Below are 72,089 nucleotides of genomic sequence, written 5' to 3'. Positions count from 1 at the left end.
GTTTATAGTAGGATACTCGAGACTTTATCTAAAACATATGTATGAACATGAAGTTGTTGATCATATATCAACAACCGAAATAGTTGTGGATCATTCCATAAATAGATATCACATAAAACATATCCAAACACAATGAAACACCAATTTTCCGATGACTCAACCTAGTGAAATGAAAGCGAAGTCGGATTACCCTATTGTGTAACCTATCATGCACCTTATTTTTCATTTTTTGAATGAGTGGGTGTTCTAGTAAATAAGTGTGGAAAAGTGAATGGTTGTGGAGAATATGGTAGATATGGATAAGTTCTAGAAAGACAGCTTGTACCAATGAGGATGTGGTTTTAGCACCCGAACTCATTCATTGTGTGTGTAGGGACCGTCTCAATTCTGAAAATGAAGGTGTCAAATAGTTTGTCCTTACAAGTATCTCATTTTGCTAGGAGGATTTAAAAATTATGAAGCACGGGGAGAAACAAAAGGATCGAGTGCAAACTTCGAGATTTCTTTGAAAGGGTGGAAGGAGGGAATCGAGGTGGATGTTGTGCAAGTTAGTTCTTGATAGGGTGAATCGTCACCTACTCGAAGAAACTCATCGAATTCCTCATCTAGATTGGTCATATCCACATTACTATGGTAGTCCTCTACATCTTTGAGAAAGTCATCTATCCGATCCTCATCAATAACATGTGTATCGACTAGTGTAGGAATGAAAATGTTGGAGTCGACTTTCCAAAGGAAAGAATTTTGGTAATATGATTATCGGGGAGCGTGTTGTTGAAATAATCTCGAGCAAAGCTACCGATCATGCTAACCTCTCCATCCATAGGCGAATCGGGGATAGCTGTGTCCTTGTTTTAAAAACATTGACTTCAACAACAAGATGGCAAAAGACATGGACATTGAACCATCACGGCAATTAATGGCGCATTGGCGGGTTGCGAGGAAAGGGCGCCCTAGAATGATCGGGGATGAGTCGTTAGCGACTTACGTATCGAGGGACTACAAAATCACCCGGATAGTAGAAATCACGAACTTTTACGGCCACATTTTCGACTACACCCTTAGGATACTTAATAGACCCGATCAGCTAATTGCAGCGTCATTTTAGTGGGTTGCATCTTGTCTAGACCTATTTGTCTATACAAATAAAATGGGAGTAAGTTAACACTAGCCCCGGGTCTAATAACGCGGTCGTCGTATAGGAATCTCTAAGGTGCATTGTCTGATAGGGACGACCGGGGTCCTTGTACTTAACAATTCCATTATTTTTAGATAAGGTTGGGAATTGTTACATTTAAAAGCGTCTTTTGGTATATTTGTCTTACGCCTAGTAGTACACAATTCCTTAAGAAACTTAGCATGATGTGGTAGCTTTTAATAGCTTCGAGGAAGGGAAGGTTTATAGTTAGATTCTTAAAAGCGTCCCTAATCTCCTCGTAATTTGTATCCCTAGTTAACATGGCTAATTTTTGTGGAAGCGGTGGTTTTACGTCTATATTTAGCAATGGTATCACTGGATGTTTAACCGTGGCTTTACGTTTCTTAGGTTGTGTTGTAACGGGTACCTCTACGGTGGTAGTAGGCTCTTGGTTTCTATTTCGGTATCTAGTAAAATAGTAGGTGTAGGGGACTCTTGGTGGGGTAACTATAGGCATAGTTACCTTGTTATCAACCACTCTGAACGGAGAGTGGTGATGGCATTTATCTCACCTACTTTTTCAAATTCATTACTAGTATTATCCGTTACCTCAAAGGCTGTGTTTGTTGTTTTAGGATTATGTATTGCGTGACTTGGCAACACACCTTTGGTTTGGGCTTTATCTTGAGCCAACTGTTGGGTTAAATTATTAACGGATTGTAGAAGGCTGCATTGGTTAGATTGAGCCATGGTTTGGAAAAGTTTTTGGCTCACTTGTATGAAGGTGTCAAAGGCGATCGGTTGTGTGGGTGTAGTAGTAGTCACGGGTGGTGTGGACTGGAACTATTTCCACGTGAATTATTTATTGGTGGATTCGATAATTATTATTGACCTAAGCGATACCTCTATTAGCATTATAATTATTATAATTACCTTGACCTTGTGCTTGACCTTGTCGAGGTTGCACTTGGTTGTTATAATTATTAAAATTACCCGACCACTCGTCCTTGTCGTAGTGGAGCTTGGTTAAAGGCGTGCGTTGGCCTAACATATTGATTATTGTACCCTTGAGGTGTGACTTGTTGGTTATTTCTCCAACCGAAGTTGGGATTTTGTCTCCAAAGGCGTTAGGTTCACTATTAATGGAAGAAACCTGTTCATAGGCTATAGGGCCGGGAGTCGGGATGCTTTCGGGACTCAAAAACTACATGGGTTTGAATTTACATTCATGGCGGGGATAGGCTTTTGTTGTACAGAAATGGCCTCTACCTTTTAGTGAGTGATTCGATTAGAGTTTTAAGCTCGAATCGTGTTTAATTTCAAACATACCGTGCGGCCTTAACTGTATTAGTAGAACTAGCGGGGCGGGGATATCATCACTACCCCAATTATTATTTCGCTTAGTTTGGTCCTCTAAAATTTATAAGCCTCAGAGGCTCCTTTACTTAAGAAACTACCCCCATTCATAATGTCAAGGACTTCTTTATGGTGATGTTGAAGTCCTTTGAAAAAAAGGCACGAACTAACGTGTCTTTTGCTAGGTTATGGTGTGGACACTCTATAAGCGATCGGTGAAACGATTCCAAGCCTCGAAAATGATTCATGAGGATTTTGTCGAAAAGAAATGAATCTTGGAAAGCATCTCATCCGTCTTTAGGGGTGGGTAAAATGTTCCATAAACAAGGTGAACAAGTTTAGCCCACGAGTCCACAGAATTAGGCTTGGGCAGTTAACCAAGGCGCCTTTATAAACTAAGGTGAAAGGGAATACCCTTAATTTAATTTGTTCGTACCAACCGTAGGATGGTGGAATGTTGTTAAGACTTGTTCAATCCCACGTAATGTCTGATATAAGGTTTTCATGGTCTAAACCATGAAAATGGGTAACAAATTAAAATATTTGGAGGGATTCTGAAATCCCATTGGAGTCTGCTAGAGCGATGCAAGATTTGGGGCTATCATTCGAGGCTTTGTAGAAGTCGAGAGAGAGGAGTCTCTCTTTCTTCCCTTATTATATCAGGTGGTGTGTGTAAAATAGTAGCTAGAGGTGTAGTGTGTGGTATACTAGATAGATTTGTTTGTTGGTGTTTTTGTTCTACCAGACCTTAATCTCATGCAAGACTAAGTCGAGCTTAACTAAACATGCAACACTCCAAACAATTTTGATATACTAGTATAAAACCTCTAACAGGAGATGCGAGGTTTGGAAGAAAGGAATACCTGATTGCGTCCTTGCTTCGCTTATAAATATCGTCTTGTTTACGCTTGTTCAGTGTATATAGCAGGTTAGAACACTGAAAAATATGAAAGATCAAAGTTCGAATCAAAACTTGTCGAAATCCGAAAAATTTAACGAGTGGTATTTCGGCCAAGATAGAAGCCTTCAGCGCTCGAGGTATTTTCAATTCTGAGTGTTTTTTAGGTGGTCGCGCTCCACATGGGGCATGGGTCGAATCGGTGTCGTGATATTAACATAGAGGCGGGAGAGCTCAGGAAGGAGCATCGATCAATAAATTTTGCTCGGAATTTTTCAACTCTAAAATGGGCGAGCCCACAGTAGATGATTCAAACAAGGGTGGGTGGGTGAAATGGGACTTTAAAAACAGTACTAACACTATGAAAACAATACGAAAGTGAACTAAGATGGCAGCGGCGCCATTTGATAAATGTAAAAATGAAGTAGTTTACCTACGAAATGAACGATGAATTCACAACGTAAGTAAACTAACAACTATTTTGTTTCTATAAGTTTATCAAAGTTTTCTACTCTCAATCCTATGAGATAAAGTGGAGTAGGAAGTTCGTTCCACTCTTAGTCCTTCCGTATGCTTGTATTCTAGTCTCAATACTCTACTTAAAGCCAATGAGAGCTTTACGAAGGGGCAACTAAACTATGGTGCAACTACCCACAAGATGCAACTAGTCGATTATCAGACAACTATGGGAATGCTACGGTGATTCTATGATAAGGAGTTAGAGGGGGATTGATTCCACTTTAACTCAACTTAATCCACTAACGACGAGTCGTCGTAATCGAATTGAACTGCTCGCCACGAGAACAAAGCGGTTCTTCCTAATCCCTAATTACACATGGCATTTCTACCAATTAATAACTAGCATGTGAACAATTAAACCCATTCTCATGGTGAACTAATTATTTACGGCGTGGAATAGAAATTACGGCGACTCTACGATAAAACGGAATCAAGCTTTCATCAAGGCTTCTCAACCCCTCTAATGGAGGTTTAGCCTTGAATCATTCATAATCATTTCCATTTAAATTAAAACTACACATAATAATAAGCATTAAAATTTACTAATTTAAACAATAATGAAATCTAAATTAATGACTAAAATGACATAAGAACAAGAATTGAAATTAGATCTAGAAATGGAAATGACAAAATCGAAATTGATAAAAATACTACTTTATTGATCTAATCAAATGAAGAACAAGATCCAAAGGTTTAATCTAATAAAGGATTTGAAACTAATTAAATAAAACAATTAAATCTAGATCTAGAAGCTATTTTAATGGCTACTTTCTATTCTAAGCTATCTACCTAACCTAACTGCCATTGACTGCCATTAACACTGGAGTCAAGCTTTTGTTTTATACATCCAGATCCAAAAATCGTGCATGGGCTTGGAGCCATGTTTTGGGCCAGAGAATCAGGCCCAAAACCCAATTCTTTCAGTCTAAAAAGGCATCTTCAGCTGCAGTTGGCTTCCACAGACTTTTCGCCCACTTCTGCTCCTCTGATTGGGTCGAGGCTTGGATCATTGCAAAGCTCTTCCTGAGCCGGTCGTTTTGACATAAGGTAGGCCTCAATCCGAGGTCTGACTCCAAAGATATGGCATTCGGAAGTTCTGCTGACTTTTGCTCCTTTATCTTGCTAAAGTGGCACATTTCTGCACATAATGGACTTTGAAGCCTGAAATGCATAAAAACACGTAATCAGTATTAACTCTTACTTATTATTCACATAATTGGTCTAACAGTATGATTATTAAGGGGTTAAAACTACAGTTTTGGGCTCTTATCACCTATGAACACTTTATTATTGTCTAATATCTTGAAAATCTTCAACGTGACATTTATTATTACAAAATATGGTCTGGTGGTCAATCATCTTCCTCATGATTTTGAATTTATTTATACAGGCTTCTTGGTGGTCTAGTTATTGATTCGGTGATGGTGTCACTCATGTGGTAAGATTATCTAAAGGCTATACAAGAATTTTGGTCTACAGGCAATGGGTTTTCCTTGTTTTCTTGTCTAACTATGTTAGAAACTTAGAATTTGGTAGAAACTTGGGAAAAGGGATATTGGGGGACAGGTGGGATATAACCTCATTGGGTGTAACCTTTTGTAAGATGTGGGATATTGGGTGTAACTTGCTAAGATTATACATATATTCCAGGTACCTGTGGTTGATGGTTACTCATTCCCACATCTTACAAAACGAATGAATGTAGCTGGCAAGCATATAACCTCTTACCTTGTAGATCTTCTTTCGCGAAGAGGGTAAGAAGATTTATAAAACCGTACCAAAGAATTCCAGCAAGAAACAATATACAAAACCGTACCAAAAACATTTTGTAACAAAGAATGAACTTGAAATATATATAAAACAAGCTCATTAGAAAGCAAAGTAGAAATTACATCATATCATTAGAAAAATTATAGTTTACCTCCTTAGAAATTCTTCACTGATTGTCACTAAGTGTTACTTAAATAGATCCAAGCTAACTTGACCAAAACAAGTGCTACAGCAGTCTTAGCCTAACAAGCCACAAAGAAACACACAACAAAATTAGAAAACAACACTATGAGAATGAAAATGAAACCGTACAGACAAAAAAATAAAGAAAGAAGGATGAAGATACCTAATTTAAAAAGATCTAATTGGAAGAATGATTATGGGGGAAGAATGATTATGGGGGGAAGAATGGTTAGAGGAATAGAGGATGCATATTGTGTCATTTGTGTGCGGCGGAAATGAAGGCTAAAAAAGAAAAGAGAAAAGAAATGAGAAGTAGGGTTTTATTTGGTTGAATTTATATCAACCACTATACTTGAAATTTACATTTCTACCCTATGTAATAATAAGTAAAACTTAAAACCCTATGGTATTATATGTAATTTTGTTTAGAAAATCTAAATATCAATGAGGGCCTTAATACGGGCTTTGTGAGGGCCTTAGAGGTTCGGGCCGAGGGCCGCCCTCATGTTTCCATATCTAGGCCCTTACCCTCCCCTTAAAACATGAGGGTCGGGCCGGCCCTGCCCTCAAATTGCATGCGGGCTTAAATTTGAGGGCTTTTTTTGTTCATGGGCAGGGTCGGTCGGGCGGGCCGAGGGCTTGAGGGCCGTTTTTACACCCCTATCTACAACCTCCTTCCTTGCTTTTAGTATATTCCTCCAGCTCAAAGAACAGTCATTTGGAATCTTTCATATCTAGAAGTTTCTGTCTCTGACCAAATACTTTTGTACCCAAGTAACCCATAGATTATCTGCCTTTGATATAATTCTCCATATGTGCTTCATAGTTGCCGCTTGATTCACTTTTCCCAAGTTTCTGATTCCCACCACACCTTTAATTCTCCGGCATAATCTATTAATGTGATCGATTGTTTTCTGTGGTATAGTGAATGATGCCACCCAATAAACACTCAAACTATTTAACACAACTTTAATCAACTGTAGTCTTCCTACATAAGACAATAGCTTCCCTTTCCAGCTCTGAATTCTTTTTGTAACATCAAAGGACAGCAGTCAGTCGATCTTAATCGTTTTGTAATCAAAGGTAAGCCTAGGTACCTCACAGGCAACAAGCCTCTTGAAAACTGTAAAAGTTGCTCTATCTCAATGGATGTAATATCATCCACCCCTGCAAAGAAAACGCTACTCTTCTGTGTATTGGCCTCCAATCCTAAACTCAATCTGAAATCTTCTAGGTTCTGTTTGAGCTTAGTAGCACTCTGAACATCCCCATGCATAAATGTCATCAAGTCGTCTGCAAATGACAAGTGGGTAATCACAGGATCTACGCACTTGTTATATAATCTGTATTGTCCCATCCTTACACTATGGAGCATAATGTCAGAAAATAGGTCCATGACTAGTACAAACAGATAAGGTGAAATGGGGTCACCTTGTCTTATCCCTCTACTTCCTCTATAGTAACCATAAGCTGACCCATTAATCATTATAGAATAAGATGCAGTTTGTACACAAGAACATGCTATGAATCTTCCTGGAATACCCACTCTTCTCATAACAAATTCCACTGCTTCCTACCTCACTGAGTCATAGGCTTTTTCAAGTCTACTTTTATAGCACATCTTGGTGGTAGGTGATCTCGATGATAATTGTGCATGAGTTCATGTGACAGAAGAATATTGTCTTGTATACTCTTTCCGGTATAAAAGTGGGTGATTGGGATTGACAATTCTGGGCATCAAGTCTTTCATCCTTCTAGTAATTACCTTAGTGATGCATTTATACATTACACCACAACACGCAATAGGCCTATAGTCCCCTAAAGAAGTCGGTACTTGTATCTTTGGAATAAGAGTAATACAAGTGGAGTTTACCTCATGCAACATCTGATTTGATCGAAAGAAGTTCTATGCTGCTCTTATGAAGTCTTCCCCAATGATTCTCCATGTGCATTTGTAAAAGAATGATGAGAATCCATCACTACCCGGGGCTTTATCATTTTCAACATTAGTTAGAGCTTCTATAATCTCATCCCTTGTTACCTCTCTCTCCAACCTTTCATACTCTCTTGCATCCAGCTGTTCTTGCGGTTCCATCTCCTGAAACTTTGAAAAATTTACTGTTGTCATGTTTGTAGGGCTGTACAGAGCTTTGTAAAAAGTTACACATTCATTTCCAATTTCATTAACATCTTGAATGATATTCCCATCTTCATCTTGTAAGCACGATATCTTATTCATTACTCTTCGTGCTTGCATGGATTTGAAGAAGTACTTCGTGTTATTATCTCCCGGGCCAATCTTTTGATCCCTCGATTTCTGCCTAATGATAACCCGTAAAAACTTGACTAGATTACTTTAACCTTAAATTTACGGTATCAATTATTCATTTCCTACTCTCACATATATATTCTTACAATATATAGAGTATGGAATCGTTCCACTTTTCAACTAGCAAGACATAAGTGAATTCAATTAATCAAACACAAGAAAACAATGGTGAGAACAATGAGAGTAGTGTTGTGATTTATTTAAACTAAAACTAATTATAAATTAAACTAATTTAACTACGCAATTAAAATGTGAATTTAATGAATTGGAAGAACATAGAGGAGGGAAATTCCACCATGCAATTCGATTGACAATTAGTTAGTCATCGAATCGAATATTGATCCCTAGTGAATACCAAGTCCTCTCAAATCAAGGTTCCACTAGCATGAGAGTTTAGCTCCACCACTAATCTCTTTGATGGTGGCTCTAAACTCTAGTTCATCATTATGAGGTTTATCTCTAAACACTCATAATAATGAACTTGAAATTCTATTCTAAATAACAACTATTCTAATAAGCAATCATCCTCACATGGCTTCTTTAACCTCCTCTAATGGAGTTTTTAGCCTAGCTTCATTGGATGAACAATATCAAAACAATAAGATGAAGACATTAAATTAAAGAGACAAGAATTGAATATTAAACTAAGAGTTTTTATTGAAGGATTTAATGGAGGCTACAAACTAAATTATTCTAACCTAAACTAAACTACAAAAGGAGTGAGAGAGAGAGAGAAAACCCTAAATTATTCTAAACTAAAGAGCGAGTAACTACTTTATTTTAGCTTTAACCCTCTTTATATAGGAGAGGGTTAGGTTACAATTTCGTGCATGGGTTTTTAGGCTAGGTTATGGACCCATAAATCAAGTCCATAACCTAATTGGGTAAATCCAAGACTTCCAATTCTGGTCGTATTACTGTAGCACGCAATTTTACCAACTTGTACTACTCTGATCGAGTCAAGGCCTAGACCATTAGAAAGATCTTTCTGAGCCGGTCATTTTGATATAAAATAGGCCTAATTCCGATGCTTAAGTCCAAAGATATGGCCTTTTGAAGTTCTGTTGACTTTTCTTCAGCTTTCTAATCCGGTTTGACTTTCACTTAACAGCTTTGACTTGGGCTTTTTAAGGGTTTTTTCTCTATGAAACTTGGGCTTTCTTTATAGAACTTTCATAGCAATCAATTTAGCTCCTTTTAGCGCCTACTTAGTAACGAATTGACATTTATTCAACTCCGAAGCCTGAAATACACAAAAGCACGATAACAATACTAACTCTTACTTATTAATCACATAATTGGTGTAAAGCAATATTGTTAAAGGGGTTAAAACTACAGTTTTGGGCTCTTATCAAACCACCCCCAAACAGCATTTTGCTTGTCCTCAAGCAAATATGAGAAATTAGAATAAGTGACCAAAAATGGAGTTCTAACTAATCTCGTTTCGCCGAGTGCGATTGCATTGACCATATGCAACAAGGCCTTAAACCACTAAGAATTCCCTAGAGGACGAGTTATAGCCTCGTGAGAGTTTTCCAGTGAAGGTACTCACAAACTTCATCTATACTTCAACGACTAAGAAATAAAACTATTGTTTCCTTATTTATGTCTTAATGATCTATACATCTCACTAGTATTTAAACAATAATGATCATTCTAAAACTTAAACTAATACATGCATAATAATCAAATCATCTTAAGATAAACAACTATACAATGAACTATGATATGAAATGCAATGGCAGGTCCATTTCTTAAACTTTTGGGAGCGTGCCTAAGTAGGTTCTCTAACAATGAATGTGTCAAAACACATAACACTCTGATTTTTCCACTCAAGTTTGCTAACTCCAGCGTGTAGTGGGCACACGTTTCCTCATAATCTCAATGACAATCCAAGGAAGCTGGGGTCGATCAAACACATCTACCACTTACTATCACACCAACCTATTCCTAATTGAGCTAGATGTCTTTATTAGGTGATACGGGGCATAGGTATTGGTTAAAGAAGGAAGGAAATGGATATTCAAAAAGACAAGTATGAGAAATTAGGGTATTCATATTATGTAACTAGAGAAAACCTTGTTCTTTTGCTTCTATACTTTGTTTCCATCCTTAGCCTTTTTATTTTGGCTTTTTGACTCATTTTATTCTATTTTTGGAGTTTTTATTTTATTTTATTTTTCTTTTCTTTTCGTTTTCTTTTCTGAAGCAACTAACTAATTTTTGTTTACATTTCTCTTCTCTTTTCTTCACTCATCCCATTTCTCAGACTTATCCAGATAGGTAGGCTGATTTTATTTTTTCTTTTGTTTTATCGGGTAAAGGTTTTGTGGTTCGTTAAAAGGCTAATGAAAAGCTTAGAGGGGGGACTAGCGGATAATAAATTTCATATAGGTGTGAATTTCTGGCTATATCGATCCAAAGAGGGCCTAAATTCTCGCTTAGGATATGGTGTGGTGATCAAGCAAGTGGATGTGTGATTTCTCTACTCGGAATTTACTTCTCCCTTGTGTCATCACTCAGATATTTCACTCTTATGAAGCTTTTAGGCTAGATGCTCACAGGATATGTATTAAGTACTCTAACCTAGGTCTCAGAAAAATGCTGCCAAGTACAATCAAAGATGCTCATGCAAGATTTTCGTGAAAAAATGCAATGACTATTACCTACGTATTAATCTATGTTTCAAAAATTAAATCCTAATTCAAGTACTACATGAGATTTCTAGACTAATATCATCATGGAAAAGGGAACAATACCATTATCACTAAGTGTATAACATAAACTTTTTATTTATATTTTTGAATTTTTGAAATTTTATAAGACAAATAATACATAATATACAACCTAATATGTACTTAAACATTTACGTCATGTTTCTATACCACCCCAAACAATTTGGGAGAAGGGGGTTCACGAAACAATTCAATAACACAATTAAATTATGTAACTAAATAATTTTTATAATTTTTAACATTTTATGAATAAAAGTGCGTAATTTACATCCTAAAAGTGTCTAATTTTTGCAAATGTTTCTATCCCACCCCCAAACAATCGAACGGTTTGTCCTCAAAGTGTAAAAGAGATAAGGAAAGAATTTACCATAGAAAGCGTGGCAAAATTGGCAAAGCACTGTGTAATGTAAATATTGTAAAGAAGATATGATAACATGAAGCACAATTAAATTGTTACATACTAACTAACGCAAACTCTAATTGGAGTAAACAACATGAGCAAAGGGTGGCAAAAGATTTGAAATGAAATACTAAAAAATCGCCACCCCCAAATAAAATTTGAAACTCTTTTGAAGTTTGAAATTTTTTGTGGCCTATACTCCATTAAGGTGGTATTTTACAAGAAATTATATGGGTCATTTAAAGTCAGATTCCCCTAGACTTAATGTGGGGTTGTTTTAAGTCAGATTCCCCTAGACTGTCGCAACCCCCAAACAAACCAGAACTGGGGTGACACAAAATGGATGATGCGTGGTCAACTATAAACTAATAGCCGAAAGAGTTGGGTGTCTAGCCATAAAAACATGATACTAAATGCACCCCCAAACAGAATGAAGTTGTATAATTGGAAACAATTATGTAGAAGAATAAAAGAAAACTTATGCAAACCATCATGTTCTAGCTGTTTTAAAGAGTTAGAATGACCCAAAAGATGAATTAGTGATATTTTAAGTGAGAAAGGAATGAAGTATGGATCTTGATGTCTTTCATGAGGCTTAGATGAGGGAAAATAAGACAACCCAGGTTTTTCACTACACTCGGTCAAAGTTTGGCTCTCAACTACAGGAATGGTGTACTCATGGGATTGTGTACTAGGCAAATACTCTTCACCGTGAGGGTTGAAAAAATTATAGAGGGCCTCTGAGGCAATAGGCTCAAATGCAAATTCAAGGTTCTTCTTAAATGGTGGGTGAATGGATGGCTTAGTTGTGCTAGATGGTTGGATTGTAGGAGGTGGTAACTCAGGTGGATGGTGGTCAGTTGATGGTTTATCAGTTGGTGGATCCTCTCATGCTCTTAAGAAATCATTGAATTCTTCATCTAGCTTAGCTGAATCTATAAAGTTGTGGTTCGTGACTTTACCTATAAGAATTTCATCTATGTTTTCCATTGTTATTTCATCAGCTGCCAAACTAAATTTAGATTCACATTGCTCTAAAGATGTTACTTCCTTTAATTCCTGCACATTACCTTGTTCATGCCTTAGATTAGAATTGTTGATTTCTATTTCCTCACTCTCGTCCTCTAAAATAATATAAGTTTCCTCAATGGCATCATGCTCATCCGAAACAAGTCCTACAAAGTCGTCTTCAAGAATTTCCTCATCCAGGTTGTGTGTGGAGTTAATATAATGGTTAATGGAAGGGTCATGGGAAGGTAATGGTTCATCTTGTGTGTCGATCTCTGGCAATGTTGAAAGTTCTGTGTTAGGTGAGGGGATCATGGAAATCATTTTGGCTAGATTTTGAAGCCTAGTTTGGGTTTTTGCATTTTGTTCTCTAAACGTTTTTCCATTGTTGGCTATTTGTCAGGAAATTTGGTCTGGGAAGGGTGGCGAGCTAGATGGGTGGGTGATTTCTGGCATGGTGGAAAAGTCTGGCGTATGTGAGGTTAGCATCAATCTTGTCCGTTCTAGGCTCTGAAGTATTATTTTCTTTTGGGCCATTATTTTATCAAATGTTGTTAGCGGAGGGGAAGCTTGGTGGTGTGGTTCTGGTTGGTACGGTGTTTGATAGTCATAGTTATTGGCGTTTGAGTAACTCTGGTTGATTTCGTATTGTGCTGGGTTAGGTTGACTCCATGTATAGTTTGGATGACTAGAAAACTCTTGATTGTATTGGTTACTATGAAAATTTGAAAATTGAGGCTCATAATTATTATTATATTCTATAGTAGGTCCAAACTCTTGGTATGATAGGCAATGAGAAGCCCAATGGTAAGGACTACCGCAGCATGAACATGGTGAAGGGTTTATATAATAATCACATGATTGTTCGTCTACATATTGATATGCCATATTGGTTTTAAAAATATATTCTAAGACAATTAATATGCAAACAAAACTCTAACTATAAATTTCTAGATAGGCATGTGTGTTGACGTTTACGAAAAAGAAGCCTGATTATACTAGAATTAAACTCCTCTGACAGAAGAGGCGAGGAGTGGAAGAAGGAGTACCTGAATGCCTCCTTGTTACGCATTTGAATAGCGTCTTGTATACGCAATCTCAGTGTTTGTATAATGTTAGAAACACTATCCTCCTGTAATGCTTCAAATTATTCAATCTTGTGTTTTTTCATTAATGGGGACCTTTAAGGGGCAATTTATGCATTAGGGGTATTTCGGTCATTTGTGCATAAATTAGATTTTAGCTTCATTTTTGACATGATTTTAGGTCATTTAAACCCATCTCGCCGGGCGTATTTGGAAGGAGAAGAGCTCCCTCTCGATGGAGGAGCAGGGAGATCTAGCATCCTCAACTAGTGATTCCGAGTTGGAGGAGATGGAAGTATTTGTGGATCTTGCGATTTGGGGAAGGATCGATGGAAAGGATTTTGAGGAAGAGAATGTTGAAGATCCACTCGGATCTACTCGAAGGTGAAGAAGAAGACGCCATGGCGGCGCCGTCGTCGGGAAGGGCATCGTTATCCCCTCCACCAAAAGCTTTGGCTCGGTGAAGAATTACCACCCGTTTTGTTGAATCGCGATGGGTGTGATGTTAATCCACCGATGTCCGATCAAAATTTACCCGATGTTATGAATGGGGCCGTTATAGAAGGACTGATTCGTGATGCTAGTGCTATGACTAGCACTGATTACCCAAGGTCCAGCGATGTGAATATACCACCTGAAGCTGCTGCTAAGGAGTATTCCTGGGTTAATGTTCTTGGACGAAGTGAAGTGGGTAAGCATAACCTTACCTATATTAAACCTACGGTTGTTGATGGGAAGACAGTGGTTAATGTGAAGTCTGCACAGTTTGCGCACATTCAGAAGAAGTATGCCAAACTAGTTGTGGGTAGTTTTGTGGGAAAGAAGCTGGGGTTTTCATATGTAAAGGAGATTATTACGAGAGTGTGGAGGCTAAAAAATGGTTTCATCATGAAATCGCATGGAAACATGTACACTTTTGAATTTCAGACTGACGAAGACCGAGACTCAGTCCTAGATAAAGGAAGTTTTCATATTGCCAACCAATTGTTTATTGTTAGGCCTTGGAAACTTTTCATTGAGGCGGATACTAGGGAGCTCAATACCATTCCTATTTGGATTATTATGAAGAATTTTCCGTTGGAAATGTGGGATAGCGCAGGGTTCAGTCAGGTGGCTAGTGTTGTTGGTATACCGTTGTTTACAGATAAGCCAATGGAGGAGCTGACAAGGACTAGTTTTGCACGCATCTGTGTGGAGATTGATGTTGATTGCACGTTCCCGAAGGAAGTGCCAGTTGTAGTTGATCAAGTAAGATCCTTCATGGTGCCAATTGAATATAATTGGAAACCGCCACTCTGTTCATGTTGTAAAGCTTTTGGCCATTCAATAGCTAAATGTGTAAAGAGTACTACTGAATTACAGGAAAAACCTAAAGTATGGGTTAAGAAAAGTATACCCACCCCAGGGCAAGACAGGGTTGAGTCAGGGACTGAGACAAGGCTTACGCCAGTGGTCTTAGGGGTTGAAATGGACCAAAAGGGGATGCCTCAGCTGGCGGAGAATCAGGAACAAGTGAGTACAATTGAGATTGGGATGGCTGGGAAACGCCACCTAGGAGGCATTTGATCAGGGTAAGGGCAGTACAGAAGACTGTGACTACTGAGACATCGGGTACAGTGACTAGAAAGGAGAGGGTGCAAGAACCAGTGGAGGCACCACTGGTAACCAACAAGGGCACAACTAAGGTTGCCAAAAAATATGTGGGGATTTCCATAGCGGAATGGGGGAAGAAAATCCTAAATGACTAGTTAGTTTGTTCTTACAAACTTGCCTAGAAATGGTTTATCACGTTAGGGACAAGTTAGCTGGTGCCCTAGAAAGTACCACTACAGCTGATCCATAGAAAAGATCAATCCAAGTTCCTTTCCTTATGATGTAAGAAATTATATATGATGATGTAATGGGGAAAGAGTATGAGAGATTGTAATTTCCTTTTTTCTCTTATTTTATTTTTAATAAAGGGGTAGGGGACCCCGTTAACAACCTCGCTTACTGATAAAAAAAATGTTAGAAACACTGAATAACTTGAAGAAATGGAAGTTTGGACTGACCTGTGAAAATCGAGTTGCTACACAAGAGAGCGCGGGTCGCGCTCCGACCTTGCTCGAGGAACATGCACTTAGGTGCAGGTCGCGCTCTAAATTAGCCTAAGGTGGGCGCGGGTCGCGATCAGGTCAAACTCGAGTTCCAGGCGTTTGAGCGCGGTGGGCGCTCAAACTTTGCCTTGGTTGGGCGCGGGGCGCGCTCAACCTTGACTGATGTCCAGTGTTTTAAGCGCGGGTCGCGCTCAAAAATAGGCTATCTAGAGCACAGGGCGTGCTCCAAAGAATTTGAAATTTTTACAGTAGTTTGCTAAGATGTCTATCAAGTGGCCCGTAAAATTTCAGATCAATCAAAGCTATGAAAGTCCTTATACTTCCCTTCAAAGTTTGTGAAACAGTTTTCGGACACAATACAAACAACTGAATGGTTAACCAATCGAAACAAAGACAAAAATCTCCAAAGTTTTACTGGAGACTCCTGACAGATCATGGGTATTCCTTTAAAAGGTTTAGAGCAATTGGAGTTCTACAAACCCTCCTTATCGGCTAGTTCCAGAAATTAAGTGTTTCCAAAACTGCATAAACACAGTGGAAACACTCCACTAGTTAGGAGGTCAACACAAATAAAAATCTCGTCAAATTTTTACTGCAAACTCCTGACTTAGGATAGATACTCTTGTAAAAAGTTAGAATTTTTGAAACTGCCTAAGTAACTTTACTTGTCTGTTTTTCAAGAACTTACGGTTTGAAAACTGAAATGCAGCACTGTAAATATCGTATTAGTTCACTAGGTAAAACAACTAGAAAAAATCTGACAAAATTACAGTTAATCAATAACACCGTAAGGATTACACCTGTAAATTTTTAGAATTATTCAAAATTTATAAATACCTTTACTGCAGTGTTTTCCTCTATGAATCCGCAGCCCCTATACCTAAAATAGTGAACAGTTCCGAAAATTCAAGAAATAAAAATTAAAAATTAAAAAGGGTGGGTGGGTAGAGAATGTGGGATTGCCCCTTGGATTCAAGCAATTGAATTCTTGTCTTGATCGAGATTAAGATGGCAGCGGCGCCATTTGATAACCGATAAAAACTAAACTAGATTACTCTAACCTTATTCTTACGGTATCAATTATTTATTTCCTACTCTCACATATATATTCATGTAATATATAGAGTACGGAATCGTTCCACTCTTAAACTAGCAAGACATAAGTGAATTCAATTAATCAAACACAAGAAAACAATGGTGAGAACAATGAGAGTAGTATTGTGATTTATTTTAACTAAAACTAATTATAAATTAAACTAATTTAACTACGCAATTAAAAGGTGAATTTAATGAATTGGAAGAACATAGAGGAGGGAAATTCCACCATGCAATTTGATTGGTTATTAGTTAGTCATCGAATCGAATATTGATCCCTAGTGAATACCATGTCCTCTCAAATCAAGGTTCCACTAGCATGAGAGTTTAGCTCCACCACTAATCTCTTTGATGGTGGCTCTAAACTCTAGTTCATCATTATGAACACTCATAATAATGAACTTGAAATTCTATTCTAAATAACAACTATTCTAACAAGCAATCATCCTCACATTGCTTCTTTAAGCTCCTCTAATGGAGTTTTAACCTAGTTTCATTGGATGAACAATATCAAAACAATAAGATGAAGACATTAAATTAAAGAGACAAAAATTGAATATTAAACTAAGGGTTTTTATTGAAGGATTTAATGGAGGCTACAAACTAAATTATTCTAACCTAAACTAAACTACAAAAGGAGAGAGAGAGGGAACCCTAAATTATTCTAAACTAAAGAGGGAGTAACTACTTTATTTTAGCCTTAACCATCTTTATATAGGAGAGGGTTAGGTTACAATTTCGTGCATGGGATTTTAGTTATGGACCCATAAATCAAGTCCATAACCCAATTGGGTAAATCCAAGATTTACAATTCTGGTCGTGTTACTGTATCACGCCATTTTACCAACTTATACTATTCTGATCGAGTCAAGGCCTGGACCATTAGAAAGATCTTTCTGAGGCGGTCATTTTAATATAAAATGGGCCTAATTCCGAGGCCTGAGTCCAAAGATATGGCCTTTTGAAGTTCTGTTGACTTTTCTTCAGCTTTCTAATCCGGTTTGACTTTCACTTAACAACTTTGACTTGGGCTTTTTAAGGGCTTTTTATCCATGAAACTTGGGCTTTCTTCATAGAACTTTCATAGCAATCACTGTAGCTCTTTTTAGCGCAATCACAAAAGCACGATAACAGTACTAACTCTTACTTATTAATCACATAATTGGTGTAAAGCAATATTTTTAAAGGGGTTAAAACTACAATTTTAGGCTCTTATCACCTAAACAAAACCTCCTTTGTCTCGACTGCTTTCTGATTGCTTCTCTCTCTTTCCTAATGAGGATACGATTCATAGGCTGTCCTTACAGCCGAGTTTGTATGATATCCATGTCTTGCTTTGTTTGTTTCACTGTGTCAACCACATTACCCACCCGTCTCATATCCACTGTATAAGTGCTGCCTTAGTTATCTTCCACCTTTTCATAAACACAAACATCGGATTACCAACTAGTTCACTCTTCCATGCCTCCTCTACTATTTTCATAAAATCTTTCTCTGTATACCAAAAGTTAAAAAACTTGAATGCTTTCTTTTTTTGGTTCCTTTGCGTCATAGAGGTAACAATCATGGCAGAATGGTCCGAGATTGCTCCTGGATTCATAAATTCAGCCTCATGATCCCCATAGGCTCCTATCCACTCCACATTAGCCATAACTCTATCCAACTTGCAGCTTACTCTCTCCTCTTGCTTATTACTCCATGTAAGTAGGTTTCCTTTGAACCTTATATCTACTATTCTAGCAGCATTGACGCAATCTAGAAAGTCCGCCAAGTGGTAAGGTCGCACCTCTAACCCCCCTACCTTCTCCTGTGTACTTAAGATTGAGTTAAAGTCTCCCATAATAACCCATGGCTTCTGTATTACACATGATAGGTCTGTGATTTTCTTCCATAGATTCCTTCTTGTACTCATATATCATTCGCCATACACTTACGATACTACTTAACTCCTCTCCTGATATAGTTTCTACTTCCATCGTAATCTGTTGAGAGTCTTTATCCATCAGTGTTGCGCCACACTCTCGCGGATTCCAACAGAACCAGATGTTCCCTAGTTCAGTTCCATTGCTATTCCCTTCCATTCTCCACTCTGAGAATGTTTTGTTGAACACTCTATCTTGATTCTTCTGCTTCACTCTAGTCTCTACAAGTCCCATTATACTTATTTCATACTTCCCTATCATTTCTCTGACTTCAACTTGCTTAAAAGCTTGGTTGAACCCACGCACATTCCAACACGATAGATTTATCATCATTTACGTTTGTTTGGATGCACCAAAAGGCTAGGCTTAACCCTCTCTTTACTGCTAGTACTCTGTGCTGCTCGTTCAACCTGTTTCATACCTTGACCCCCTTCCTTTCTCTGTATCATACTTGTGGCACTATTATCAGCAAGTTGTTTGAAACGGTTGTCTCCGTTGCTTCCTACCTGTACTCTTCTCGCTTCTGCCCCTAACGTTTTTCCTTTGATATTTCTATTCAGTTCCTTTTCTACAACTTTATCGTCTTGTTTCTCATTTCCCTCCCTTTGCACTGTTGCTTTCTGATTTGTGTTCTCATCTAGGGTCCCTTCTTGTTGTTTATCTGCTTCTATTTTCCCCTCTTTCTCTGCACTCCCCTGCTCTTTATATCGTGTTTTTTCCTCTCCATCAATTTTTATTATCACTTCCTCATTTCCCCTCGAGGTTCCTTCTCCTTCCAATGTCTGCCTTCTACATCGATGTTTCTTATTTGGTGTCTCCCACCCTTCTTCATCAATCTTATGTATCTCTTACACCTCAGTGTCTTCTACCTTTCCTTTCAACTTCTGATATGCTTGTGGTTCCTCTTTTCGTTTATCTTCCTTATCTGTACTTGTAGTTTTAGTTTTCTGTAACCACACCTTATTACCACTATCTTTCTCCACTTTCACCTTCTTAGGACAGCTTTGATCAGTGTGGCCAAAGACTTCACAACCCATACATCTCTGTGGCTTCCAATTGTATTCAAAAGATACTTTGTATACTCTCTTCTGATCCAAAATCACTGGTATTTCAGCTGGGTAAGGGCACTTTGCGTCTATCTCTACACACAGGCTTGTGTAAGATGTACGAGACATATTCTCAGTTAATCGATCAGTGAACGTTGGAACTCCGATGGCACTTCCCACTTGGCTAAAACCTTTTTTATTCCACATTTCCATTGGCAGACCTTTAACAACTACCCATATAGGTATTGTTTTTAGTTCTCGGGTTTCTGCCTCAACAAACAGCTTCCACGGCCTTACTACAAACAGTTGGCTCGCAATGTGGAACGATCCAAGATCTAACACTGCCTTCCTCTCATCATCATTCATAAACTTGAATGTAAACATTGTATCTCCATATGGTTTCATCATGAAATTCTTTGTTCTCCAAGTGCGCGTGACTACATCCTTTACAAAGTTGTAACTTAGCCTTCTCCCAACAAACCACCCAACTATAAGATTTTCAAATTTTTTGTTCATATCTGTAAACTGAGCACTACTAACATGTACTATAGCCTTACCATTCACCATGGATGGTGGGATATATGTGAGTTCATCATCCCCTACAACACGTTACCAATCATCTCAGCCCAAGAAATTTTCTTTTCTGGCGGTAATATTGCTTCAACCTCATCAGCCTTCATAAGGTTTCCGTCTGCTTGTGTTTCTTTTCCTACTCCTACATCATCGGTTTTACTTTCTCTAGTAGTCTGTTCCCCTTTCAATATCTTGGATTTTGCATAATATTGCTCACTATGTTGCTGTTGCATCTTCAAGAGCGTATCTTGGGTTTCCTTTGCTGTTGTTCAATCTAAGTTCTTCTTTGTTTCATTACTTAGCGCAAACTCCAACAACTCCTTTTTAATCTATAGGCCTTCATGACCAACCCCAGTTACTGTGGGTTTGTTCTCACCCTTAGGCCCATTACTGTTTGCCTGTTGCACACCAGCCCTAACATGATCATCTTCCTTCTCGTTAACTTTTTTCCTAGTCAGATCCGATATAATCGGATCCTTTTCTTTGCTACTTTCATCTCTCACATCTTTAGTTACTTTCATGAAGATGAAGTCACCATCTTCTCCAACTCCTGATATTCTCTCAACTCCTTGTATTCCTGGTTTTTTTGTTCTTGGGTTTATGGGTTGTACCAACTCGTTGTCCTCTTCTTGGACTGCTAACAATCTATTGGCCTCACTTAGTAATTCTTCTCTAGTAATACGCCTTTCCAGTTGTTCATCACATTCTCTAGGCGATTTCAGATTCATACCAAACTCCTCCAGCAGCTTTCTTCTGTATCTCTCAACCGAACCCTCACCATATCTTGCCTTTATCTCACTCTCAAAGCTATCTACCTCTATCTCTAACTGACCTGATGATGATTTCTCTGAACTCCCAGCTGGTGTGCTAGGGTTCGGACTCTTAATATTTCCTAACTCTCGTATTTTTTTCATGTTTTTTCCTAATTTTTGTGTAAGACCTAAATACCCCTAAGGATAAAAAAAAAATCACCCTTTAGAAGTCCCCATTAACACTAAACAAGCTTTGAAAAAAAAAAAAAAAATCAATCAAGTGTTTTGCATTCATTCTAATTGATCAGTTCCAAAATATGCGTTTTTATCCTCTTGTAATGTTTCAATTATGTCAAATTATATAATCAATAATGTACAAAACTCATGTTTTTATCGCTTTTTCATGATACAAGCCTATTCTGGACCAAATACCTCAAATTACGTGATCTAAAGCCAAAAGGAGCCTAAAAGGGACCTTATGGGACAACTGAGAAAAAGTTCTAAAAAATTACCAGTCAAAGTCAAAGCCAACGGTTAAAGGTCAAAGGCAACTCAAGGGTCCACAAACTCAAAAGTTCAGGAAACACTCCAAGGTTTCAAGGACCAAGGACTAAACCCTTTGAAAGACAGACTCCACGTTTTGCATTATTCTAATACAAGCTCACACATCGATGTATTCAATCAAGTGTTTTGCATTAATTCTAATGTAAGCTCGCTTGTAGATGCGTTAATTCAATCAATCAAGTGTTTTGCTTTCATTATATTTGATTAGTTCTCAAATATGCATTTTTATCCTCTTGTAGTGCTTAAATTATGTAAAATTATATAATAAATAATGTACAAAACTCATGTTCTTATCGTTTTTTAGGATAGAAGCCTATTTTGGACCAAATACCACAAATGGCGTGATCTAAAGCCAAAAGGAGACTAAAAGGGACCTTATGGGACAACTGAGAAAAAGTGCCAAAAAGACAACGGTTAAAGTCAACAATCAAAGGTAAAAGTCAACAGTCAAAGTTAACTTTGGGGTCCAAAAACTCAAAATCTTAGGAAACACTACAAGGCTTCAAAGACCAAAGACTCAACCCAACCCTTTGCAAGACAAGGACTCCATGTTTTGCATTCATACTAATGCAAGCTCACACGTAGATGTATTCAATCAAGTGTTTTGCATTCATTCTAATGCAAGCTCAAATGTAGATGCATTTAGTCCTATGTTATCAATATCGGATATCTCTGCAGATTAATCGCGTATCGCTTGTAAACCGATTTGTTTTTACCAATTTTTTAACTTTTTCTCACCGAACCGATTTAATCACCGAACTGAGTTAATAATCGGCCGAGATGACCGATTTTTTGCTAAACTGAGAAAAAAAAATATTGAAAATATCGGTTCTCCATCCAAAAAAATACGTAAAATTAACGAATTGGATTCTTATACCGCATTAATAATAATAGAACCCAATCAATACACAAAGCTAAGAGTTTACTTATTTTCCCACCCTTAATGAAAGTTAAATATGCAAAATATTGTATTATCTCTCTAATAAATATTATTACTTCTCAATCTCCTTATTCCTTTAAATATTTAAAGTAATTTTTGTATTTGACATATCTGTAGTACTCCAAAATTGAGCTAGTTAGATGTGATTATGAGAATTTGATATTTTTTGTTGTATCTCATATCAATGTTTAGAAATATTTGGTATGATTAAACTATTATATATTTTGAAAACGTCAAATATATACATCCGATATAACCGATTAAATCACTGATTAACGGATTAATCGCATATCGCTCCTCGACCGATTAGTTTCGAAAACCGATTTTAACTGTTTAGATTCAGTCAAGTGTTTTGCATTCATTTTATTGCAAGCTCGCTTTTAGACGCGTTCATTCAATCAATCAAGTGGTTTGCATTTATTCTAATGTAATCTTGCACGTAGATGCATTCAATCAAGTGTTTTTAATTCATTCTAATGCAAGATCACACGTAGATGCATTCAATCAAGTGTTTTGCATTCATTCTAATGCAAGCTCGCTTGTAGATGAGTTAATTCAATCAATTAAGTGTTTTGCATTCATTCAATCAATCAAGTGTTTTTCATTCATTCTAATTGATCAGTTTCAAAATATGCGTTTTATCCTCTTATAATGCTTCAATTATGTCAAATTATATAATCAATAATGTACAAAACTCATGTTTTTATCGCTTTTTCAGTATACAAGCCTATTCTGGACCAAATACCTCAAATGACGTGATCTAGAACCAAAAGGAGCCTAAAAGGGACCTTATGGGACAACTTAGAAAAAGTTCTGAAAAGTCACCGGCCAAAGTCAATAGTTAAAGTCAAAGCCAATGGTAAAAGGTTAAAGACAACTCAAGGGTCCAAAAACTCAAAAGTTCAGGAAACACTCCAAGGCTTCAAGAACCAAGGACTAAACCCTTTGCAAGACAAAGACTCCACATTTTGCATTATTCTAATACAAGCTAACACATCGATCCATTCAATCAAGTATTTTGCATTCATTCTAATATAAGCTCGCTTGTAGATGCGTTAATTCAATTAATCAAGCGTTTTGCATTCATTCCAATGCAAACTCACAAGTAGATACATTCAATCAAGTGTTTTGTATTCATTCAATCAATCAAGTGTTTTGCATTCATTATAATTGATCAGTTCTCAAATATGCATTTTTATCTTCTTGTAGTGCTTCAGTTATGTAAAATTATATAATAAATAATGTACAAAACTCATGTTCTCATTGTTTTTTAGAATAGAAGCATATTCTGGACCAAATACCTCAAATGACGTGATCTAGAGCCAAAAGGAGACTAAAAGGGACCTTATGGGACAACTGAGAAAAAGTGCCCAAAAAACAACGGTTAAAGTCAACAGTCAAAGGTCAAAGTCAACGGTCAAAGTCAACTTAGGGGTCCAAAAACTCAAAAGCTCAGGAAATACTACAAGGCTTCAAAGACCAAGGACTCAACTCAACCATTTGCAAGACAAGGACTCCATGTTTTGCAATTATACTAATGCAAGCTCCCACGTAGATGTATTCAATCAAGTGTTTTGCATTCATTCTAATACAAGCTTAAACGTAGATGCATTCAGTCAAGTGTTTTGCATTCATTCTATTGCAAGCTCGCTTGTAGATGCATTCATTCAATCAATCAAGTGGTTTACATTCATTCTAATGCAATCTTGCACGTAAATGCATTCAATCAAGTGTTTTTAATTCATTCTAATGCAAGTTCACAAGTAGATACATTCAATCAAGTGTTTTTCATTCATTCTAATGCAAGCTCGCTTGTAAATGAGTTAATTTAATCAATCAAGTGTTTTGCATTCTTTCTAATTCAAGTTCACAAGTAGATGCTGACATAGAGTAATAAACAAATGAACAGAAAGTGGAGAAAGCTTGATAGAGTAATGGTGAACATCAAGTGGATGAATAAGTACCCAGATTCAGAGGCAGAGTTCATAAGTCCAGGGGCAACTTCTGATCATTCAGCTATGGTGGTGAACTCGAGCCTTCAAAAAGGGCAATGCATAGATCTTTTAGGTTCTTTAACTTCTGGATTTATCAAGATGGGTTTCTAGAAGTGGTAAACAAAGCATGGAGTACGAAAGTGGTTGGGAATCCTATGTATACAATCATGAAGAAGCTGAAACATGTGAAGGTAGAACTCATACAGTGGAACAGAACAAAGGTGGACAATGTAAATGAGAGGATAATAGAAACAAGGAAGGAGTTAGAGGAGGTTCAAAAGGAGTTACAAACAGCGCCCATGAATAGTGAACTGATTTATAAGGAGAGAAACACTATCGAGGAACTTTGGTAAAAGGAATCAAGAGAGGAGAGGAGTCTATGCACAAACATAAGTCTAGAGATAATGTTATTGTCTTTGGAGATAATAACACCAAATATTTCTTCAATTCAGTGAAGGCAAGAAGAGGGGTCAATAAAATTAGGTGTGTAAAGGATAGCAGGGGTCAGATACTTGATGATGTTAATGAGATAGGGGAAGAGTGTGTGAAGTATTACAAGGATTTGTACTGCCCAGATCAGTTAGAGGAGTTGGACTTTTCTATGTATTCGAATATACACATGCCGCAGATAGATCAAGAGCAAGGAAATGAGCTGATTAAAGAGATTAGAAGAGATGAGATAACAGAGTGCCTATCTACTATAGGTAGTGACAAAGCTCTAGGGGGAGATGGATTTACATCATTATTCTTTAAAGCTGCATGGAGGATAGTGGGAGAAGATTTTGTGAAAGCAATTTAAAACTTCTTCAGGTATAGCATGATGCTACAGGAAGTCAATGCCACATGCATTACACTAGTGCCAAAGGTAAATACGCCAGCTTCTTTGAGTGATTATAGACCCATTGCATGCTGTGGTGTGGTTTATAAAATGCATCACAAAGATTCATACAAGAAGGATGAAAGATTTTATACCACAGGTGGTGTCTTTGAATCCATATGCATTTATTTATGGGAGAAGTATACAAGATAATATACTGTTGTCACATCAACTATTGCACAACTATCATAGAGATTCTGGGCCACCAAGGTGTGTAGCTAAGATTGATCTCAGAAAAGCTTATGATTCTGTCAGATGGGAGGCAGTGGAATTTGCCTTAACCAGCATCGGAGTACCTATACAGTTCATAAAATGGATTCTTGTATGCATTTAGACACCAAGGTATTCTATTATGCTGAATGGAGCTCCATATGGATTCTTTAAGGGCAGAAGAGGGATTAGACAAGGAGATCCTATGTCACCTTATCTGTTTGTGTTGGTGATGGAATTGTTTTCACAGATAATGATGAGAAAGGTACAAGAGGGAGGATTTACACTTCATTACAAATGCAAAAATCCTACTATTATTACACACCTGTCATTTGCGGATGATCGATAGCATTTATGCATGGAGATGTTAGGACAAGTAGCAGAGTTTAAAGGATGTGTTGAAGAATCTTAAATGAAACCTTGGACGGACTGGTGAACATGGAGAAACATAATATATTCTTTGCACACCTAGGGCTACCTTTGATTACCACTAGACTCACTTCCAAGGACTGCGGACCATTAATAGAGAAGGTGAGCAAGAGGATCTGAGTTGGAAGGGGAAAGCACTATCTTTATGCAGGAAGATTGCAACTGATAAAAGCAGTGCTAAACAATCTTAGCACTTATTGGTTTTCATCATTTGTCTTTGCCTCGAGAAGACAATTGATAATATCAATAAGCTGTTAAGGAACTTCTTATGGAAATACATCTCATGCATTTTGCTTGGGTGGGAGGATATATGTTACTCGTATGAAGAAGGCGGATTAGGCATCAGGAACATCAGTATTTTGAACCATGCATCTAACCTCAAGCACATATGGAGCATTCTCAGCAATAAGGATACACTATGGGTAGAGTGGGTGAAGAAAAATCTGATCAAGGGGAGGAATTTTTGGCACTTGAAAAATACCCAATGACTGTTCAAGATAGAGTAAAAGTTGCAGCCATTGCACTTCATCAAATAGGGAACGAAAATGACACTAAGTTCTGATTGGACCTGTGGCATCTAGCATGTATTCTGAAGAAATTTTTTCTACAATCTATGACTCCACATGCAATATGAACTCCACAGTTGCAAACATGACAGAGAATAGGCAGTGGAGTATACCCAATAATATTATAGTGCACCTACTTGATGTAATAATGCAAATGGAGGAGGTGGTGAGTCTGGGGAGAAAAGAAGATCGAGTGATATGGTCGGTTACTTTGAACAGAGACTTTAGACTTAAAGACACGCATAAACGGCTTGAGGAGTAGCGAGAATGAGCGATGAAAGTGACAAGGAATTGTGCGGTATTCAAATAGAATACCAAGACATTCATTTATTGCATGGTTAGCAATACGGGGATGACTCAAAATAATGGACGTACTGTTGGCAATCAAAACTTGATTGATTAGTTTTGCATTCATTCAATCAATCAAGTTTTTTGCATTCATTCTAATTGATCAGTTCCAAAATATGCATTTTTACCCTCTTGTAATGCTTCAATTATGTCAAATTATATAATCAATAATATACAAAACTTTTGTTTTTATCGTTTTTTCAGGATACAAGCCTATTCTTGACCAAATACCTCAAATGACGTGATCTAGAGCCAAAAGGAGCCTAAAAGGGACCTTATGGGACAACTGAGAAAAAGTTCTGAAAAGTTACCGGTCAAAGTCAACAGTCAAAGTAAAAGAAAACGGTTAAAGGTCAAAGACAACTCAAGGGTCCAAAAACTCAAAAGTTCAGGAAACACTTCAAGGCTTCAAGGAACAAGGACTCAACCCTTTGCAAGACAAAGACTCCACGTTTTGCATTTTTCTAATACAAGCTCACACATCAATGCATTTAATCAAGTGTTTTGCATTCATTCTAATGTAAGCTCGCTTGTAGATGTGTTAATTCCATCAGTCAAGTGCTTTGAATTCATTCTAATGCAAGTTCACAAGTAGATACATTGAATCAAGTGTTTTGCATTCATTCAATCAATCAAGTGGTTTGTATTCATTCTAATTGATCAGTTCTCACATATGTATTTTTTTTTTTGAAAGACAAGCAGGGTTTTTGAGAGGTCCCTTACCCCTATTTTATTCATAATAAAATCATTGCTTGGTTACATTCGTACATACTCTTTTCCCCTGGCATCATCATAAATTATCTTTTTCACATCTTCTGAAAAAGAACTCAGAGTAAATTCTATGTAACTAACAGTGGGTATATTGGAAGCTAATATATATGCTAGCTTGTTTGTTTCCCTAAACACATGTGTAATAGAGAATTCTTCTAGCTGTTCAATCATTCCCTGTATCTCTGTCATCATGTGGTGTGCCCGCCATGGATGCTGCCCTTTATTTTTCATGTAAGCTATTACACATCTCGAATCTGTTTGCGCCGTAATTCTTTGGCATCCATTTCGTCTTCCAAGTTTAAGCCCTTGTTCCATCCCTTGGATTTCAATCAAGTCGATTGAAGTGTAATATGATTTCCCATGTGCTGCCGCAATAACCACGCCATTGTCATCTCGCATAGCTGCTGCCCATCCCCCTTGAGTCCCTTGAAGTGTGCCATCGGTGTTCAAGTTATATATGCCTGTACCAGCTCTCTCCCAATGACAATGTTGCACCTTTTTATGTTTAGGTTCAACATTTATATTCCATGTTTGCATAAAACTGTTCCGTTCAGGCCCCTCCTCCATTTTACCTTTGAGCGAGTGTAACTTGGTCTGTACATCTTGTATAATCTCTCTGCCCACCTGCTCTGCCATGACTTGCTTGTGCTGAAAAATTCTTTTGTTACGTTCCTGCGAGACCTTGTAGATAAAGCCATTAAAGATTAGCTTTACTGCATCTTGCTTGTAACCTTGTCCTTTTGTCGCGTGTATCACCCACTCGATTTCTGATTGCCATGAGGATGCTCTCGACCTTCTGTAACCTGCATATTTAAGAACATATTGCCATATAAACTGTGTGTATGTGCATTCAAAAAACAGGTGCCCCTCTGTCTCGCTTTCCCGCCAACAAAGTACATAGGTATCATCTTGTACTTTCTTCCACTCCTTTAGTCTGACAAGAGTCTTCAGACCATTACTCAGCATTAACCAGGCTATAAAAGAATGTCTCGGGATTCTTTTGGAGAACCAGATGATACTATGCCACGAGATCGAAACTTTTGTCTCTCTCACACTATCGTATGTGTCTTTGAGATTGAACTCTCCTTTCTGCGATGCGTTCCAGATGATTCTGTCATCTCCTCTTCCCACCTTCACTTTTTCTTCCATGTACGTAATGATGTCGGGCATATGCACTCGAATGTGCCAAGGTGTGTTCCAGTAGCCATTTTCGATCAAGTTTGAAACAGGTGCATTCATGCTACATGTTGAATCATATATAAGAGATAATGGAAAATGCTCTTTCAGTATACCCATAGGATGCCAAGGATCTAACCAAAACTTTGTGTCACGTCCATTTCCGATTTGGTGCTGTGCAATGAACTTTGCGTCCTTTCTGTTCTTCAGGATGTTTCGCCATACCCATGAACAATCATTGGGTATTGTTAGCTGCCAAAAATTTCTATCCTTTATCAGATTTCGTGTAATCCATTGAACCCATAAAGTTTCCTTTCCACTTACTAGATTCCAAATATGTGTTTTTATACTCTTATGTAAAATTATATAATCAATAACGTACAAAACTCATGTTCTTATCGTTTTTTAGGATAGAAGCCTATTCTTGACCAAATACCTCAAATGACGTGATCTAGAGCCAGAAGGAGACTAAAAGAGTCCTTATGGGACAACTGAGAAAAAGTGCCAAAAAGACAACGGTTAAAGTCAACAATCAAAGGTAAAAGTTAATGGTCAAAGTCAACTTAGGGGTCTAAAAACTCAAAAGCTCAGGAAGCACTACAAGGCTTCAAAGACCAAAGACTCAACTCAACCCTTTGCAAGACAAGGACTCCATGTTTTGCATTCATACTAATGCAGGTTCACACGTAGATGTATTCAATCAAGTGTTTTGCATTCATTCTAATGCAAGCTCAAACGTAAATGTATTCAATCAAGTATTTTGCATTCATTATATTGCAAGCTCGCTTGTAGACGCGTTCATTCAATTAATCAAGTGGTTTGCATTCATTCTAATGCAATCTTGCACGTAGATGCATTCAATCAAGTGTTTTTAATTCATTCTAATGCAAGTTCACACGTAGATGCATTCAATCAAGTGTTTTGCATTCATTCTAATTGATCAGTTCTAAAATATATATTTTTATCCTCTTGTAATGCTTCTATTATGTCAAATTATATAATCAATAATGTACAAAAATCATGTTTTTATCACTTTTTCAGGATACAAGCCTATTCTGGAACAAATACCTCAAATGACGTGATCTAGAGCCAAAAAGAGCCTAAAAAGGACCTTATAGGACAACTGAGAAAAAGTGCTGAAAAGTCACCAATCAAAGTCAACAGTCGAAGTCAAATCCAACGGTTAAAGGTCAAAGACAACTCAAGGATCCAAAAATTCAATAGTTCAGGAAACACTCCAAGGCTTCAAGGACCAAGGACTCAACCCTTTGCAAAACAAAGACTCCACGTTTTGCATTTTTCTAATACAAGCTCACACATCGATGAATTTAATCAAGTGTTTTGCATTCATTCTAATGAAAGCTCGCTTGTAGATGCGTTAATTCCATCAATCAAGTGTTTTGAATTCATTATAATGCAAGTTCACAAGTATATACATTGAATCAAGTGTTTTGCATTCATTCTAATTGATCAGTTCTCAAATATGCGTTTTTATCCTCTTGTAGTGCTTCAATTAGGTAAAATTATATAATCAATAATATACAAAACTCATGTTCTTATCGTTTTTTAGGATAAAAGCCTATTCTGGACCAAATACCTCAAATGACGTGATCTAGAGCCAAAAGGAGACTAAAAAGGACCTTATGGGACAACTGAGCAAAAGTGCCTAAAAGACAACGGTTAAAGTCAACAATCAAAGGTCAAAGTTAGTGGTCAAAGTCAACTTAGGGGTCCAAAAATTCCAAAGCTCATGACACTACAAGGCTTTAAAGACCAAGGACTCAACTTAACCCTTTGCAAGACAAGGACTCCATGTTTTGCATTCATACTAATGCAAGCTCACACGTAGATGTATTCAATCAAGTGTTTTGTATTCATTTTTTTTTTGATAGGCAAGCGGTGTTTTTTAATTAAGAGGTCCCCTACCCCTTTCCCATAGGGAAAAAAAGGATTAGAATTATTACAACCTTAAGTACTCAACCCCATTAGCATCTTCAAACACAATTTTCTTTATATCTTCAAAAAATGAGCTTGGGGTGAGTTCAATAAAGAAAACATTTGGTACATTATCTGCTAATTTATCTGCTAACCTATTACATTCTCTAAAAATATGGGTAATATCAAATGACCCTAGGCTAGAAATTTGTTTCTTTATGTCATCTATCATCTTCTTTGCTCTCCATGGTTTCTTTTTGTTCATAATGAATGATAGCACATTTGTTGAGTCTGTTTGCGCCTTGATCTTCTTGACGTTGTACTTGTGTGCTAACTTCAAACCTTGATGTAGTCCTTCTAACTCAATGAATGCAATTGAGTGGAAATGAGACTTCCCTTTTCTGCTGCCATTACTTGTCCTTGATCATCTCTTAGTGTCGTTGTCCATCCTCCTTGCATGCATGTTAGTGTACCATCTGTGTTCAAGTTCACTATTCCATTTCCCGCTCTCTCCCATTTGCATTTTTTTTACTGTAGCTCTTATGGGTTCGGTGTGAACATTCCATCTTTGCATGAACTCATCTCTTTCCTGCCCTTCCTCCAGCTTGTATGTAATCGAGCTAATTTTTATCTTTACTAAAGCTGATTTCTATACCATTTCGTTAAGAAATCTTGTTCTTTTCTCGAAGATTCTACTATTCCTCTCCCTCCAAATCAAGTAAATGTACGCATTCGTAACCAGCTTTAGTGCGTCTCTCTTGCACCTCTTTCCTTTGGTGTTCTAACAAAGCCACTCGACTTCATCTTTCCAAGTCATCACGTTATGCCTATTGTAGCCTGATAAGTACAGCAGCGTACACCATATATTCCTAGCATATGAACACTCAAAAAACAAATGTTGATAAGTCTCCGTCTCCCGCCAACATAATACATAGATGTCATCGTTTATAATCTCTCTCTGTCGCATTCTATCCCTTGTTTTCAGTCCTTCATTGAAGAACATCCATCCAATAAAAGAATGGTGTGGAATTCTGTTTGGGAACCAAATCTAGCTTTTTTTTTTTTTTTTGGTTGGTAAGCGAGGTTTTTACAGAGGATCCCTACCCCTTTTATTAAAAAATAAAATAGATTATAGTTTGTTAGATTCTCACTCTCTCATAAAAGAAATGGGACATAACACTGTAACTAGCTGTGTACAATTGTATATCTAAAGTATCAGCTAGCTTATTAGGTACCCGTATTACATGTTCAATTCGAAATATTGCGAAATATTAACATTTCGCAGTTTCCCTCTTCTGATGTTAACTCTTTTCCCAGCAGAACCAGAGAAAACAGCAACACTTTGCCACTTATATAGTCTAAACCCACGAGCTCTCCCTTTGCAGGTAGTGTCTCCCGTACATGCGTATGTCCCAACAGTAATCCTGCTTGCCTCTTTTCTCTACCTGGTCTGTTCCACTGATGTAGTGCTTCCTCCTCATTTTATTTAATATCAGCTTACTTAACAGCTTTGTGGAGTTCGCTCATTATCCAGCAATCAACCTTTAGTGTCAAGAAGGCTGGGTTCGTTTCTTTTCTGTTTTTACTAACCTTTCCACTTTTGATGATATTCCTTGATGCACTGGCTGTGTTGTGTCTCTCTTTGTTCCTGTTCCCTCTTCTTGTTGTGCTGATGTAATAGTCGAAAGCTTGACTCTGTTTTCCCCTTGCTACAATAGTACCCTTTGCCTCATGTCATCTACATTTTCTACCACTCCTTTTTGTAACTCCTTACTGTTTTCTGGAGTGGTCGAGCATCTTCCTGTATTCTCAATCCCATCTGATATCTGGTGATTACCTGTACTTCTCACTTTGCATCTTTGTTTTTTCTTCGGAGTTTCCCACCTTTGTTCCTCTTCAACAGAGTGCACTTCTTGCACTTCCTGTTCTTGTGGTTGTGTTTTTTTTGTAATCTCTATTTGTATTCCTTCTTTCACAGAAACGTCGTTTACATCTTCTGTTTTAGTTTCTCTTTTCAGCCACACTTGTTTAACCGCCTTTTCGACCTTAGGTTCCTTCGGGCATGTTTGATTGATATGCCCAAACACATTGCATATACTACAACAATACGGTTTCCAGTTATATTCGAAGGACACTTTGTAGGCTCGCCTTTGGTCTAACACTACTGGTATGTCTGTTGGGTATGGGCACTTTGAGTCAATCTCAATGCAGAGTCTTGCATAGGATGTTCTAGCCATGTTCTCTGTAAGACGGTCTGTGAACATAGGTATTCCGATTGCACTCCCCACTTGACTGAAGCCTTCCTTATTCCACATTTCCATTAGTAAACCTTTAACCACAACCCATATCGGAATCGTCTTGAGTTCTCTCGTCTCAACCTCTACGAATAGTCTCCAAGGCCTTATCACAAACAGTTTGCTTGCGATGTGAAATGATCCACTTTCTAGGACGGCTATTCGCTCATCTTCCTTCTCAAACTTGAATGTAAACATTGTGTCACCATAAGGTTTCATAATAAAGTTCTTTAATCTCCAAGTTCTACTAACCATTTCTTCCACATAGTTGTAATTTAATCTCTTCCCTACAAACGACCCAACTACCAAATTCTCAAATTTCTTGTTGTATGCTGTGAATTACGAACTCTGGACATGGATGATTGGTTTACCATTGACTATAGTCGGTGGTATGAAGTTCAATTCTTCTCTTCCAGCAGCTTTCTTCCCAATCACATCAGCCCATGTGCTTCTAGTATTTGTATTTTTGGTGCTTTCTCCCATTTCATTTCTCTGAGTACTCCAGGTTTACCCCCTCTACTGATACTTCCAAATCCCTATGAGCATCACAACCTTTCACCACTCCAGTAACAATGGATGAAGCATCCACTCCTTTTTCGCTATCCAACATGGCTGTTCGAGTTTGCACTACTCGATATTCAAAGGTTGCATCTACCATACCTTTACTAGCTGTGATGTTCGTGAGTGGCTTACTTGCTTTCAAGTTATGCTTGTCTCCAATTTTGATCATTTGATTCTCAGCAACCGAACCACCTTGTTGAACAGTTTCGTCTTCTTCCACATCTGGTGGAACTACTGCCTTCAAAGTTTCATCAACTTCTGAACAATCTTCTACCTTCTTCTCACCCCCTTTAGCTTCATAATCGAGGACAATATCCAGAGCCTCCTCCTTTATTTCGCGGCCTTCTTGGTTCGTCAAACTCCCATCAGATCTAGCTTTTATTAGATCTAGCCTTTTTCTAAATCTCTCTCCAGCGAACCTTCTCCGTACTTCTTGACAAGTATTGACTTAGCAAATTCGATTTCCTCATCCTCACTTGTTGGGGTGTTGCTCTCAATCTCGTCTTCCTCATTGCACTCCTTAACTGGTGTGTTGAGAATTGCGGCTGCTACATGCCTCAATTCTTTCGAAATTGGCATGTTTTTCTATTTTTATTGGCTAATAACTGAATTATCCCTCAACCCTAATGTCGCCCATTAGAGTTAATTTTTTTTTTGATTGGGAAGCAGGGTTTTTGAGAGGTCCCTTACCCCTATATTATTAATTAAAGTAAACTTGTAATCTAGTTCCAGTTACATTCTCTCACATTCCTTTCCTGCAACATCCTCAAATATAATTTTTTTTACATCCTCTGCAAAGGAACTAGGAATTAACTCAATACAACTAACTGCAGGTATATTAGTAGCTAGTGCATCTGCTAGTCTATTGGACTCTCTAAACACATGTACAATATCGAAATACTCAAACTCAGCTACCAATCTTCGGATGCTTGCCATCAAAAAATGCGCTTCCCATGGGTAGGCCTTTTTCATAAAGGCTACCACGCTTTGTGAGTCTGTTTGGGCCTTTATTCTTCCGATATTATGGGCCTTTGCAAGTCTGAGCCCTTGTTCTAAACCGTGCAACTCAATTAAATCAATGCTGCTGTAGTCGGACTTCCCATGCGCAGTAGCTAACACTGACCTAGCTTCATCTCTTATGGCAGCAGCCCATCCCCCCTCAGTATTTTGCATCGTCCCATCTGTATTCAAGTTTTGAATAATAGTTGGTGCCCTTTCCCATTTGCACTTGATCCCTCTTTTTCTCTTTTCTTCCACTCTCATATTCCACAATTCCATGAACCTGTGCGTCTCTAGTCCTCTGTCCATTTTCAGCTGCAGTGAAATCAGTTTAATTCTCACATCTTTGACAATCAGCTGAACCAATGTAGCTGCTATCCGATATTTTCTATTGAAAATTTGGTTATTCCTCTCCTTCCAGAGCCAGTAATAGTGTCCTGTAAACATGAGTCTGAGTGCATCTTGGTATCCTCCATTACCTTTGCTCTCTGCTACTACCCATTGCACTTCCTGTTGCCAGCTTGCTGCTCTTGGTCGTGAGTACCCACCATGCTTCAGCAGCTCAGCCCAAACATATTGACCATACAAACACTCATAGAATAGATGGCTCTCAGTTTCAAACTCCCTCCAGCATAATACGCACAAATCATCTCGTACCACCTTCCTCTCTTTCATTTTCATCAGTGTCTTCATCCCTTCCTTCAGAGCCATCCACGCTATGAACGAATGTCTCGGAACACGGTTAGTGAACCAAATGATATTGTGCCAATGAACTGGGATTTTGATGTTTCGAATACTCTCATATGTCTCTTTCTGTGTGTATTCCCCTGTATGTGAAGATGCCCAAACCAATTTGTCTCTCTCCCCTGATATCTGTACCTCCCCCAACCTGTTAGATACAATGCCCGAGAGATGGATACCAATGTAGTTAGGTACTCTCCATTGGCCATTTTCGATCATTGGTGCTACTGTTGACTCCATGTTGCAATCCGAGCTATACCTCAGTGCTTGTGGGAAGTATTCAGTAAGGATTCCAGCTGGGTGCCAGGGGTCCAACCAGAACTTTGTTTCTACTCCATTGCCTATCAGGAGCAATGCCAAATCCCCCGCATCTTTCCGAAGCTTCAGAATGTTCCTCCAGCTCCAAGAACAGTCCTGTGGTGGCTTGATTTGCCATAAATTCCTACCCCTTATAAGATTCCTCTGCACCCACTTCACCCACAAGTTGTCTTTACTGCTGACAATATTCCATATATGCTTCATGTTCGCTGAACTTGATTTGCTTTGGCCAAGTCGCGTATCGCCAACCCTCCTTCATCATAAGGGTAACATATCTCCACCCACCCAATAAGGGCATGCGACAATGAGCAATCAGTACCATTCCAAAAGAAGTTCTGGCATTTTTTTTTTTTTTTAGGTTGGTAAGCGGGGTTTTTTTAATTAAGAGGTCCCCTACCCCTTCGTCATAGAGGAAAAATAAAAAATTTATTATAATCTTAAGTACTCTTTCCCACTAGCATCTTCATACACTATTTTCTTTATATCTTCAGAAAATGAGCTAGGGATGAGTTCGTTCTGGCATATTCTGTTTAACTCCTCAATTGTTTTCTGCGGAATGATAAACGACGAGAACCAATACACACTCAAGCTGTTCAAGACTGATTTAATGAGTTGAACTCTTCCAGCATACGAGAGAAAGCATCCTTTCCAGCTTTGCACCCTATCTGTCAATCTACTAATCAACGGAGCACAGTCTCTAGAAGTTAGTCTTGTTATAATGAGTGTAGTCCTAGATATTTTATAGGCAGTGTACCTTCTTGGAACTGCAGTCTTGCTTGTACTTCTGTAATAACACTAGTTTCCATTCCAGTACAGAAAAACTGGCTTTTGTTTATGTTAACCTCCAACCCTGTACACTTCTTGAATATTAATAAATTCTCTTTCAGACATGTTGCAGTGCCAATGTCTCCATACATAAAAGCAATTAAATCATCCGCAAATGCTAAATGAGTTATAATTGGGTCATTGCATTTTTAATGAAGTTTGAAGTCACCATTTCTCACAGAATTCATCATAATCTCCGAAAACAAATCCATGACAAGCACGAACAGATATGGCGACATGGGGTCTCCCTGCCTTATCCCTCTTCTCCCTTTAAAATATCCATAGGGCGCCCCATTGATTATCATAGAATAAGCTGGTGTCTGAACACATGCTTTCACCCACTGAATAAATTTTGCCGGTACTCCTATTCTTTGCAGCGCAAACACTACCGCCTCCCACCTCACTGAGTCATAGGCCTTTCTTAAATCTATCTTTACAACACATCTAGCCGGGGTGTTATCTCTGTGGTAGTTATGCAGTAGTTCATGTGATAGCAGGATATTGTCTTGTATACTTCTCCCCGGAATAAAAGCCGACTGATTCGGGGATACCACCATTGCTATAAAATGCTTCATCCTCGCAGTTAAAACTTTGGTAATGCATTTATACATGACGCTACAACATGCTATAGGCCTATAGTCCCCCAAAGACGTGGGATTAGTTTCCTTTGTAATGCAAGTGGCATTTACTTCGCCAAGCGTCATACCTGCCCTGAAGAAGTTTTGTACTGCTTTTGTAAAATCATCTCCAATTATACGCCAAGCACTCTTGAAAAACAATGATGAGAACCCATCCTTTCCTGGAGCCTTGTCACTATCTATATTAGATAATGCTTCAATAATCTCGTCCCTCGTCACCTCCATCTCCAATGCCTCTTTCTGTTCATGGCTGAGCTATAATTTCGGAGGTAGCTCATCAAACACTGACAGATCCACTTCCTCCATCAGGTAAGGACTATAAAGTTCTTTGTAAAACTCTACACATTTCTCTCCGATCACCTCCACATCCTCTATAACTGAGCCATCTACGTTAATCAGACAAGTTATCTTATTAACACTCCTTCTCGCCTATACAGACTTGAAGAAGTAAGTCGTGTTACTATCCCCTAGCAAAATAGCTTGATCTCTCGATTTCTGCCTATAACACTCCTCTTCTGCCTTAGATGCTTGAACATGAATTGTAATCACCCTTCTCTCCTTCCTTATCAGTTCACTATTAAGCGGTGTTCTCTGTAATTATGTTTGTACCCATTCGATTTCTTTCTGTGTTTCCTTAACTCTTTCTGTCACATCCCCTATTTTCTCCTTATTCCACTCAATAAGCGCTGCCTTCGTGAACTTAAGCCTTTTCATGAATCTGAACATCGGATTTCCCACCACCTGATTTGCCCATGCCCTTTGGACTATCTCCGTGAACTCATCTTCCTTCGTCCAAAAGTTGAAGAATTTGAACGCCCGCTTCTTGAAGTTTCTCTGAGTGATTGAGTACACTATCATTGAGCTGTGATCAGATGTTATCCCTGGGTTCCTAAACTCTGTCTCCATATCATTAAACTCCCCAATCCACTCTAAGTTACACAGCACTCTATCCAGCTTGCAACTGATTCGATTCTCTTGGCGATTATTCCATGTAAATAGGTTTCCTTTAAATCTCATATCCACTAACGCAGCTGATGTTACACAATTCAGAAATTCCATAAAATTTGGAGGTCTCATCTCATTCCCACCAATTTTTTCGAGCGGACTTAACACTGAGTTAAAGTCCCCCAGCACTACCCACGGTTTATGGATAGTGATGGCTCGATCCACTATGCTCCTCCACAACTCTCTTCTCGACACCATATCAGTACTAGCATATACAAAAGTTACAATAAAAGATTTATTTGTAATTGTATTCACCTCCAAAGTGATGCTCTGTTCCTCCCTTTTCATGACTGTCGCGTTGCATACTCTTGGATTCCAGCAAACCCAAATCCTCCCAAGCTCATTATGTTCATAATAGTGTTCCATATTCCACCCTTGACAGCAATTCCTCATGACATAGTCCTTTTTCTTCTCCTTTACCCTGGTTTCAATAAGCCCCATCATGCCAATATCATGTTTCCTGATCAGTTCTCTCACCTCCACTTGCTTGAACTTCTTGTTGAATCCTCGCATGTTCCAGCACCCTATATTTATCATTTATATTATTGGGATTGTACCACCATGCTGCTCACCCCAGCACCTAACCTCACTCCCACTTTTGCTCTCAATTATTCAGACGTTGTTCTCATAGTTTGAGGACTACTCAGCTGTTGTAGTTGTTGTTCGATATGCTTCCTTTTATCATTGGCCCCATCTGACGTCCTTCCATTTGGTCTATTCATATCTATTACCCTTGCATTTTTATTCTCCTCTTCCTCAGCTGTGATCGCCTCGAAAGTTGAGGTCTGAACTAAATGATTAATTAGTTCGCTTTCAGCTTGCCTTTTCCTGAAACTATGTTTTCTACTTGGTGACTCCCACCCTTCCTCCTCTTCCATTGTATACACTTCTTGTACTTCACTCACTGGCTCTACATTAGAGTTAATTTTCTCACTCTCCTTATTTTGAATTGCCTGTGATTTTTAATGCATTCATTCTAATGCAATCTTGCATGTAGATGCATTCAATCAAGTGTTTTTAATTCATTCTAATGCAAGTTCACACGTAGATGCATTCAATCAAGTGTTTTGCATTCATTCTAATGCAAGCTCGCTTGTAGATGAGTTAATTCATTCAATCAAGTGTTTTGCATTCATTCTAATGCAAGTTCACAAGTAGATGTATTATATCAAGTGTTTTACATTCATTCAATCAATCAAGTGTTTTGCATTCATTCTAATTGATCAGTTCCAAAATATGCGTTTTTATCCTCTTGTAATGCTTCAATTATGTCAAATTATATAATCAATAATGTACAAATCTCATGTTTTTATCATTTTTTTAGGATACAAGCCAAACTGGACCAAATACCTCAAATGACGTGATCTAGAGCCAAAAGGAGCCTAAAAGGGACCTTATGGGACAACTGAGAAAAAGTTCTGAAAAATCACCGGTCAAAGTCAACAGTTAAAGTCAAAGCCAACGGTTAAAGGTCAAAGACAACTCTAGGGTCCAAAAACTCAAAAGTTCAGTAAACACTCCAATGCTTCAAGGACCAAGGACTAAACTCTTTGCAAGACAAAGACTCCACGTTTTGCATTATTCTAATACAAGTTCACACATCAATGCATTCAATCAAGTGTTTTGCATTCATTCTAATGTAAGCTTGCTTGTAGATGCGTTAATTCATTCAATCAAATGTTTTGCATTCATTCTAATGCAAGCTCACAAGTGGATACATTTAATCAAGAGTTTTGCATTCATTCAATCAATCAAGTGATTTTTTTTTGGTAGGTAAGCGGGGTTTTTTAATTAAGAAGTCCCCTACCCCTTCCTCATTGAGGAAAATAAACAAACCAAAGCTATTACAGTCTTAAGTACTCTTTCCCACTGGCATCTTCAAATACAATTTTCTTTATATCTTCAGAAAATGAGCTAGGGGTGAGTTCAATGAAATAAACAGACGGAATAGTAGGTGCAAGGTTATCTTATGCAGGAAGACTTCAGTTGCTTAAGGCGGTATTAAACAATCTGAGTGTATATTGGCTAGCATCGTTCATCATACCACAGAAGACCTATGATGATATCAACAGATTGTGTAGAAATTTTCTGTGGACAGGGCCGGGTTGTGCTCAGTCTCATGCTCTGATAGGGTGGGACACTTTATGCTATCCTTATGAAGAGGGTGGCCTGGGGATCAGGAACTTTGCCACGGTGAATCAAGCAGCTACTATGAGACATGTATGGAAGATAGTCACAAAGGCAGAGAATTTATGGGTGAAATGGGTATATAAGAACTTGATAAAAGAAAGAAGCTTTTGGCTGATAAAAATTCCGCAGGACTGCTCGTGGAGTTGGCGGAATATACTAAAGGTAAGAAAGGAAGCAACAGACATAGTGATCCACCAAATTGGCAATGGACACGAAACTGAATTCTGGAATGAACCATGGTACGCTGCTGGAATCTTACGAAACAAATTTCCTCAAGATCTGTTATGCACATGTCATGTGAATAATAAGGTATCTGACTACATCGAGGAGGGAAGGTGGAGCATTCCACAACATATACATCATCATTTCTCTGAATTTATTGGAGATATTGCACAGGTGGATATAATGGGGGAGGAAGACAGAGTGGTCTGGACTGCCTCAATGCATGGAGAGTATACGCTGAAGGATACATATGAGAGCTTGAGGAGCATCAAACAAACATTGCAGTGGGAGAAACTGGTTTGGTTCTCAAATAAAATCCCGCGTCATTCGTTCATAAGCTGGATGGCGCTGAGGGGGGGACTCAAAACATTACAGAAGCTAAAGGAATGGAAGACTGTACAAGTGGACACATGTGTGCTGTGTTGGCAAGGAGTAGAAACTGAAGAGCATCTCATCCATAATTGTAATATAGCACACTCAGCTTGGAGCAAGCTTCTCCAGAAAATGGGGTTCAGGCGAGTTATTGAAAACACTTGGCAGGGAGAAATCAATTGGGTTGAAAGGGTAACACGAGGAAAAGGAGGTGAACAAGATGGAAGAAGACTTGTCTGGAATGCATTCATGTACTGGATATGGAGGTCGAGAAATGATTGCATTTTTAAAAACAAACACTCGGATGCAAACCAGGTGGTTGAAGTAGTGTTGACTGATGTAAGAACAAAATTATTGGGTATGAATATCATAATGGAGCCAGGAACAACAGCTCAGGAGTTTATGGAAAGGTGGAACATTGATGTAGGTGTGAAACAGAGAAGATGTGAATACCGTAGATGGACGTGTGCAGAAAGAGATATCAATAATCTAAACACAGACGCAACCTTACAAGGCACTGAAGGCGGATGGGCGGCAGCAATTCGAAACGATCGAGGTGAAGTAATAGCAGCCAGCCAGGGAAAATCCGAACAACAGAGCATAGCATTGATTGAATTACAAGCCGTGCATAAAGGAATGGAGATGGCAGTGAGACAAGGTATAACAAAGCTTGAGGTTCAGACTGACTCCACAAATGTCATATCGTTCTTGAGAAAGCAAAGCAAGCATCCATGGACAGCAGAGATGATGATACGAAAGATTCAATTGCTGAGGGACCAGTTCGCACACTTTAAAATAAAACATGTCTACAGGGAAACTAATAGATTAGCTGATGCATTAGCTAGGAATATTCCTTCTGTTAGTTATATAGATTTAGTTCCAAGTTCATTTTCTAAGGATCTAAAGAAAATTATTTTTGAAGATGCGAGTGGAAAACAGTATCAGTTGACCCGAATTTTTGACTTTTTCCTAAAATTATGATTCGGTCTAATAGGATAAGTCTAGGACTATTAACGTGTTTGATTTTTGGCTAAGACCTTTATAAATATACTTGGGTACGTGTATTTACTGCTCTGTGATTTTTCATTCTTTTAAGATACACAACGTTATGACACTTATACATCCATGAAATTAATAACGCGTAAACCAAAAATAATTGAATCAAGATATTCCTACGTTCTCTGAAATAATCTATGCAATAAAGTACAATAATGCGTAAACAAAATTTACCGCACCCTTTTAGAACTCTCCACGCCTCAAGTTTTGGAATTGAGTTTTATGACTGATGATGTCATATGTTAGGTGGGCATTTATTGAATGTGCCATAAATGGCCCGTTAGCGTTATATAAGGGTATTCATTGAATGTGCCATGAATGACCCGGGTATTCATTGAATGTGCCATGAATGACCAGATTGTAGTGGACTGCCCTAAAGAGGAACTAAGGTATTCGCCTTGCGGGTTAGTTGTATTCCTTGAGTGTACGGGAATGTAGGATTGGGTATTCCTTGAATGTTGTAGGAATGACCCAGGGCATTCATTGAATGTGCCATGAATGGCCCGTTAGTGATATGATAGGTATTCCTTGAATGTGGCGGGAATGACCTAAGGTATTCATTGAATGTGCCATGAATGACCTGAGTTTTGTGCCCAAAGAGGCTGTGAAATATGTGTATGAAAGCCCAGAGATGGCTATGATATTGTGGTATTCGGTGGGAGAGAGGCACACAGGAATGTGTGATTTGGCAAATGTGTGGAGTGCAAATCGTGGAGTAGGTACTAAAGGGTAGGTGTATAAGATAAAGTAATTGATTAATTGATAAGAGAAATGGATTTGTTTATACGAGCGTGCTTGGGTTTACCTTTGAATACATATAGAATATCTACATCTGTTATATATACAAGTTCTAACTTTCTTTTGCAGGAGGGTAGGACTTAATAATATTTTGTGCAGGGACGCGGTCCTACCCTTATACCGCGGCGGATATCGGTAAGTGTAATTCAATTATTTAGATATTAAAAGGAGTTATTAGAATGAGTTAATAAAATGGAAGTTAATAAAATGGAAGTTTTGCTTGGGAAGAAACTATGCCGGTTGAGATGACGGAACTACCTGTCTTCCAAGCTGAGAATGATTAGGTTATGATAGATTTAAAGTGTTAGTTGGATAAGTAAAGTTTGAAATGTTTATATATATTTAGTCTACTCATACCAGCAAATTCAATTTGCTGACCCATGTTTGCTTTGTTTTGGCAACGTGGGTGTGTTCTTGGGAACATAGGTGGAAGGTAGTGGAACCGCGGCGTGTGATTGGGATTCGTGCCTGGAGCGGTCCGTTAGTTTTCTTTTAGGTTTGATTTTCTTGGTTGGAAGAATGTAATAACGTAGTTTACTTTTTTCATGGCATGAGGACATGGTAGTGATGAATTTTATTTGGAGAGTTTGGTTGATGTTTTATTTGGAAGGATGTTATCTTAATAAAGAGATTGCGGATAATTGTTGGGATTATTGTTATTTAAGTTGTTTCTTTTATGACATGGCTATTAGGGTTTGTATGTGTAGTATTCTCCGTCATAGTCTGGGTTTTTAAATAAGTGAACCTAGTGATGTTTGAGATAATTATATTTCAAATATTCACTTTGTTATTGTTTAGAAATTCGGGCTGTGACATTTTGGTATCAGAGCCTAGGTTAGCTTAGTGTTGGAAAGTCTAAGTGATCCTCGGATGTGGAATGTGGGTTATAGTGTTGAGAGTTTTGGATATATGTGAATATTAATGGGAGTTTTGTTTGAACTGTAGATCATGGTTGAGACACGACATGGTAATACTACTTGGACTCGCAGATGAACACCCCGTCTGAGATGTCAAGAGTGATTGAATCGGTTTGTTGCAGGCTATGCAGAATAACCATCCAGTTCAGGGAGATCCTTTTGCTAAGCGCAATAAGGAGTTTGGTACTCTTGGTGGGCAGCGATTTACTGGTGTTGGGAATGCGATTGCAGCGGAGTCTTGGATTCAAAGTTGTGAAAATGTCTTTGAGCGTATGCAGCTTACTGAGGTTCAGAAGCAGGAGTTGGCAGCTCACCAACTTGATGACGCTGCTAGGTTTTGGTGGCGAGCTCTCACCCCTAGTCTGGACACTAGAACTTTGACTTGGGAAGACTTCAAGGTTAGATTTGAGAGTAAGTTCATTCCTGAGGCAGTAAAAGAGCAGTTGGCTCAACAGTTCTCTGAGTTGACTCAAGACGGGAAGTCTGTGACTGGGTATGTGACCAAGTTTAATGAGTTATCGAGGTTTGCTCCCTATCTTGTGGATACTGACAAGAAGAAAAACCAAAAGTTCATACGTGGGTTAGAGAGTCACTTGTCCGGCACCGTTAGGAGGTTCAGTTATCTTATATGACGAGTGCAAAGGTTTTAAGTTGTGTTTCTTAGACCGTGTCTTTATGGTAGACTTGATCGTGTTGGGGTTTGAGGGTTTCCATTTCATACTTGGTATGGACTGGTTGACACGTTATCATGTTACCTTGGATTGTGTAAGGAGGGAGGTTATAGTGAATACACCTGGCATGCCAAGGTTGATTCACACCTGTGTTAGTAAGGAGGACTCAGTGATGTCTAGCTTCCTGTGCTCTATAGAGATACCCACGAGGGATATCAGCGATGTGGAAGTAGTGAGAGACTTCGAGGATGTTTTTCAGGAGATTCCAGGGTTGCCACCCAAGAGGGAGGTGGAGTTTCGTATAGACTTGTTACCGGGGATCGCACGGTTTCAAAGTCCTTTACTGAGGTTGGCACCTAAGCTATTGGGCCGAAATGAAAGTGCAAGTCGAGGAATTACTCGAGGAAGGGGTAAGAGTTTAATGTTTAGTGATTTTGTTTTTGGCTTAACCATATCTTTTTGAGTATATGGGTTTGAATCTTTAAGGTGTGTATGACCCGGTTCATACGACCGAAGCAAATCACCATGGGGTTAAGCTACTATCTTTGTTTCCAAGAAGGATGGTACTTTGAGGATGTGTATTGACTTGAGGGATTTGAAACCGGTGACTATAAAAAATAAGTATCCGCTTTCTAGGATTGATGATTTGTTGGACCCGGTTTGAAAGGGGCTAAGATATTTTCAAAGTTTGATTTAAGGATTTGGTTATTACCGGATGGGAGTTGAAGAGAAGAGTATTCCTTTGACTGCATTTAGGACTCGGTATGGGTTGTATGAGTTTTCTGTGATGCCTTTTGGGTTGACGAATGCACCTGGATTCTTTATGGACCTGATGAATCGTATATTCAGGCCCTTTTTGGATAAATTTGTGATTGTTTTCATTGATGACATTTTAGTGTATTCACAAAACACAGAAGAACATAAGATGCATTTGAAGATAGTAATGCAGACGTTCAGAGAACATAAGTTGTATGCTAAGTTTAGCAAGTGCCATTTTTGGGAAGAAGAAATTAGTTTCTTGGGACATGTGGTATCTAGTGAAGGGATTGCTGTAGACCCTGAAAAGGTTGCTGCAGTGAAAGAATGGAAACAACCAACCACTGTCACAGAGATTAGAAGTTTCTTGGGGTTAGCTGGATATTATCGGAGATTTATTAAGAAGTTCTCACTTATTGCAGCTCCGCTCACCAAGTTAACCAGGAAAGATGTGAAGTTTATGTGGACTAATGATTGTGAGAAAGCTTTCCTAGAATTGAAACAGAGGTTGACTACAGACCCAATTCTAGTAATCCCACTAGAGGTGAGGAAAGCTAGTGGTTTTCAGGATGCTAGTGGAACTGGTTTGGGTTGTGTGCTAATGCAAGACCGAGGAAGGTGGTGTCGTGATGCTTCACGACAGTTGAAGATACACGAGAGGCGTTATCCTACTCATGACACGGAGTTAGCGGCAAGTGGTTTTGCTTTGAAGGTGTGGAGACATTATTTATATGGTGAGAAGTTTGAGCTTTACACAGATCACAAGAGTTTGAAGTATCTTTATTCACAGAAGGAGTTGAATATGAGACAACAGAGATGGATGGAGTTCATAAGTAGTTATGACTTGAGATTGATATCACCCGTGCAAGGGCAATGTAGTTGCGGATGCACTTAGTCGATTGCCTGGTGTTTTGACCACTCTTATGGTGCAAGAGTGGAAGAGTTTAGAGACTATAGCCGCTTATGATGTCCGGACTACACCAGATACAGATGAGGGGTATATATGTAGTTTGGAGGTTAGGCCGGTGATTTTCAGTAGAGTGATTGCCATGCAACACAGAGACCGATTTCTTTTGAGTCGGTTGGATGATCTGGTCATTGATATTTTAGATGATTGTCCGTCTGATTCGGTAGTAGATTCTGATGGAGGATTGAGATTTCATGAGAGATTATGTGTACCTGATGATGCAGAGTTAAAGAAGGAAATCTTATATGAAGCTCATCGTTCTCGGTTTACAATTCATCCTGGAGGAACAAAGATGTACCAAGACTTGAAGAGGACCTTTTGGTGGGAAGGAATGAAAAGAGATGTCGGAGAATATATTTCTCAGTGTTTAACTTGTCAGCAGGTTAAGGCAGAGCATCAGAGGCCTTCTGGATTATTGCAGCCATTAGAGATACCGATGTGGAAATGGGAGCACATTTCTATGGATTTCGTTGATGGCTTGCCTAAGTCTCGGAGAGGTAATGAATCTATTTGGGTTATTGTTGATCGTCTAACGAAGTCTGCTCATTTCATTCCTATTGACGTACGTAGAAATACAGATAAGTTGGTTTCCTTGTACATTCGGGAAGTGGTCAGGTTACATGGGATTCCAGTGAGTATTGTTTCAGATCGAGATCCTTTGTTCACTTCCGAGTTTTGGAAGAGTTTTCAGCGTGCTATGGGCACTAGTTTGGCGATGAGTACTGCTTATCATCCTCAGATAGATGGACAGACGGAGAGGGTGAATCAGATATTAGAAGATATGTTACGCTCTTGTGTAATGGATTTTGGTGGAGGATGGGAGGAGCATTTACCTTTTGTGGAGTTTGCATATAATAACAGTTTCCAGTCGAGCATTGGTATGACACCCTTTGAGGCTTTGTATGGGCATCCATGTCGATCACCGCTTGTCAAGGCGGATGTGGGAGACCGAGTATTGCTTGGCCTGAGATAGTGAGAGACAGACATCCGAGCAGATTAAAGTCATTAGAGAAAGGATTAAGACAGCACAGAGTAGGCAGAAAAGTTATGCAGATTTGAAGAGGAAACGGGTAGAGTTTTCTGTAGGCGATTTTGTGTTTTTGAAGGTTTCCCCTATGAGAGGAGTTATGAGGTTTGGCATGAAAGGAAAGTTGAGTCCACGATATATTGGACCATATGAGATAGTAGCCTCCGTTGGTAGTTTGGCGTATCGTCTTGCTTTGCCGCCTAACTTAGCAATGATTCATGATGTCTTCCATGTGTCTATGCTACAGAAATGTGTGAAAGATCCCATCGAGGTTGTCGGCCCAGCCAGAGCTAGAGTTGAACGATGATGTAACTTTTACAGTGAGGCCTATCATGATAGTAGATAGGGATGTGAAACACCTTAGGAGGAGGATTGTAAACTTGGTAAAAGTGCAGTGGAGTGAAAGGGAAAATGACGTGACCTGGGAACTTGAAGATAAGATAAAGACGGATGCACCCCGAGCTCTTTCTCGACGCTACCTTGAATCTGGGGGACGAGATCCTTTTTTAAGGTGTGTATATTATAACACCCGTCTTTTAATTGCTTTTCCTATAATAATATTAATAGTAATAATAATAATAATAAGGTAAACATTTAAAACAAAAATAGGATATCGATGGTTAGGAGGAAAAAGCCCGTAAGCAAGTAGATAGGTTTAAAACCCTTGTTTTACGGGAGGTTTTAAGAAACTAGAAAATAAGGGTTTCTCACGTAGAGTTTTAGGGAAAAAAAAAAGGGGAGAGTTTTACTGAAAAAAGTTTGGATCAAGGAGATAATCTTTTTTCGCATGATGAGAGCGTCGGGCTTCGGGATTTCGATTCGGGAGCCGTTCGGAGTACATTCGGTTTATAACGGTGAGTAGAAGAAATTATTTTACTTTTTCATTAACTGGCGATCATATACTAATTAGTGTTTTCATTAGTTGATATCTCGTTAATCGCTAATAATATCCCAAATGTAAAATACCTGTTAGATCAAATTTTGGAAGTACTACAATTGTATAAAAATTCTAACAAAATCTAAATTTCATGATTTTTATGCTGTGATGAGGATGAGAATATGTTTTAGTAAATACCAATTTCATTGTTTAACTTGATTTGAATAGAATTCTATTACTAGGGTTTGTTTTACTGCTATTGTTGGTCTGTAGGAATTGGGTGGTTGATTGGAAGTGTTTTGTGGTAAGGGGATGAACTAGATAGGTTGTGTGGGTTGCCGGGCAATGACGGGCAGTGGTGGAGGTATGTTATGAACGGTGAGAAGCTTTGAAGCGACCATTAATGGTGTTCAAACAAGAACCCAAACCGTCCTAATTTTTGGTGTTGTTTGGAATGTTTGTTGTGTATGACTTTTGTTGCTGTTGTTGTTGGGTTTATGTTGATGGTTGGGGGTTGATTTGGGTCCGCAGAGGGGGTGATTGAAGCTGGAATCAACCTTTAATGGCGTCGGTCGAAATTTTTTTGCAAAGATAACATAATCAAGTAATTTTTTGGTATAGGCACAGGGTTTTCTCTCCCGAACCAAACCATGGGTTTCTTTTTTGCCATGGATGGCCGTGGTGGCTGTTGTGGTGGTCGGTGGTGGTGGAAGTTTTGTTTGAGGAAGGAGATGAAGCGGTAAACACGATTTGGGCTTGGGCCAAATCGTGTGGGCTCATATGTTTTAAACTTTTGGATCTTATTTTTGGGGCTTTAGTGTAGACTATGGGCCTTAGACTTTGGGCCTTTGGGTTAGAAGAGTTTGGGGATGGTTGACTTTGACTGATTGACCAGAGTTGACCTTGACTGTTGACCAGAGTTGACTTTGACTTTGACCAGGGTTGACTTTGACCAGTTGACCCGAATTTTTGACTTTTTCCTAAAATTATGATTCGGTCTAATAGGATAAGTCTAGGACTATTAACGTGTTTGATTTTTGGCTAAGACCTTTATAAATATACTTGGGTACGTGTATTTACTGCTTTGTGATTTTTCAGTCTTTTGAGATACACAACGTTATGACACTTATACATCCATGAAATTAATAACGCGTAAACCAAAAATAATTGAATCAAGATATTCCTACGTTCTCTGAAATAATCTATGCAATAAAGTAAAATAATGCGTAAACAAAATTTACCGCACCCTTTTAGAACTCTCCACGCCTCAAGTTTTGGAATTGAGTTTTATGACTGATGATGTCATATGTTAGGTGGGCATTTATTGAATGTGCCATAAATGGCCCGTTAGCGTTATATAAGGGTATTCATTGAATGTGCCATGAATGACCCGGTATTCATTGAATGTGCCATGAATGACCAGATTGTAGTGGACTGCCCTAAAGAGGAACTAAGGTATTCACCTTGCGGGTTAGTTGTATTCCTTGAGTGTACGGGAATGTAGGATTGGGTATTCCTTGAATGTGGCAGGAATGACCCAGGGCATTCATTGAATGTGCCATGAATGGCCCGTTAGTGATATGATAGGTATTCCTTGAATGTGGCGGGAATGACCTAAGGTATTCATTGAATGTGCCATGAATGACCACGAGTTTTGTGCCCAAAGAGGTGTGAAAAATATGTGTATGAAAGCCCAGAGATGGCTATGATATTGTGGTACTCGGTGGGAGAGAGGCACACAGAATGTGTGATTTGGCAAATGTGTGGAGTGCAAATCGTGGAGTAGGTACTAAAGGGTAGGTGTATAAGATAAAGTAATTGATTAATTGATAAGAGAAATGGATTTGTTTATACGAGCGTGCTTGGGTTTACCTTTGAATACATATAGAATATCTACATCTGTTATATATACAAGTTCTAACTTTCTTTTGCAGGAGGGTAGGACTTAATAATATTTTGTGCAGGGACGCGGTCCTACCCTTATACCGCGGCGGATATCGGTAAGTGTAATTCAATTATTTAGATATTAAAAGGAGTTATTAGAATGAGTTAATAAAATGGAAGTTAATAAAATGGAAGTTTTGCTTGGGAAGAAACTATGCCGGTTGAGATGACGGAACTACCTGTCTTCCAAGCTGAGAATGATTAGGTTATGATAGATTTAAAGTGTTAGTTGGATAAGTAAAGTTTGAAATGTTTATATGTATTTAGTCTACTCATACCAGCAAATTCAATTTGCTGACCCATGTTTGCTTTGTTTTGGCAACGTGGGTGTGTTCTTGGGAACATAGGTGGAAGGCAGTGGAACCGCGACGTGTGATTGGGATTCGTGCCTGGAGCGGTCCGTTAGTTTTCTTTTAGGTTTAATTTTCTTGGTTGGAAGAATGTAATAACGTAGTTTACTTTTTTCATGGCATGAGGACATGGTAGTGATGAATTTTATTTGGAGAGTTTGGTTGATGTTTTATTTGGAAGGATGTTATCTTAATAAAGAGATTGCGGATAATTGTTGGGATTATTGTTATTTAAGTTGTTTCTTTTATGACATAGCTATTAGGGTTTGTATGTGTAGTATTCTCCGTCATAGTCTGGGTTTTTAAACAAGTGAACCTAGTGATGTTTGAGATAATTATATTTCAAATATTCACTTCGTTATTGTTTAGAAATTCGGGTTGTGACAATAGGCTACAACAGGGACCATGAGGAGAAATTAGGGTTGGGCCTCCTGACGGGCTTGGGCTTCCCATGTTCGCCGAGAACACACGGCCTAAGTTTGTCAACAAATGGCTTATTCCACTAAAGGCCATTGTTACACTACCGCCCTAATCCCAAATTACGTGTCTATGTTTATGGGCTTCATATTATATGCTCGTTGATCTCCCCGTGTTTAAGATATCGAATTTCCGTTGATTAAGTCAAGTTACTGACAACAACATCAATCAACTTCTTATGTCCTCGAGTAGTACCACTCAACCTCATTGTCATGTCAGAATAAATCCACCTGCAGGATTTACATGACAATCTTTCTGAGCTCCTCAATGGGACATCATTAACCCGACTTCCTGCGGGTCACGGATTCCTTCTATAATCAACAACACACCTTACATACAATGTCATTACCCAATCCATCGAGTTTGTTGATTCACAAATGAATCTCACTCATTGATGATTTAAAGCAATGTACAATACACATAAGTGCCCGTTATTATATCCGGATTAAGAGGACAAGCATCCATAATAACAGAGGTGTTTGTTCTCTTATATAGTCAGTATAAAGAGAAACAACCTTATTTGATCATGTTCAATACATACAAAGTGTATTAGTGTAATCATATAGTCAAGATAGACTAATACCCGATTATACTACAGCCGTACCAATAGTTTGTCCAAATCCATCTAGGTTGTGAACAATTACTTATACTTTATAAGGTACTGATGATATGATCTTCTACGTGTCCACACCATATCATCTACAACATAAAGTATTAGACACATGCATATAACTAATATGCATAACATTTGCCCATATGATTCTCATTCAAAATATAAAGAATTAGAGTTAATACAAAAGTAATGCTTTTAGTATATAACCCTATCAATCTCCCACTTATTCTCAAAGCATTGCTTTTTAGTATACTACTAACAAATCTCCCACTTATACTTAAAGCTATGCTACCAAGCATCTGATTCCCATCCCCTCAACATGCCTGTCAAGGGGTCAGCTAGGTTATCTTCTGATGCTATCTTGGTAACATAAACATTTCCTCTTTTCTAGGTGGTACTTGTGCTCAATGTGTTTACTTGCTTACAAGAAGTTCTGGACCTAAACTGACTCTTTGGCTGCCTCAGTGGCTGCCACATATTCAGCTTCCATGGTGGAGTCAGACACGCATTACTGCTTGACACTCCTCCATACTATGGCTCCACCTCACAAGGTAAATACACAACCTGAGGTAGACTTACTCTTGTCCCTATCTAACCCTTCAGCATCCTCCACATTGAGAAGTAGTAAGCCGCGATAGTGTGGACTGTATACCCTAAGGGAACCAAACTATCTGCATGGTATACTAACATATAATCCTTAGTCCTTTTCATGTACTTCAGAATATGTTTTACCGCAGTCTAGTGCCCTTGTCTTCCTAATATCTACTAACCATGCCAACGACAAAGCAGATGTCTGGCCTCGTGCATAACATGGCGTACATTAAGCTTCCTACAGCCGAAGCATAAAAAACCGCTTTCATGTCCTCTATCTCTTTTGGTGTCTTGGGACACATATCCTTTGATAGAGGAACTCCATGCCTAAAAGGCAAGAAACCTTTCTTGGATTTTTACATGTTAGAACGAGTCAACACAGTATCAATATAGGTAGCCTGAGATAAGCACAACATCCTTTTCTTTCGATCTCTTATAATTTTGATCCCAAGGATGTGACCCACTTCTCCTGAGTCCTCCATATCAAATTTCTTTGATAACCATACCCTTATGTCTGACAACACTTTCATATTATTTCCAATGAGTAAGATGTCATCTACATAAAGCACAAGAAATACCATTACGTTTCCATCAAATTTCTTGTACAAAACAAGATGCTCTTGAACTTTTTCAATGAATTCTTTTGGTTGCTCCATATAGTTGGTTTCCTCAAGACTTCCATTAAGGAAAGCTGTCTTGACATCCATTTTATAGACCCACTTGCATCCATTGGGTTTTACACCATTGGGTGGCTCTACAAGCTCCCAGATCTGATTAGAATCCTAGATTCCATCTCAGAATTCATTACCTTTTGCCAAGATTCTACATCTCTATCTTGGACTGCTCCATTGTAGGTCCAGGGATCAGGATCTTGGTTATTAGTGGTTATATCTGAAGACATTTCCAAACCAATCCACCTATCAGGTTGTCTAACAACCCTCCCACTACGATGAAGCACCTCTTGTTCTTGTACGTCATTGGTGACACGTTGTGGTTCCTATTTTTGTACAATTGGTACTGAAGAAGTTTAATGTCTCTCCTCTCAATACTTCTAGAATAATACTACTCGGGGTAAAATTTAATGCACTGTGGGTGAAATAAGATTAATGATGTATAAATTGCCTTCTAATGCACCAGAACAAATAAAATGTTTATTTTTCTTAATGACGATCTTGTCATTTAAAAGAAACAGGATACCCATCCTTAATTAACATAGAAATTGAAAACAAGTTCTTTCTAAAATTAGGCACATAAAGACAATTCTTTAACACCATAGTCTTATTTCTACCAGGAGATAAACAAACATCTCCCACTGCAACAACTACTACTTTCATAGCATCCCCAAAGATAAGGCAATATCTCCAGCACTAAGTTTTTTGGTTTCCTAGAACCTCTACAATGAAATGCAGACATGGTTAGTGGCTTCCGTATCTACACACTAGGTACTAGTAGATAACACCGCTAAACATGTTAAACGGCTAGTGCATGAGACATACCTCCATTATTCTCTTTGTTGAGAAGAGGACAATTTGGCTTCCAGTGTTCTAACTGCTTGCACTTGTAGCACTTTCCCTTAGGCTTTTGCATAGCTCCTTGAGGTCCCATGCCCTTCTTTGCCATGTTCCTATGCTTCTGAACATTATTCTTCTTCTTACAGCTATTAGGCGTAGAAGTAGAAACCTTCTCAATAGCATAAACCTGAACATAACTTTTCTTAAAGAGACTCTCAGCTGACTGAAGTTCTGTCATAAGTTTCGCCAAAGAATACAACCTTTTGTTCATGTTGTAGTTAAGGCGGAACGGTTCAAATCTTTTAGGCAGTGTCATGAGAATGATATCGACCTGCGTTTCCGCATCAATATCAGCTCCAAGGATCTCCAACTCATTCATATAAGCCATCATCCTGAGTATATGATCCCTTACAGGAGTCCCTTCAGTCATAGTTGTGGTCATCAAGTTTTTCATGGCAGTTTGCCTAGCAGCCCTATTCTGGTGTCCGAAGAGTTCTTTGAGATTGAGCATCATATCATAAGCCGCGGTCATGACCTGATGGTGATGTTGCAACACACCTGACATAGATGCCAGAATGTAACACCGTGACATCTCATCTGCCTTGTTCCACTTCTTATATGCTGCTTTCTCCTCTTCTCCAGCAATATCGCCAGTCTTAGGTGGGCATTCCTCATTGAGTACAAATTTGTACTCCTTAGCAGTCAACACGATATCCAAGTTGCATTTCCAGTCTATGTAATTAGGGCCAAGAAGTTTGTTTTCCTTAAGAATAGTTGCTAGTGGGTTGAAAATAACCATTTTGAAAACCTGTAAATCACATAAAATAACTATTATGTAGGGCAAAAACTTCTTGAGTTAATAACAAAAATTAATTAATTAATCAACCCGTCAGCACCCTGCACACCGAGAAGTAGTAAGCCACGATAGTGTGGACGTTTACCATTCTATATTTATGGAAATACTTTTGGAGTTAACTTAAAAATCAATTAATTAACCCGTTAGCACCCTACACACCGAGATGTAGTAAGCCACAATAGTGTGGACCTTTACCCTACCTACATTCGTGTAGAGAGGTTTTTCCTATTAGTTTTACTTCTCGTCAACTTAACAGCACACCACTCGTTAGAGTGGACACATGCCATCTAGACAAGTAAAACTAAAATGCTGACCTTCTTTGGTCCTACAAATAATAGTAGTGACTCCGATGGGGAGGATACCATTACTTGCATCTAAGTGTATACCATTACTCAAGTTCTTAGTTCATTATTTGTAATTAATCCCTTCAGATGGAGAAGTGAATCCAGACATTAATAACTTTATATAGTTGTCCTTTAGAAGTTTGTTTTGGTAATCTGTAATTAGACTCATCCAATATGGAGGAAGGCACTAAAATCGACGCGCAAGTATAATTACATTACCAACAAACCAGTAATGGAGACCGTGGGATTTATACGAAACAAATTCCCGCTCCCACTTAGTTATTTAGAACTGAGGATCTTTCTATTTACTGGTCAGGTCTATGTCCATGTTATCTATTATTCATATGGGCTTCATTTTTAACAAACATCCACAAATAAAAACATGCATATAGAATAAGCAAATATGAACAATAAAATGGAAAATAAATTCCCAACTGTTATGGCCCATATTCATTGCTCTATCGTATTCGCCGAACTCTTTTAGTTGCCTTCCCAAAATCTGGCGAGGTTCGGGGCAGCGCCCTGATTTTTTATTTTTTATTTTTTTAAAGAAATCGTGGCCTGTTTCCTTCTCTGGAAACCTCACGAAATCAACCGCATAGACCCTCGAACAGCAAACAAAAATCATCTCATCTGAGAAAAAAAAATTCTCTTTCTACCATGAAGGGCGCGACCCGCGATCCATTTGTGCTTGTATAAGGTGCATGGCACGCTCACTTCCAGGCGCATTAGCGCAACCCGCATTCCATTTTTGTCTGTCCAAGGCGAGTGGCGCGCTCACTTCCAGGCACTTCAGCGCGACCCATGCTCCAGCGTAAAAATGCAGATCCGGATTTCGACCAATCCAATTCTTGATCTTTTGATCTTTTGATCTTACAATAAATTACATCAATGATAAAAAAACAATAACACGATACATACCATCATTTAAATTACATCCATTGATAATCAAAAACTGTAAATCCAATCAATTTTTCATAAAAACAAAAATCGATCCATTTCTTTTCAGAAATCATTTTGACCATAATAGTTGGTCTAGATGCCAGCAAAACCATGTTAGAACAGTTCTACATCTACCAAAAAATCTACATGCTCTGATACCAATTGTAGGAATCGTTATTACAGAATGCAAATTTCTACAAACTGTGAAACCTACGCACAGCGGAACTAATGGGGTCTCACAATTTTGGATAGAAAACATACCTTTAGAATCGGCTAAGATAGCTCTGAGAATCCAATAGCTATGAATCTGAATCAACAATCAACCCCTTGATCTTCTATTATATTCCTTTCAATAGATTGGACGTTGTGTGGGCAACGATCTACCAACCCCCTTCTTTCTCACAAAGCTAGATCCAATTTTGGATCTATCTCTCCTTGCCTCTCTTTTCAATCCAGAATGAATGGTAAATTTCAGCCAGGAGAGAAGGGATTCTATTTATAGGCTACAACAGGGACCATGAGGAGAAATTAGGGTTGGGCCTCTTGACGGGCTTGGGCTTCCCATGTTCGCCCAGAACACACGGCCCAAGTCCGTCAACAAATGGCTTATTCCACTAAAGGCCATTGTTGCACTACCGCCCTAATCCCAAATTACGTGTCAGCATTTATAGGCTTCATATTATATGCTCATTGATCTCTCCGTGTTTAAGATATCGAATGTCCGTTGATGAAGTCAAGTTACTGACAACAACATCAATCAAATTCTTATGTCCTCGAGTAGTACCACTCGACCTCATTGTCATGCCGGAATAAATCCACCTGCAGGGTTTACATGACAATCTTTTTGAGCTCCTCAAGGGGACATCATCAACCCAATTTCCTGCGGGTCACGGATTCCTTCTATAATCAATGATAAATGTAAAATGAATAGTTTACCTACGAAATGAACGATGAATTCAAAACGTAAGTAAACTAAAACTGTTCTTTTAATCTCAATTATCAAAGCTTCTACTCTCGATGCGAATTGCACTAAGTGGAGTAGGAAGTTCGTTCCACTCCTAGTTCCCTAGCATGGATTGTTTTCTAAGTCTAAGAAATCAGTCTTAAGTCTACTGAGAGCTTTACGAAATAAGTAACTAGACTACGATGCAACTTACCCACAAGATACAACTAGTCAATTAAATAAGCGACTATGAAATTACTACATTGATTCTATGATAAGGAGTTAGAGGGGAATTGATTCCACCTTAACTCAACTTAATCCACTACCTACGAATCGTCGTAATCCGAATTGAACTGCTACGCAGAACAATTGGTTATTCCTAATCCCTAATTACACATGGCATTTCTACCAATTTATAACTAGCATGTGAACAATTAAACCCATTCTCATGGTGAACTAATTATTTACAGTAGAATAGAAATTTACGACTCTACGATAAGCGGAATCAAGCTTTCATCAAGGCTTCTCAACCCCCTCAATTGGAGGTTTAGCCTTGAATCATTACACAATCATTTCCATTTAGATTAAAACTAAACATAATATAAAGCATTGAAATTTACTTAATTAAACAATAACGAAATCTAATTTAATGACTAAAATGAAATAAACACAAGAATTGAAATTAGATCTAGAAATGGAAATGACAAAAATCGAAATTAACTAATAGCTATTTATTTATTAATACTAATGAAGAACTATGATTCTAATAGTTTAATCTAAGACAAGAATTTGATTTGAAACTAAACTTAATTAAAACAATTCAATAAAACTAGATCTAGAAGCTATTTTAATGGCTACTTTCTATTCTAAGTTATCTACCCTAATTCTCTACTAAATAATCTACCATTAACAAAGAGCTAAGCTTTTATTTTTATACATTCAGATCCAAAAATCGTGCATGGGCTTGGAGCCATGTTTTGGGCCAGAGAATCAGGCCCAAAACCTAATTCTTTCAGTCCAAAAAGGCCTCTTCAGCTAGATTCGGCTTCAACAGACTTTTCATCCACTTCTGCTCCTCTGATTAGGTCAAGGCTTGGACCATTGCAAAGCTCTTTCCGAGCCGGTCGTTTTGACATAAGGTAGGCCCAATTCTGAGGTCTGAGTCCAAAGATATGGCATTCGGAAGTTCTGCTGACTTTTGCTCCTTTATCTCGCTAAAGTGGCACATTTCTGCACATAATGGACTTTGAAGCCTGAAATGCATAAAAACACGTAATCAGTATTAACTCTTACTTATTATTCACATAATTGGTCTAACAGTATGATTATTAAGGGGTTAAAACTACAGTTTTGGGCTCTTATCAATCAACAGCACACTTTACATACAATGTCATTACCCAATCCATCGAGTTTGTTGATTCACAAATGAATCTCACTCATTGATGATTTAAAGCAATGTACAATGCACATAAGTGCCCGTTATTATATCCGGATTAAGAGGACAAGCATCCATAATAACAGAGGTGTTTGTTCTCTTATATAGTCAGTATAAAGAGAAACAACCTTATTTGGTCCTATTCAATACACACAAAGTGTACTAGTGTAATCATATAGTCAAGATAGACTAATACCAGATTATACTACAACCGTACCAATGGTTTGTCCAAATCAATCTAGGTTGTGAACGATTACTTATACTTTATAAGGTACTGATGATATGATCTTCTGTGTGTCCACACCATATAATCTACAACATAAAGTATTAGACACATGCATATAACTAATATGCATAACATTTGCCCATATGATTCTCATTCAAAATATAAAGAATTAGAGTTAATACAAAAGTAATGCTTTTAGTATATAACCTTATCAATACTGACTATATAAGAGAACAAACACCTCTATTATTATGGATGCTTGTCCTCTTAATCCGGATATAATAACAGGCACTTACGTGCATTGTACATTACTTTAATTTGTGAATCAAGAAACTCGATGGATTGAATAATGACATTGTATGTAAGGTTTGATGTTGATTATAGAAGGAATCCATGACCCACAAGAAGTCTGGTTGATGATGTCCCCTTGAGGAGTTCATAAAGATTGTCATGTAAACCCTGCAAGTGGATTTAATCCGACATGACAATGAGGTTGAGTGGTACTACTCAAGGACACAAGAAGTTGATTAATGTAGTTGTCAGTAACTTGACTTAATCAATGGGCATTCGATATCTTAAACACAAGGAGATCAACAAGAATATAATATGGAGCCTATAAACATAATACACGGTTTGGGATTAGGGCGATAGTGCAACAATGACCTTTAATGGAATAAGCCATTTGTTGACAGACTTGGGCCGTGTGTTCTGGGCGAACATGGGAAGCCCAAGCCCATCAGGAGGCCCAACCTTAATTTCTCCTCATGGTCCCTGTTGTAGCCTATATAAAGTAACCACTCTTTCTCTGGCAGAAATACTCAGGTTTTTCTTAAGAAAAGTGAGATCCAAAATTCGGTTCCAACTTTGTGGGTGAGAGAGGCCAAGAGAGAAAGAAGGGGCTTGAAGATCGTTGCCCACACAACGTCCACTCTAAGGATAGGAATACAACATAAGATCAAGAGGTTGCTGATTCGTAGAGCTTGGATTCTCAGAGTTATCACAGCTGATCAAAGGTATGTTTCTAACCGAAATCGTGAACACCCTTTATTCCGCTGCGCATGGGTTTTCACAGTTTGTAAACCATTCAATGCAACCATAACGGTTCCTACAAAGGCATCATTGAGACGGCCACTGCAACTGTTGCTCTCCTTCCTCCTCGAACTGATAGGAAGAGGAGGGCAGATGATATGCCCTTCTCGCCAGAATCCCCAAACTCTCCTAAAAGGGAGATGATCGTGGAGATGAGGTGTTGGGGCCAACCTGATGAGCTTCTTGTTACCAATAAGCATTCAGTTAATAATGTTGACATTGTGCTTGGAGTTCTAGAAGCTGCGCGTCTTCCTGTTGATAGAGCTGAACCTAGTATGGCTGGTAGTCTGGATCTGTCATTTCACAGATATACCGTTTATCTTGCCAAGGTAAGACTCTTTCTCTGTACAATGTTTTATTTTTCTCATTGTGTTTCTTACACACCCTGTATTCTTTTTCAGTTAGTGAATAACTTGTTAGCTATGAAAGAACCAACCTTTGCGACCTCAGCCAGTACAACTGCCGATGACATGGCCACTAGCGAGATGAACTGGGCATGAAGGGTTGTTGAGAAAAGGGCTGAGGAACTGCAAACCCATGTAGACCAGCTTTTGGCCAGATAGAAGAATCAGATGTTGGTTTCAGGAACATGAGAGAGATGATTACCAACCTCTGAAACTCTCTAGACAAAGCCTAAAAGGGAGCTGCCGAGGCTGCTTCTTGGAAAGTGAAATTATTAGAACTGCATTCCCAATTCACCACTCTGCAAGTAAAGCATGACCAAGTCCAGGGGGAGCTTCATCGTAGGAATACTGAGATGAGAACCCGTGGCCAAGCCATTACTCATGCAAATGAAATCATGACAGGCTATGAGAGGGCTGTTAAAGAGAAGCGTCTACATTTTGAAAAGAAGGCTGGTGTTCTTTTGGCGGAGACCTCTGAGTTCTATTCCAAGGTGGTGCAAGAGGTAAAGATAAGGTCAACTGAAAATACTATTAGTTTTGCTCTGAGAGTGCTTGATGTTTCTGAAGACTCCTTCAATGTAGCCAAATAAGTTAAGTTTGAGGAGGCTATTGAGGCTGCTGGGTATGTTTCTCAGGTGGATGATCAGGGGCGGGTGACCAACCCTTTCATCTTATTTCCTGACCTAAATACCAGTATCTCACCGATTCATAATAAACTTATGCTCAATGCATCCTCATCTTCTGAACAAGACACCGATGGTGACATGCCTCCCATTCAGCTTCCTTTTTTGCCTGTGCCCATTCCAGGTGAATGTTTATTCAGCCTTCAACCATCCCAACCAATCCAACCACACAGTCAGTTCTTGAGAGTGGTCCAGGAGTTGTTGATGATGGTGCACCAGCAAGTACTGATGCTGAATCGAAGTTCTATTCTACCCTGCTCAACAGGCTAAGTAAAGACTTAGCTATTCAGTTCATTATTTTGAAAACATTTATTTTGAAACAATATTTCTATGGGTCTGTAATATTGAGCTATGTTGCTCACATACTATTTACTTATTGAGTTCTGCAACTCTTCTAGCTTATGCATGCATTTAAAACATTATATGTTATATAGCATATAATGACATGAACTACTATGCATATTCTACTCCTAATGCCCCCAAAGTTCATTTGGAATAACAAAAGGTGTCCCTAATAGACTAAACAGGTTAAATTGAGGCGTAACTAGAATCTGATCAGGATATCATGGGAGCCGTCCAAGTTTAACCGTAACTGAAAGTTCGATCGTATTAGAGAAACAGCGTCACGGAGGAGCCATGTGTATATGCGAAGGTAACTTGGTGCCTTGAGCACAACACTAGTTTTAATAACAATAGGTCCTATCTATTTTAAAAATAAATAGGTTATCGCTAGAACAACAGTTGGGGAATCTTCCTTATCATAATCATGCCGATATAATTCTAGGCCAATGATTGCGTGCTAGGATCTGGATCCAACCCAGATATTCCCAGCAATCCCCCATTTGTGATGTTATGAGAGCGCAAAGAACTGGCATACATTTCAGGCTCCCAAGAACACTATCTCTGGTTCCAAGTCAAGCTGGCATACAGTTTACTGAATAGTTAGTGTAGTTAGATTCTCTAAAGGCTTAATCTATCTAGGATAATCTCAGTCTTAAAGAACTGGCGTACAGTTCAGGCTGCATGGGTATGAGGAAGGAACTGGCATACAGTTCGGCTTCCCTAAACTCAGTATCTTTGGTTCCAAAGCAAATTGGCATACAATATTCTTGAACAGATAGTGAGAAGTTAATTCCCTAAAGGCTTAGTCCATTGTGGATAATAAATAAAGAGCTGGCGCAAAGAATAAATTCAATTGCAAGGTGAGGAACTTTATTGATGAATGGAGAGAATAAACAATGCATAAAGAAGCATGAAATAACAATTTACTGATAGTACTTGCGGAGATGCTCTGCGTTCCATGGTTTGACAAGGACGTCCCCTTCAATAGTACGTAAGTAGTAAAAACCAGTTCGGCCGACCTTGTCAATGATGTATGGTCCCTCCCAGTTAGACCCAAGCTTGTCGTTATACTCTAGGATATCACGCAAAACTAGATCACCAGATTTGAAAGCTTGAATTCGGGCTCTCTTGTCATATGAACTTTTCAGAATCTGCTGGTTGGTAGCCAAGCACAATGCGTCACCTTCCCGCTTTTCATTCAGGAGATCCATTTCTCTGCATAACAATTCCTTATTGTCTATGGTGTGCACAACATCTGACTTCTGAGAGGGAGCTACCAATTCGGGAGGTATGACAACTTTAGTTCCGTAGGTCAGTGAAAATGGAGACTCACCAGTCGATCGTCTGGGTGTAGTTCGGTATGCCCATAGGACCTTAGGTAGTTCCTCGACCCATAAACCCTTCGCGTCATCTAGTTTGCGCTTCATGTTATCTAAAATAACCTTATTGGAGACCTTAGCCAGGCCATTACCTTGTGGATACTTTGGGGTTAAGAAAAGATGGGTGATTTGTAACTCTTCACAGAGTTCAACTACCAATCCGCCAGCGAACTGTTGCCCATTATCTGAGATGATGACCTTGGGTATGCCAAACCTATAGACAATGTTGTTCCAAATGAATTTTCTGACATCTTGTTCTCGAATGAAGACAAGGGAACTGCCTCTATCCACTTGGTGAAGTAATCCGTCATGACCAGTAAGAATCTAACATTATCAGGAGTAGGTGGCAAGGGTCCCATAATGTCAGTTCCCTACTGATAAACGATAATTTTCAGTTTTATTCTTTAGTCCGAAGTCCACAGTCCGCAGTCCAATGTCTAAAGTCCGTAAACGTTTGATTAGTCAGTTATCATACTCACGTAGGTTGGTAGGATAAATCGAGTAAGGGATCGTCCATACCTTAGGGCTAGGCAAGGTTCACAACTGGATATACAACTTTTAGTGAGTATGATTTTAGGTTTAGATAAATTAACGGCAATGCAAGTAACATAAAATAATAAAGATGATTTCAATGTAAAATAAACAAGGATAGAGAGACAGGATAAGGGTTAACTATACTCATGCAAAATCAGTTTCCAATTTTAGATAATAATATCACTATAGCTCTAATCCGTCTCGAGTTCATAGACAAACCTGTAATGGCATCGAGTATCGATCCCTAATAAAATGCACTCATCTCTGAGCTCATCACACTAGCATAAGGAGTTGAACTAATATTCTATCTCTGGAATATCAGTTCAACTCCTGGCTTGATTACACATCAGCTGGACAAATCAGAGTGCTGACGGACACCATAGATTCTCGCACGAGACTGAACTTAGTATAATCCAAGTCTCACACGAGACTGTTTTGGAGTGTCAGTACTCCAAACTTGGCCAGTCTTAATCATTTTGGGACCAGATGTATAATCTACACCTAATTCCTAAGTAGTATAATCATTTAAAGTGTCAACCTGATCAGAAAATGAGCGTCATTAACCCTCCCCCTTGGGAAGATTTTAGCTCATGGTCATGATGGATGATTAAATGATCTTATAATATATAATAAACAAGTAAATAAAGAACAGGAATGTAACTATAAAAGAAATGGATTTTATTAAGGTAAAAGACATACAATACTAATGCTGGTATGAAAGCTACTGGAAGGGAAAGCAACACAATGTACTGGAAATGAAAGCAGGAAATGAAAAGCTTAAGTCTAAAGTCTCTAGCACAAAATAAGGTAAGGTCCCCTCTCATATATATAGCTCCTGGTCTCCGTAAAGCCCCTCCCTTTTTGTTTTGTCTTTTTCTAGTTTCAAAACAATCCAAACATTGGTTTAAAGGTTTTTCTCCTTTTGTTCTTGATAAAATCCAAACTTCCTTTTCATATAAAACAAAATCCATATAATGTTTTGTTTGTATCTTATGTGAAAGGTGTCACCCACAAGTGACCATCACTTGCCACCTGCCTATGTTGACTCGTCATACCTTGTGGGCCTGCAGAGTGGGTCCATGTGATGTATCCAGTGTCAGCTCAGATTTTGGCATTTTTACAACTTTCTGTCTTTGCGTAGAGCTCGTCGCCCTGGTCGTTATGACAGTTCACTTTCCGAACTCGGCGTTCCAGTTTGAAAGATGTGAACTTTGAAAGTTTGTTGCTTCTTTACACGTGGACCTGTTCTGCACTGGTTTTGTCCCTTTGGAATCTTCGACACTAGTCAGGCTATGTTGGCTTCACTGGGGCTGAGTGGGAAGACTTCGAGTATGCACAATATTCCCGTACTTTGATGCATGTTTTATCATTATATTCACGTTAACTGCGAAAACCTGCAAAAGTACGAAAATATAATTCTTTAATGATTATTAAACACATAATTAACCAAAACACTATGTCTTTACGGGGTTTAGTATTACAGTTTTGGGTGCTTATCACACTACCCCCAAACAGCACTTTGCTTGTCCTCAAGCAAAGAAGAGACATTAAAATGATAAGTGGCCAAAAATGTGTTGTCCTAAACTAAGTCTCATTTCCGAGAGTGCGGTTGTATTTAGCGTATGCAACAAGGCCTTAAACCACTAGGAATTCCTTAGTGGACGAGTTATAGCCTCGTGAGAGTTTTCCAGAGAAGATACTCACAAACTTCATTTATAATACAACGACTCAGTAATAAAGGTTTGCTTCCTTAATTAATCTCAGATATCTATACATCTCACTAGCTGGGGAAACAAGGATTAATTCTTTCAAAATTCAAGTTAATATACATACAATAATCAAAACATCTACATATGAGCATGCATGTAGTGATCTTTACAATGAAATGTCCGAGCAGGGCCGTTTCTGGATCATTTAGATAGCGTCCTTAAGTAGGTTCTCACAGGTATGTGTCGAAACATAATTTCTCTCTTATTTTTCCACTCAAGTTTTGCTAACTCCAGTGTGCAGTGGGCACATATTTCCCCACATACTCAATGACAGTAAGAGGAGCCGAGGTCAAGAATTCACATCTACTACTTATTATCACACCATCCTACTCCTAATTGAGCTAGAGGTATTTATTAGGTGTTATGGGGGCTAGGTGGTAGTGTAGAAGAAAATAGAATGGAAAATTCAAAAATGATAAGTATGAGAGAATAAGGTCTTCGAGATATTTACACCAGAGAAATCCTTATTTTCTTTCCTGCTTCTAACATGAGTTTCCAGACTTAGCTTTAAGCTTATGTATTCCCTTTTGATTTGATTTTGGGGAAAATTCTAACTTTGATATTTCTTTTGATTTTGGAAACATATTTCTATTTTTCTTTTTCTTTTCTTTTAAAGCAGGTAACTGATTTTGATTTGTGACAAGTTTTTCTCTTCATTTTTCCGCGCTTCATCCTATTTCTCATACTCATCATCTAGGTGGGCTTATTTATTTGTGGTTAATAGACGGGTAATAAATTTTTGGTGAAATAGAAAGGGTTAATGAAAGATTCAGAGGGGTGACTAGCAGTAATTTTTTTTTACAGGTGTGAATTTTTGGCTATATCGATACAAAGAAGGCTTAAATTCTTGTCGAGGATTCGGGTAGTGATCAAGTAAGTAGACGTGTGAACTTCTCTATTCGGAAAAACTATTTTTCTGTGTCATTACTCACATATCACACATTTTGAAGCTTTTAGGTTAAATTCTTACAGGATATGGAAATTAAGTTATCTAACCGTGGGTCCTAGAAACTTACTGCTATGTACATTTAATGATAGTCAGTGCATGAATGCTCATGAAAAGATGTAAAAACTATTGCATACGTATTAACTTAAGTTTCTAAGAACAAATCATAATTCTAATGCTAGGGTGAGATTTCTAGATATTTTTCATCACCGAAAGGGAAACGGGACTTTGTCACTAAACACACTTATTTAGATAGAAAATAAAACTATATACAACCTATAAATGCTTAATTTTTTTGCGAAAGGTTCTCACCACCGCCAAACAGATGGACGCTGTGTCCTCAAAGTGTCAAGAAGAAGAAAGAATATACTTGAGAGGCTTTGAGCTAAAATATAGCTGACATCTTCAACAAAAAATTATGGTAACACAACATATATTATACAACACAGTTAATCACGGTCTGCCAGACTTTGCTCCACTTCCTATTTCTAGAAGTGTCCAAATGGGCTATCATGTCTTTGTTATTAGGGAAACAACGAACGTACCTCAAATACCTTGAAGAGCACCGTCGCTAGACACTAAATCTCAAAGAACGAATTATCCTGTCTGTCGAACACATAGAATCAACTCGTACCCAGTCATGAAAAGTGGCCAAAAACTCTGGAAAGAATGTCCTCATTATCCGACATGCAATAACTGGCAAGGTGATATAATGTTGTCGAGAAAGACGAGCCCTTTTCAGGTTCTCAATTACTAGGTTCGTGATGTCGAAAGAGGTATGTTGCTGGGCCAGAGCATGGAAGGCCTTGCAAGCTGATTCGGTGATAGTGGAAAAATGTCAATCCCCCATGATGTTCAAAAGGATAAATAACATGGCAGTCCTGACATTCATTGTCATGCTTGTTAGGGGAATTGATTTAATCGGCCATTGGCCAGATTCCTCACGTTTAATGACTTGGGTTAAGCTATCGCCATAGAGGCCGGTGAAATCTTCCCAAAAGTAGTGATTAAAGTTGTTTTGTATGATGTAATGAATGGGGGTGATTGGCTGATTATAGGGAAGGTCTAAAGCCATAGCAACTGTTGGCTCGTAAAAGAGATGTCTGGTGTTACCAATACAGATTGCAAATCCGTTAAAAAAAACCATGTGCAGTAGGTGGATCCTCCATATGATCATAAAAATAAGCTGCCAAACCTGGAGAGTATGTCTACTCAGGGTGCAGAATGAAGGAGGTCCAACCAACTTGTGTGATAAGGTCTCAGAATAGATGTCCATATGCAAGAGAATTCAGCAAAGCATGGAATGATTGTTCAGTGATAATCTTTGGAGGTGCCATTGCAGAAGACGTGTGATGAAAGATACCACCTGTAGACAAAGATGAACCAAAAGTTAGAATACGATGGAAATGACTAAGTAAGAAGAAATAACATTTATTACAATAGGAAAATTACATTATACGAAAAACAAAAAAGAAAATGACAAAGAACATAAATTTGCAAAATTTAATTTGGGTTATGGCCCAAGTAACGGCGAGGATCCTTAGGTGGGAGAAATCCATTTATAAGAATCTTGATGACGTCAATCAGTGCAATAGCCCGTTGCAACAAGGCGCTCTGTGTCTGGTAAATCTCGACTTGGTTCTCCATTATGAGAGTGTGATTTGAAAAGAACTAGTTGTGGTTGTGCAAGAATTGTGCTTGTTCCTCGTCTTGTATAGCCCGAAAGTTGTGATGATGATGTTTTGACGTGTGTATAATGTCATTAGTCCTTGGTGAATTAATCGAAGGCCTTCCATAGGATTAAATTCGTTGTGTATTTCATTTTTAGTGAATATGCTAACAGGGGAACAAGCTTCACCGGTTTCTGCACCGACATGGTTCTTTGCAACGTCTGGAGTCCAAAACCCGTTCATACAAACTGAGTGAATGGTGAGTATGTTAGCTGTTCTGAGATAGGTATTAGGAGTAGTAATAGGAAAACCCCAACACATCATGATAAGTGTCACAATGGTTAGCAAAGGAGCTGACTTTTTCCTGGCACGTGCGATCGCATTCCAGAGAAATTTAATTATGCAAAAATCATTGCATTTAGTTTGCAGGACCCAGAGTAGATGGAGGAGGGGTTTTGTTATTTCGGAAGTCTTGGATGTGCCAAGCACATTATGAGCTAGCCATTGGATTACAGATAATTGGTTCTTTTGCAAGGATCGCTGATACACAATGCGGTTTTTCCGGTTATATTTGCCATGAAGGATAGTTGCAAACATTAGATGCCTTAAATTATCGAATGGTGAATCCTGAAGATGTACCTTAGGGTTTGTTGTAAGAATTTGAAGGACCTCGGAAATGATTTCCAGAGTCAATTCGTGCTCGCATCCGTTTGCATGGACAAAGAATTGCCCGTTTTAGAAATAACCCTGTGTATAGAATACTAGGACCAATTCTTTAGAATAAAGTGCCTGCTTATAATGTAATAGAGGGAACCATCCTCGACGTAAAATTTATGTGTCAAAAAATGGATGAAAAAGACCATTTTGGAAAATTTCCATAAAATTTTGCTCGGGCACGAAAATTTGATTGAGGGCCATTAAAGATGGAATGAAAGGAGTGGTGAAGCTAATTTAATGAAAAAGGGAAGACTGGAATTGATAGGTGTCTAGCCTTGCTATATATAGGCACTAATCCAAAAGTTCAGAAAATACGGATCGAGGTGTCACAGGGTAGTTAGACCACGTGTATTTTCTAAAATAATTCTGCCAAGGTGCTTGCCCAAAAGATAGTTGAAAATTAAATCCCTGATACTGTGAATTAGACGTGGGTAGAGATGGAATATACGAGAGAAGGTTGCACATGGTAGTTTAACCAACTTGTATATTCATAAATCAATTAAACAATACGAGCACGTAGATAAGATCTTACATTAAATTGTAACAACATACAGGGATGTGAAAATAAACCATAATGATAACAGAAAAAAAATAATCTAAATATTAGATAGGATGATATGCCACATTAACAACATTACGATAATAAAACAAACTAGCATGAAGACTTGAGCAGCATATTCAATTTGCCTCTGCTCAAACATTTCTAGTGCATCCATGAAGCTCAAATTTGGTAAGAACATAACAAAAACGTAATTGGAATGAAAGAAAAAAATGTAGAGAGAAGCAGATGAAAGGAGTGAATGTGAAGGATGTGATGAACTTCCTATTTATAGAAAGGAAATGCAGTTGTTTTCTGACTGTTTTGGTGACCGATTTCTAACCGTTTTCTGAAGGTTTTTCAGATCGTTAGTGACGGTAACGCTCGCCATTAAGTGTGACGTCAAACAATATATATATATATATATATATATATATATATATATATATATATATATATATATATATATATATATATATATATTATTATTATTATTTTTATTTTTCATTTATTTTATTATTATTATTATTTATTTATTTATTTTAACTTGGAAATATATAAGATCTAATATAATATATGACAAGGCAGAAATTTTTGGAAAAGGTAGGAAATATAAGACATACTAGGCAAGAAAATTAAAATGCAAACATGTAAATAAAATATCCAACATAAATAAAATACAAGTGCGGGAAAATAAAATGTCTACTGAGAATCGTCAGGGGCAACTGAAGAGGAACTAGGAGTCCTGCGTCGGCGTGCAGGACGAGCTCCCATAGAGGTTAGCTGCTCCCTGATATAGCCTAGAGTCTGCATCACCTGGTCTTGAAACTGGTGTTGGTTTGCCATGAGCATTCGCTGGAACTGATTTTGGCGAGTAGTCATATTAACCTAAAATGCATTCATAGAAGTGTGCATTTCTTGCTGAAATTTGCCCATGGTGTCTGTCAGCGACTTGTGGCGAGTGGTCATATCCTCCGTGAACTCGCCCATGGTATGTTCCATCGATATATGGTGAGTATACATGTCTCTCATGCCACTGTTCATGGCATGTAAGGCATCCATAGGATGGTTCATCTGGCTTATAGCAGCCTCATCAAAGAAAGGTGGAGGGGACAGGTGATTTGGACCCACGTGATCGTGTTCAGCTGCCATGCGTGCGGTGGGTTCCCATGGGGACAATATGCACTTCTTCAAAACATGCATATTCTCATATGGCAGCATAGGGACTAACGGGGTGGCAGATAGGAAACCCAAATTAATCATAACTTGCATTACAAGAACGACAAGAGGGGCTGACCTGAGTGTGGCATGCGTAATGATATCGAAAAGAAAGGTAACTATGCGTAAGTTACCCTTGCGCTCCTGGAGGACCCATAGTAGGTGGAGAAATGTCTTGTTGATGTCCGATGGCTTCGATGTGCCAATGACATTCTGTCCCAGCCATTGAGTCACGGCCAGTTGGTTCCGTCGCACCAAGCGTTGATACGCACATTTCCCCACCATATTATAATCACCCTCGATCAGCGTGTCGAGCATGAGGTCATAAGTTCGTGGATACATGGACTGCTGCTGAGTCAATACGTGGTCGACAATAGCTATGCCCGTGATCTCGGAGATCAAAGTGGGTGTGACTTGGCGGCGCACTCCGTCGATGGTGACCCAAAAATGGTCGCCATTAAAGCTACCATTGTCGTAAAAATTCAACACCAAATCCGTTGAATACACCCCGCCATTGGAATACAACAAATACTCCCATCCTCTAGAGTGTATTTCCGTATAAAAAAATGGTGCAAGCATTCCACTTTCAAATAGTGATCCAAAATTTTTTTCCACCGAAATTCGCCTGTTCCCGGCCATTGGTAATCGCAGTAAGAGGATGGGTATTGATTTGAGATTAGGGGAAGAATTGGAAGTTGCTGATGGAAGGAAATTAGATTCTGAGTTGTGGTGGTCGCGCGTGAGACTCGATTTTAGTTAGGAGTTGTCTCGTGCGAGACTGAAATAGGGGGAACGAGATCCGGATTTTGGGGAAGAAGAAAAGAGGAAATGGTAACGCGTGGGAGGGTTGTCTCAGTTTATACATGGGACGAGAATAATGAGATTTGGTCGGGCCCAAAATTTTTTACAAGCCCAATTTAAGCCTAAAGCCCAAATCAAACCTAAAAAATAAACGCGCACACATGACTCGTTCGGACTCTGAATTGGATGAATGAGCTACCGAAATGATCGGTACGAAAAATTGCCATCCAATTATATGACTCATTCTCATAGGCCAAAAAAGATTTTGAAAAGAAATAGGGATGTTTTATTTATAAACAAAGTTTTTTATTTTATTTTATTTTATTTATTTATTTATTTATTTTATATGGTTTTATTTCTATACAAGGGAGATTAATGTGAACAACATTGGATGTCCAGAAGACTCACTATCTAAATTCTTAGGCAACTATCATGTCGGCTCTCAAGCGAACCCAAATCCAGCCAGACTATGGCTTCACCTTTATGTATTCTGGGGTTAGGGGCAGGATGGTACCATCCCAGACCGTGCACGCTACAGTCTATTAATATTGGCCTTATTACATACGACTATCCTCAAACCGCCCCAAAGGGAACTCATAGTAACCAATTCTAGGGGTTGGTCTGGTGGAATCCATTGTCCGTGAGCGTCCAAAGTAGGCAACATCCGAAGTTAAACACAAATCTCTTTGTGCATAGCTTAATGCAAGGGGAATTTTAAAAAACAACAAAATATACATATCTTCACGGTGAGTCTTTTAACGTCAGATCCTCAAGACGAATCAAGTCTTTTAACGACAGATCCTCAAGACGAATCAAGTCTTTTAATGTCAAATCCTTAAGACAAATCCCAACCCATGGGAGAAATGACCTAGAGAAGTTGATCTCGAGCTGCTGGTGTCAATTAAGTGTATACGTTGTAATTAACATCTCCACCAAGTGGCTAAAGATCAGGGCAGTTAGGGGTTTGATAATGCATACACCACCCCATTCTACTCGCACGTCGTCGAAGAGCAAAAGTACTGCGACCTTGTCCAATTCTAGAGGGGTGAGACTTTGTCCAAATGGCGATTTGAATGTGGGCAGGAAGAGAGTAGAAAAGAGTGGAGAAGGAAGGAGGAGAAAATTTTGGAATCCATAGTTTACCAGTAGGAACGTTTGCTCGCGTTTCAGAAGACATTTATACTCAGTTATGAAATAGAGTTTTTATGGACTACGGTTCCGACACTTGAAACCACACACTTCAAAGAACTTTTGAGATGATAAAATAGAAGATGGCCTAGCTACCAAAAGGACGTACCCTCTATAGAGAAACAAGATTGAGTACGTCATACGAAACATCTAGTCTATGTAGACCGGATATTGAAGAAGAGTATGTTGAACAGTTGGGGAGCGTAACTCATGGTAATGTTTCAAGCGTTGTCCATTTACTTGAAATTCGTTGTTATCTTGTGGATTAAGCAAAGAGATTGCGCCATAATGGGTCACAGCTGACACAATGAAAGGACCAGATCATCGTGTTTTCAATTTACCAGGAAAAATGTGTAATTTGGAGTTGTACAGTACAACTTTTTGGCCAACTTTGAAATATTTACGCAAAATGTGCTTGTCGTACACTCTTTTCATATTAGCTTTGTAGGATTTAGAGAGATCATATGCATAACTCCGAATCTCCTTAAGCTCATTTAATTGTAGTTTTCGATTCTCGCTTGCCGCGTTGATATTATAATTGAGGCTTTTGATGGCCCAAAGGGCACGATGTTCAAGTTCAACCGGCAGATGACAAGGTTTTCCAAAAACAATGCGGTAAGGAGACATCCC

General features: G+C 38.5%; 3 protein-coding genes across 3 annotated transcripts; all 3 read right to left on the bottom strand.

The window, feature by feature from the left end:
- Positions 1 to 27,589: 27,589 nt before the first annotated feature.
- LOC147504356 (uncharacterized) lies at positions 27,590 to 28,570 on the bottom strand. Its single transcript, XM_086605167.1, has one exon. It carries the CDS (start codon positions 28,568 to 28,570, stop codon positions 27,590 to 27,592), a length of 981 nt encoding a protein of 326 aa, XP_086461293.1.
- Positions 28,571 to 36,057: 7,487 nt separating this feature from the next.
- Positions 36,058 to 38,609, bottom strand: LOC147504355 (uncharacterized). Its single transcript, XM_086605166.1, has 4 exons — positions 37,701 to 38,609; positions 37,160 to 37,346; positions 36,383 to 36,571; positions 36,058 to 36,293 (listed from the first exon to the last, which is right to left on the bottom strand). Exons 1-4 carry the CDS (start codon positions 38,607 to 38,609, stop codon positions 36,058 to 36,060), a joined length of 1,521 nt encoding a protein of 506 aa, XP_086461292.1.
- A 14,069-nt stretch (positions 38,610 to 52,678) lies between these two features.
- Positions 52,679 to 54,234, bottom strand: LOC147504354 (uncharacterized). The gene is made up of 2 exons (XM_086605165.1): positions 53,580 to 54,234; positions 52,679 to 52,815 (listed from the first exon to the last, which is right to left on the bottom strand). Exons 1-2 carry the CDS (start codon positions 54,232 to 54,234, stop codon positions 52,679 to 52,681), a joined length of 792 nt encoding a protein of 263 aa, XP_086461291.1.
- Between the last annotated feature and the right edge of the window lie 17,855 nt (positions 54,235 to 72,089).

The sequence above is a fragment of the Coptis chinensis genome, chromosome 4 (assembly GCF_015680905.1).
Source record: "Coptis chinensis isolate HL-2020 chromosome 4, ASM1568090v1, whole genome shotgun sequence".
Classification (NCBI taxonomy): Eukaryota; Viridiplantae; Streptophyta; class Magnoliopsida; order Ranunculales; family Ranunculaceae; genus Coptis; species Coptis chinensis.
Note: the sequence above shows the minus strand (reverse complement) of the source record. Positions and strands in the feature narration are given on the sequence as shown.

Coding starts and splice junctions, on each gene's coding strand:
- LOC147504356 (XM_086605167.1), bottom strand. CDS start 28,570: ATGCTGAGTAATGGTCTGAAGACTCTTGTCAGACTAAAGGAGTGGAAG.
- LOC147504355 (XM_086605166.1), bottom strand. CDS start 38,609: ATGCGAGGATTCAACAAGAAGTTCAAGCAAGTGGAGGTGAGAGAACTG. Junction 37,347..37,700: donor CACAGAAAGAAATCGAATGG/GTACAAACATAA, acceptor CCGAAATTATAG/CTCAGCCATGAACAGAAAGA. Junction 36,294..36,382: donor AAGACTGCAGTTCCAAGAAG/GTACACTGCCTA, acceptor GTAGATTGACAG/ATAGGGTGCAAAGCTGGAAA.
- LOC147504354 (XM_086605165.1), bottom strand. CDS start 54,234: ATGGTTATTTTCAACCCACTAGCAACTATTCTTAAGGAAAACAAACTT. Junction 52,816..53,579: donor TACTTCTACGCCTAATAGCT/GTAAGAAGAAGA, acceptor AAATGTCTTCAG/ATATAACCACTAATAACCAA.